General features: G+C 39.2%; 3 protein-coding genes across 3 annotated transcripts; all 3 read right to left on the bottom strand.

The window, feature by feature from the left end:
• Positions 1 to 35,217: 35,217 nt before the first annotated feature.
• On the bottom strand, positions 35,218 to 36,109 carry LOC145093580 (uncharacterized). The gene has a single exon (XM_079031748.1). The coding sequence runs from the start codon at positions 35,938 to 35,940 to the stop codon at positions 35,458 to 35,460; it is 483 nt and encodes a 160-aa protein (XP_078887874.1). The 5' UTR covers positions 35,941 to 36,109; the 3' UTR covers positions 35,218 to 35,457.
• Positions 36,110 to 45,683: 9,574 nt separating this feature from the next.
• On the bottom strand, positions 45,684 to 46,250 carry LOC145069703 (uncharacterized). The gene has a single exon (XM_079016655.1). It carries the CDS (start codon positions 46,207 to 46,209, stop codon positions 45,802 to 45,804), a length of 408 nt encoding a protein of 135 aa, XP_078872781.1. The 5' UTR covers positions 46,210 to 46,250; the 3' UTR covers positions 45,684 to 45,801.
• An 18,719-nt stretch (positions 46,251 to 64,969) lies between these two features.
• LOC145093579 (putative histone H2B.1) lies at positions 64,970 to 65,606 on the bottom strand. Its single transcript, XM_079031733.1, has one exon. The coding sequence runs from the start codon at positions 65,521 to 65,523 to the stop codon at positions 65,077 to 65,079; it is 447 nt and encodes a 148-aa protein (XP_078887859.1). The 5' UTR covers positions 65,524 to 65,606; the 3' UTR covers positions 64,970 to 65,076.
• Positions 65,607 to 72,089: the final 6,483 nt, after the last annotated feature.

Below are 72,089 nucleotides of genomic sequence, written 5' to 3'. Positions count from 1 at the left end.
TTACAGGTGGAGGTCAGGGTGGATCGGAGCCCCCAAGGGCTCAGGTTCGTGCTTATCAGCTTGCGGCAGAGGAGGTCAGAGCAGTGCCGGATGCAGCTGCGGTTATGTTTCTTTCTTGATATCTTGTTATCTTGTGATTATTGTGGTGTATTGTTTATGTGCTGGTATCTTTGTGTGGTTTTCGATGTGGTATTCTTCGTTTTGAGGGTTGTGGTTTGGTTATGGGTTTTTGTTTTGGGAATTTCGTTGGTTATCATCCATGAGAGTTATTAGTGGGAACCTAGCATTGGTTTGAAGGCCGGGTAGCATCTGCTTTCTGAGGAGTGGATTGAGTTTCTTTCGAGGGGGTTAATCGGTGTTGTTGTGAGATCTCGTTAAGGTTGTTTATGCTTGTGGGAAGCAGTCCGCGTGTAAGTGTTTTCTTTGTGCAGAGTTGTTCTGGGAGGTCGGTGATGGCGATTGGTGGTTGTTAATCAGTGCTACAAGTGGGGGAGAATTGGAGAATTCTCCGGGAGATCAATGAGTATTTGAGGGTGCTTGGCTGTTGGGATTCAGCAGTGTTCTGTCGGCCCAGAGTATAGGCTGATAGGAGCAAGTGTCGGGCATGCGGGGCGGGATACAAACCTAGGGCATTTGATTGTGGAGGGCCTGGGAGCAGGCCGGGATCGAGCATGTACGATTGAGACAGAGTTCAGAACTCTTAAAGGGCTAGAACAGTGCGCATAGGAGGATTTCCGGGAGTGATAGCTCGGAATGTTGAATGCTAGTTGAGCGGTCCGGATAGACTGAAGACCGGTAGGCGTACCAGTCAGGCCGAAGGCTCGGAGAACGGTCCAGCCAAACTGAAGGCACTGAGAGCGGTCCAGATTGGCTGAAGGTTCTGAGAGTGGTCCAGATTGGCTGAAGGCCTGGTGAGGCGGTCCAGTCATGCTGAAGACTCTGCAGGTATTGTTGGATCGGTTCGAGGATATAATTGTGTATGTTGTTGTGTGTTTGCATTAGAAGGTCTGGCCCCGGGTAGTGATCTTGATTAGTTGAGATAGTGCACGGGCTTGAGAGTCCCTGCGATGAGAGTCAGAGTATGTGTGTTGGATGGATAGCAGATACGCTATAAAAGGGTGGTGTAGCGTTGGGCGAGCACCGTGACACTTGTCAGAGTGACAATGTGGCCAAGTGGATTCCTTGGTAAAGGAAAAGAGAGAGGTGTGTAACTCCGAGAGGGAGTACAAGTTCACGGAAGTGAAAGCGGCAGAGCAGAGTTATGATTGGAGTGTTTCGGGTATGGTTATTGAGCAGCGTGTTTGCGGCAGTGGAATAGAAGTTCATCCGGTTTGGATGTCTGCTGAGGTCGTGGAGGGAATTCCGCAGGTGTAGAGCCAAGAGGCTCGGAATGGATGCAGGGAGAGAGTATTGGGCTCTCAGTGTGATTCTGATCAGGGTATTGAGTATGTATTAGTGGTTCATCCTGGGGGATGTTTGAGAATATCATTAGTGTATCGGGTTTTCCCAACCTGAGGGTGCTAGAGCTAGTTCAACATATGTATGTGATTGCAAGAGGAGAACCCGTGGAAGTTGCTCTGAGATTGAAGAATGGGTCTTTCCGTCAGCATGGAATGGATAGAGTGGGATTCGGACGGGGGATCCGATGGTTCATGGTTTTCTAGCCCATATTGGTCGAGTGATTGTTGAGATTTGGAGCAGTGATGCATCTTGGGTAATTCTCGGTTGTTGAGTGTGAATATCAGAGGGTACAACCGGTGCCCGGCTCGAGACGGTGGTCAGGACACCGTAAGGAAGGAGAAGTCAAGTTTCTGGTTCTATGGTTGTGTTTTGAGAAACCTGGTTGGATTAATGCCAAGTGGTGCATGACAGGAGTATTTCTAAGAGTTGTGTTGTCGTAGGCTTCGAGGACGAAGCCTTATTTAAGTGGGGGAGAATTGTAACATCCCGAAATAGCAAGAGTAAAGTTGAAGGGCTAAAAGAGCAATATGGGAAAGAGAGAGACTCGGCGAGTCCATGGGGGGACTCGGCGAGTAGAGTCGCGACTTGGTCGCGTGTTAAGTGGCCGACTCGGCGAGTCAGTAAGGTGGACTCGGTGAGTAGGCGCTGAGTGGAGAAAAACCTAATTCTCGGGGTTGAGCCCTATATAAAGAACATAACATTCATTCCCCCAGCCTCTTTACTCATCCTTAAGTCCAGAAACCCTTATCCTTCTTGTGTGAGTGATCATATTGCATTGGGAAGCTTGGAGAAGCAATTTTTTGAGGAAATTTTGAAGGGTAGGAGGCTTGGAGCAAGGGGCTTTGCTTGGATTCGAGTTCCATTGCAGTTGAGGCGTTCTTTTGAGGTAATATCTCGTCCTTAGGCTGTTACTCTTATGGATTCATCATTTTAGGGTTTGTGGGGAGCTTATCTTTTGGTGTTTTGGAGTTTAGAGGTTAGATCTGAGGTTGCTATCTCAGATCTGGAATGGAGAAGGGTTGGAATGCCTGAAAGTCCCTGTGTTTGAGTGTGTAGTGAAGCTATCATGTCCCAAACCCTAGCCCTAAAGTGTTTAAGGCCTAGTTCTCTTTGGATTCACGTAAAGTTTGCCACTTTACGTGATGGATGGGTTGTAGGAGGCTAGATCTATGTTTTGGATCAATTGCATGGCCTGGAGTGCTTCTGTATAGATTCAGACCGGTGGTACTCGGCGAGTCACATGGGTGGACTCGACGAGTTGCTTGAAGATGAGCTGGAACTCGACGAGTTGGAAGAACAACTCGGCGAGTTGGATGAAGATGGCCTGGAACTCGGTGAGTTGTATGAACAACTCGGCGAGTAGGTTGAAGATAGCCTTAGACTCGGCGAGTCTGTTCTTGGACTCGGCGAGTCTTGTCGAAGAGTCCCAATATTTCCTGGTTGAGTCGAGAATCGGCGAGTCAAGGGATGACTCGGTGAGTTGTGGGCGAGTGGACTCAAAGTTGTTGGACTCGGCGAGTCTCGGGGTGACTCGGCGAGTTAGGTCGCAGATTGAGGGAAGTCCTGAGCTTGGGGACTCGGCAAGTCATCGGGTTGACTCGGCGAGTAGAGTCAGTCAGGGGTTGACTTTGATCTTGTCCAAGGGTTGACCAGTTGTCTTTCAGGGGTATTTTGGTAATTAAGGGTATTTATTGAGTTGAGTGTGTTGGTGTTCAGTGGAGGAGTTCGTGTCGGAGCTTGGAGCAGCGGGATCTTATCCTTTCAGCCGGCAGTTTCGAGGTGAGTTATCCTCACTATATCAATAGGGTCTAAGGCACCAAGGCCGACCCTTATCGGATTGAGATACGGGTAGTTGTTATTATGTTGTTGCTGTGATATGTTTGCATCCTGAGAGCTAGGATGGTATATGTTAGAGACCTGATTGAGATCGGTATCCTGAGAGATAGGGAGATGCCATGCTAGTGACCTGTTAGGTCGGTATCCTGGTTAGGATGATGATATGTTATGTGGTCTGTTGATCTGCTTGTTGACTGTGAATTTCTATATGATTGTATGTATATGTGCACATGGTTGTTTGGACTGGAGTTGGGTTGAGGCAGGTCCTGCTTTGTGCTGTAGGCCAAGATACCCAGGGCGGACCGGTTGTTCCGAAGGCCCAGCGAGCGGTCCGGATAGGCTGTAGGCCCCAAGAGGGCGGACCAGATGTGCCGAGGCTCGGAGAGTGGACCAGGCAGACTGAAGGCCCGGTGTGGGCGGGCCAGTCATACTGTAGACTCAGAGAGTGGACCAGGTGGATTGAAGGCCCGGTGCGGGCGGACCAATCACACTGTAGACTCGAGGTTTATGGCTAGACTCAGAGGGTGGACCAGGTGGACTGTAGGCCGGTGCGGCGGACCAGTCACACAGTAGACCCGAAGTGCATGGCTATTCTGTGATCAGATATGTTGTGGCATGTTATGCGTGTATAGAGTATGTGGTTGGTATTTTGGGGATATCTCACTAAGCTTTCGGGCTTACAGTTGTGGTTTTATGTTTTTCAGGTTCTTCAGGAGACCGTGGCAAGGCGAAGGCGTGATTGTACCGCTCCTCATGATTTTATAGTAATGTGATTCTGGGAATACGTTATATGTTTTGTATTGAAAACCTTTTGTAAAGATTTAATGGAATTGAGCTGTTTTTGAAAAATTTAAAATTGGTTGTATTTTTCGGTCGTTACAATGTATTACCTAGATAGCCTCCATAGCAGTCGAAACTTTTTCATCTTGACATTACAAACTAGACTATGAAACTTATATAAGAAAACATTTATAGGGTCCCTCCAAAAATAATACATGTGGTTTGTTATTTTATGTGGTTTGTCATTGTTTCAAAATTACAAACCTTGTCCGTTTCAACTATTTTGTTATGGTTTTTGCCGGGAAAATGACTCTGGAGGGTAACTAACTATTGAGTTTATTCTCATTTGGTCCATTTCTTTTTATTGTATCTAATATATCGTCGAACTTATTGTTTGTGTTCACCATAATTCTTTTGACCGGCTATCACCTGTGATAGTTGGTCATAAGGTTATGGTGAACACAAACAACAAGTTTGATGGTATATTAGATACAAAAAAAAAAATCGACCAAATGAGTACAAACTCAACAATTGGATACACTCATGAGTCATTTTCTCTTTACTCATTTGTAGAAAATCTCACATCATCTCCTGCTCATATTAATGATTTATGAGAATCATTCTTACTTCTCTTCAAAACATAACCCACAAAAGAATATTGTTCATACATGTACAAATTTTTAATGCACTTGAATATTTATTAGGAGAATCTTGATTGAGCAGGTGCATTTCATGACTATATTTACATTTCCAATCAAATGATTTATCGTATTATGAATTCTGGACAACTCTACAAACGAGTAGAATCACAAGTGCTGTGATTTTTGAGTTTACTTGGCTTTAAGATCAAATTCATGGGATAAGATACAACATCAATATATACAATATCATGCAGCTTTTGTAGACACATCACCATAATATCCCTTGAGGTAAACGTTTATGCTGATAAATATACCTCTCATACACAATCATATCCTTTTGTAGAGAGTTGTTGACAGCTAACCACATTAAGTATAGTATAGACCATGTTTTGACGAACCTACCCCTCCGAAACGCTCTTCGTGTACGTTATGACATAAGAAGGTTGCAACCTTTGATAATTTTGCAACTTTAATTTCATTTAACTTTTTGGGAAAATGACTCAGGAGGGTAAGAAACTGTTGAGTTTGTTCTTATTTGGTCATTTTCCTTTTTTTTGTAGTCAATATACCATCGAACTTGTTGTTTGTGTTCACCATAACCCTTTGGCCGGCTATCACATGTGATAGCCGGTCCAAAGGGTTATGGTGAACACAAACAATAAGTTTGATGGTATATTGGTTACAAAAAAAAAGGAAAGGGACCAAATGAGAACAAATTCAACAGTTAGTTACCCTCCGAAATCATTTTCTCTTTACTCATTTATTTAAAATCTCACGTCATCTCCTGGTCATATTAATGATTTTATGAGAATCATTCTTACTTCTCTTCAAAACATAACCCGCGAAAGAACATTATTCATACATGTACAGCTTTGTAATGCACTTGAATATTTATTAAGAGAATCTTGATTGAGCAAGTGCATTTCGTGAAGACATTTACATTTCTAATCAAATGATTTATCGTATTATGAATTCTGGACAACTTTACAAACGAGTAGAATCACAAGTGCTATGATTTTTTAGTTTACTTGACTTTAAGATCGAATTCATGGGATAAGATACAACATCAATATATACAAGATCATGCAGCTTTTGTAGACACATCAACATAATATCCCTTGAGGTAAACGTTTATGCTGATAAATATACCTCTCATACACAATCATATCCTTTTGTAGAGAGTTGTTGACAGCTAACCACATTAAGCATAATATAGACCAAGTTTTGACGAAGCTACCCCTCCGAAACGCTCTTCATGTACGTTATGACATAAGAAGGTTGCAGCCTTTGATAATTTTGCAACTTTAATTTCATTTAACTTTTTTGGGGAAACGACTCAGGAGGGTAACAAACTATTGAGTTTGTTCTTATTTGGTTAAAGGGTTATGGTGAGCACAAACAATAAGTTTGATGGTATATTGGGTATAAAAAAGGAAATGGACCAAATGAGAACAAATTCAACAGTTAGTTACCTTCCAGAGTCATTTTTCCGGTTTTTGCCTATATTTTTAAACTGAAAAGACTAACCTGACATATTGGTATTTTTTACAAAAGTTCTTCTTTTTAATTTAAAGTTTAATTAAATAAAAAAACATGCGCCTACACCGAAACCTCCACATGTGAATACCTTAATCACATTCCAGTATGAATGACAATATGATGTTTGGGAATAAATGATGTAAATGGATTAGAGTGTGTCTTATTTTATGTATGAACTCCATTTTAATAAATAGAATCCCTACAGAGGATTTTCCCTTTAACATGGGTCATGTCAATGTGCTTCAAGTTGGATCGGAGGAGTTGGATATTTCTTTTTATATGTAAACGACGTTATGTTTTTTGGTAGGTATTTCTAGGCATATGAAGATTAAAACAAAGATAAATAAACTATGATTCAATGTACTTTCATATTTTTGTGAATTATAACATTCAACTTTGTTTTTTATTATAATATTGTACTTAAAATAATAAACTTATTAGATGATACATATTATTTATTTTATATGAAAGATTTAGCATGTAACACCCGGAAAATTAAAAGGTTAAATATGGAAATCAAACCTTATTTCTAAAGACTAACTGATCGAGTTTAAGGAATAAACTCGACGTGTTGAAAAGTTGGGACGTGCGTTTTAGAAGACCAACTCGACGGGTTGAACAGGGTTTGGGAAACCCTAAATCCAAGATTTTTCACCATATTTAAGCACGTTATGCTTTAGGGTTTGGCCTCATTTCCAGCCTCCACTGTTCTAACCCTAGTTCTCGAAACCCTAATGCTATTGTGAGTGATTGTGATCCTTTTTGAGTGTTCTTATGGGTGGTTGAAGCTCTTGGAAGGAAGGAAAGTTTGAAGGAACAAGGAAGAGTTGCTAGATCCAGAAACCTCACTCCATTTTCGTTACTTTCTAGTAATCAAGTCTCAAACTTGACTAACAGTTGATTAGATCTCTTTCTTAGCATCTTTTGCTTGTTTTTGGTCCAAATGACATGGTTCTTGAGAGTTGGACGTCCCACATGGAAAGCACTTCAGATCTATAGTCTTGACGGACTTTCATGGCATAAAGGTGCCAACTTTATAGCCATGGAAGTCCCATGCAACTTCTAAGTCACTATTTTGGTCTTTGGAGCTTCTTATGGCCATGCATGTGGAAAAAGCTAGGACTTTACGTGATCATTTAGCCCCTAGAGCCCATATATATGATCTCACAGTCTATCTTGTAGTTTTGGTGATGTTGGGATTAAGACTTTGGCCTTTGGGTTATGGATTGGACATAATTCATTTAGGAAAAAGGTATTGAGGGGTAAAGTTGGAAACTTTACCCTTCTAAAGGCATTTTCAGTTGAGATCTGAAGTTTAGGGTTCATATCCGAAGGATAATGACTTAATGAGTTAAGAAAGGGCTAACAGACAGAGGAACTCGACGAGTTCAAGGATGGACTCGCCAATTTGAAAGTGGAGTGTCCTGATTTCCATTGAAAGGAGGAAATCGACGAGTTCAAGGATGGACTCGACGTGTTGGATCGACAAATCACGATTATGGGATTCATATGAACTCGGCAAGTTGAAGAGTAAACTCGACGAGTTGAGTCAACTCAGAGCGTTGACTTTGACTTTGACTTGGATGTTTACTTTGACCTTGACTTGACCTTGGGAGGGTTATGAAGTATGGAATGGATTTGAAAGGGTAAGGCCCATTAGAGTGGTTGGGCCCAATTTAGAAATTGGGTCATTGGTGAGCCATGAATGGGTTTGGGAAGTCTACCTAGTATTGGGCGTTTCATGTTATGGTTTTGGGCCTTGTGCATGGACCAAATTAGATCAGGGGTAACATGGTTATTTTACCCTAAGAAGGATTTTTGGTTTTGACTAAGTGGTATTTTGGTAATGACAGCTCGGGGAGTCGTCGAAGCAGCTGTTAGAGGTTCCACATCGTGAGATTATGCATTCAGCTTTGCGAGGTGAGTTTCCTCCTGTTTGAACGGGTCGAAGGAACTAATGCCGACCCGTATTTATGTTATGTGTTTCCGAATTTTGATCTGATGTCGGGCTGGGCTCAAGGGAGGTTTATATGTATGATTTCAGACTATGGATCGATGTCGGATGGTACCCGATGACTATATGCATGATTAGTTATAGTTGTCATCTTTGTGATACTTGTATGTGCCGTGTAGGTAGGTGAGTGTGGGCGGGGGGCCGTATTTTATCACTAGCTGAGTGTGGACGGGGTTCCATATCTCATCATTAGCATAGTAGAGGCAGGGCCCATGATAGGCAAGACCTTAGGAATAGAACGTATAGTACTGTGTATGATTCTTTATGTGATAGCATGATTATATAATATTGGTCGTATGTGTATAGCGGGCGGGGCCCTGTGACAGGCAGGGCCTGGGAGAAACAAATATGTATACCGAGTGGGGCTTGATGCCAGACAGGGCCTGATGTCGGACTTTATCTAATGTCGGGCGGGGTCCGATGAAGGGGCGGGGGCCCAGTTTATGTGATTATGTGTATGGTATGTGGTAGTTTGGGGAGACCCACTAAGCTTCGTGCTTACGGTTTTCAGTTTTGGTTTCCGGTACTTCCGGTTGCAAAGAGAAGAGCTCGGGATGACTGCATTGCACAGACCACGATGTTTTAGCCTGGGATGTTACTCTGATATACATTTGACATATGTTTTGATATCGATATATTAATTTGATGTTTTGAGATATTATGGTTCCTGTTTTTGATTTGAGATCGAGGGGCCAGCAGGATCGGGGCCGCTGTGGCAAGTGTGGCAAGGCACACGATGGAGCTTGTAGGGGAGGTGGGTCAAGATGCTACAAGTGCAACAAGAGTGGGCACTTTAGTCGGGATTGCATAGCCGCCACCTAGGTATCGAGTCTAATTTTCTTTCATTCCAATCAAAGGGGCCATAAAAGGCTGACTTCCCGAGTTTGGTAGTGGGAGGACCAGTTGTAGCACCCGCTCTGGCGACCTTGAGGATCATGGATGGTTGCTAGGGCAAGCCGGAGGTGCCTGTTATGAGGAGCAATAATTTCAACTGATAGTCGAGGAGGCTCGTGCAACACCAAATGTGGTGACAGGTATGTATCTTCTCCTTATCTCTTTCTTTATGTTAATTTTCCTACTTATATTTTTGTTTTGCTTTTAGGTTCGTTCCTTGTGAAGGGTATTTTTGCACTAGTTTTGTTTGATATGGGGGTTATCCGATCCTTTGTATCTCTTGCACTTAGCAAGAGGTTTTCTGATTCTCTGTAAGAGTTGGGTTATCCATTAGAGGTTGAGATTGTTGATGATCGTCCTATGCGGGTATCGAGGGTTCATCTAGGATGTATCTTGGAGTTGTTTAGTAAGCGGTACCCAATTGATTTGGTTCCTATTCCTCTGCGTGAGAGCAAGGTTATTGTGGGGATGGATTGCTTGAGCCTTAATGGGGTAATGATTGATTGCGAGCATCAGTTGGTGCGTATATGAACCCTAATTGGGGGAGAGTTAGTGATTCAGGAAGAGGGTGTTCAATGTGGGTCGGCTCTATGTTCAGCATCTAGGGCTAAATGCTATCTTCAACATGGTTGTTCTGGATTTGTGGCTTATATGATGGATACCCGGGAAAAGGGTAAGGCGATGGTGGGTGATGTACCGATTGTTCAGGAATACCCAGATGTGTTCCAAGAGGCTTTTCTTGGGGTGCTTCTGGAGAGGCAGGTGGAGTTTAGGATTGACTTGGTTCCTGGTGCGGCTTCGATAGCCAAAGCACCTTATTGGCTAGCACCTCCAAAGAGACATGAGTTGTCTACATAGCTGCAGGATCTGTTAGACAAAGGATTTATTAGGCCAAGTATTTCACCATGGGGAGTGTTGATCTTCTTTGTAAAGAAGAAGGATGGGTCGCATCGGATGTGTATAGACTACCAGGAGCTAAATAAGCTAACGGTGAAGAACCGTTATCTACTCTCGAGGATTGACGATTTATTTGACCAACTCTAGGGTGCATCTTGCTTTTGAAAGATTGATTTGGGTTCGGGTTATCATCATATGAGGGTTAGAGAAGAGGATACACAAAAAACAGCTTTTGGACTCGTTATGGTCATTATGAGTTCGTGGTGATGCCCTTCGGGCTCACCAATGCTCCAGCCGCATTGATGGATCTCATAAATCGCATAAGCAGGCCTATGTTGGATCGGTATGTGTTTGTGTTTATTGATGATATCCTGGTCTATTCCAAGACTTAGGATCAACACGAGGATTATCTGTGGGAGCTATTGGAAACTCTAAGGACGCATAGATTGTATGATAAGTTCTCCAAGTGTGAGTTATGGTTGCGTGAGGTGTAGTTTTGGGGAACCTTGTCAACCAGAACGGTATTTTGGTCTATCCGACCAAGGTAAAGGCATTATCTGAGATTCGGAGTTTCCTGGGATTTGTAGGTTACTATAGGAGATTCATTCAGGATTTCTCCAAGAAATTGATTCCGTTGACCCGATTAATGAAGAAGACTGTCACATTCTGATGGGGGCCTGAGCAGCAGACACCTTTTGAGACTCTGATGCAGAGGTTGTGTGAGGTGCCGATTTTTATCTTGCCAGAGGGTGTTGAGGACTTGGTGGTATATTACGGTGCTTCGATCACGAGTTTGGGTGCAGTGTTGATGCAACATGGTCATGTGATTGCTTACGCTTCAAGGCAGCTAAAGCCTCACGACACGAATTATCCTACACGTGATTTAGAGTTGGGGGTTGTAGTGTTCACCCTCAAGATTTGGCGACATTACCACTATGGGGTCCTTTGTACTATCAACACAGATCACAAGAGTCTGAGGTATCTGATGGGTCAACCAAATTTGAATATGAGGCAGCATAGATGGTTGGACATGGTGAAGGATTATGATTGTGAGATCCTTTATCAATTGGGGAAGGCCAACATGGTGGCTGACGCTCTCAGCCGTAAGGTGGTTGCTACCCCAATCAGGGAGGTGTGTTTAAGAATGAAAATGATTGCCCCACTCTTAGAGTAGATTCGAGTGGCTCAGGTTGAGGCTATGAAGGACAAGCACCGGAAGAGTGAGTGCATAGTTGGTTAGGTGGTTTCCTTCGATTATTATAGCCGAGGGTTATTGACCCTTCATCGGAGGGTATGGTTTCCATATTGGAGTGGTGCGCGTCAGGTTTTGATGGAGGAGGTGCACAAGTCGAGATTCTATATTCATCTTGGAGCAACAAAGATGTATAAAGATCTTCGGCTCAACTATTGTGGCCATGCATGAAGCGAGATGTGGCCTAGTATGTGGAGAGGTGTCTGACTTGTAGAAAGTCAAGGTCGAGCATCATCAACCTCACGATAAAATAGATTCATTAGGAGTTCCCATTTGGAAATGGGAAGAGATTACGATGGATTTTATAACGAAGTTACCACAGACAACGCACAGAGTGGATTCAATATCATTCATCGTGGATCGGTTGCACAAGAGCACGCATTTCATTCCGATTCAGGAGAGTATTTCGGCGGAGATGCTAGCTGATATCAACATTTAGGAGGTAGTATCTCAACATGGGGTCCCGGTTTCTGTCGTCTCTGATAGGGATGTTTGGTTTACTTCCAGGTTCTTGAAGAGATTACATGAAGAGTTGGGTACTTGTCTGCATTTCAGCATGACTTTCCACCCGTAGACTGATGGTCAGAGTGAGCAAACTATCCAAACATTGGAGGACATGCTGCGGGAATGTGTACTGGATTTTTACAGTATTTGGGATACGTATCCTCCCTTGGTAGAATTTTCGTATAACATTAATAGTTATCACACCAGCATTGATCGACCTCCTTTTTAGATGCTCTACGAGAGGAAGTGTAGGACCCCAATATGTTGGGGTGAGGTCCGTCAGCGAGTTATAGGGAGTACAGAGGTGGTACTCAAGAAGACAGAGTTGATTTAGCAGGTCTGCGACGGACTTCTGACAACTTATAGTCAACAAAATAGTTACACAGACAGACGCGAGTCAGATTTAGACTTCCACTCATCATTTCCAGCTTCATTGAAGTATAAATTTTGGAACTTGCTCATTGTATTCCCATATTTAGTTTTGGTCCCATAAATGAGATCTAGTAGGAACCTTCCACTTCAGAAGTTAGGAGTTGCTTCTCTTGATGTTTCTGAGATCCTTAGTCCATAAAGTTAGCATCTTTATGGTTGAGGATCAACCATGCATGAGTTTATTGCCATTTGGTGAAAGTAGAATGATAAATCTGGGGTTTGAGCTCATATGATCCATGCAAATGCTCCATGTTAGTGACTTTATTGATTAAGATGTTCCCCAAGGTTTGGATCAGAAGTTTAGACGTCTGCTTGTAACCATTAAGTGCTTAATCAAAAAAGTGCTTAATGGGTGCGTACGTGTTCGAGTCCCAGATTAGACGTAGCCACCGTAAAAGTTGGGCGTACATTTGGAATGGTTAGCGTTCACGACCTGGTCATGAGCTTTTGTGGATTGGGCCATCTTTGGATTTTGGGGTTTTAGGTTATCCTTTCCGATTTTGGGCCATTTTTAGGGCTTGGGCCTTCTTAGATTTGGGACCATATTGGGCTTTGGGTTTTGTTTAGGAATTGGGCCACCATTTGGCTTTTAGTGCCATTGAGTTTGGGCCTCGGTTATTGGACCAAGTAAGGGAAGGGTAAGATGGTCTTTTACCCAGGGTGTTGGACAAATGAACTAGATTCCCGGTTATGGTTTATGGCCCAATTATTAATTGGGGTTTTATGTGATTGGTTAGCGTGGGGATTCTTCGATTCAGCATCCCGAGCATGTATTTGTCTGACAACAGACTGAGGTGAGTTTGCATACTATACTTTAGGACACTAGGATATGTTATGTGCTTGTAGTGTTTGTGACTCCTGTTGTATATATTGTATGCATGTGTGCCTGTTTGCTGTATGTATGTGGGGTGAAATAGACTCGGGAGTGAAATAGACCTAATAGGACCTTGGGCCGACACATGAGTTGAAATAGACTCAGCGATGAAATAGACCCAGAGGTGAAATAGACACAACACAACCTTGAGCTTGCGTATATTTATGGTATGCGGTATTTTGGGGAACTCGCTAAGCTTTGTGCTTACGGTTTTCAGTTTATGTTTCAAGTACTTCGGGATCAAAGGGGAAGAGCTCAGGATGATCGCATCTCACACACACCGTGATTTTTCTGCTTTATTGACTCTGATGTATTTTGGATAATTATTGATACACTATGACTTTCTATGGGTTTGATTAACACGTTTGGTTGATGTTTATTTAATATAAAAATAAAAATTTAGGTTTTGAGTTGTTGGGACGTTACATTAACTAAATACAAATTATTCCACCATCAATATCAATGAATTGGATCAAAGCACCACCAAGTTTGTTTGTTATCGACACTCCTGATTTGACGATGGTTGATGAATTTTTTTATTGGAATTGTGAGAATTAAAGTTGGTGGGTTTCATAATAAATCGAAACTGTGAAATATGATTCAATCTCAATGATGTGAAGTAATTGTAATGTTCATATGCTCTGAAAGATACCCAATACCACCTGATGCTTCGTAAATGATGTCAAGAAGATTGAATGTTTCTTTTAAATGGTCAAAAATGAACAAGTCAAAATTGACATTCCAGGCAGTGAAAGGGTCAAGAAAAATATGGATCATTCTCCTAAAATCAGTATAACATTATCTAACACTCTATACAATCATTCTTCTATCCAATATTAGTTGTTTAAATCTCAATAAAATCATCTAACATTATCTAAACCACAGACGACAAGAAAGGATAGTCGAAGGAACAAACAAAATCAAGTAATAATAAACAATCTCTTGATTGATAAAATTGAAATTTCTATCCTTACCATCGTTATTTGTTGTGGATTTAATTCGATGGTGTTTGCAGAAAGGGCAACATTGAAGATCACTAGGGAACACCATTTTGAAGCTGATTGCAGATGATTATTTTGTCTCTACATCATTAGGTACCCTAATCCGCCCTAAAGCTCTCTCCATACCATTTTTTGCTTTCTCGTCAGTTTCTGACTTCCATCACTCTACCTCTTCCATCTCCTTCATCGGAATATCCTCTCCGACCATTAAACCATTGATTGTGTTCACTAATTGAATCGAAAACATATTTGATAAAAATTTGAACAAATTATATGAATTGAACACCAATTCAAAGTGACTTTTGACTGATTAATGAACTTGTTCGGGTTTAAGAAAAACGATGGTTCCCAAAATAAGAACGGAACCAAAATCATCTAGAACTTTCGCGATATCTACACCTTGATCTTTGTTAGAACATTCATCAACACATATCTAAATAAACTCAATGTATGTTACATGATTTTACCCATATGATGTATTCAGTTAATGGAGAAGAGGAAGCGGGAAGAGGAAGATGAGAAGGCACTCAATGGAAAGAGCAGATGGTCAAAGGAAGTTTTGTCTATGTGACATATTAATTTAGTGATATGACAAGGGGTAACCAGTTTACCTCTTTATTTTGTCCAAAGTGATTTAGACCGGGAAAAATCTATCGAATGGCCTTATAAAGCAAGAAAAATAGTTTAGGGATTTGATTAGATGTGACATATTGTAAGACTATAGTAGTATAGTGTCATTTTCCCTATTTAAAAACCTATAAGTTACTTTGTGGAATTTAATTTCTCTAATTATAAATCATCTTCAGATAAATTCTCGTTAATAAGAGTACTTACCAAAATTTACATAATCTTTATCTCTACTCTATAAATAAATTATAAAGCATTTAGATTGCTAAGACATAGATTTTTAAAATTTTTGTTAAAGTGTAAGTACAATCAAACACTGCTAAGAGAAAGTATATTTGGGTTAAATGCTTAATTGGAATCAAACTCTGCTAGTAATTATGTACATCTTCCGATAAATTCTCGTTAAGAGTACTTACCACCAAAATTTAGTTATGTTTATACACTCTTATAAGGGTGGAGATAAATATAAAATATTATTTGGAAAACCCTATTTTGAATTTACATTATATTTTATTATTTTCTAGTTGACATAGGACTCTTTTACGTTTGGGTTACCCTTTATTTGCCTATAAATACCTCATAAGATATTGGTTTCCTTTTTATATATCTTAATCACATACGTAGCAAAAAAATCCCCCTATTTGTGAAGTTATCGGAGGAAGGTTATCTCCATTGCAATGGCTGAGAGTGTCAACGTAACATACAAAATTGTTCCTCAGATAATGAGAGCGTTGGAAGCCATGATCCACTTGCTCCAAAAACTAACCACTCCTATGCAAAATATGGTGTTTGAGTTGCAGAAGTTACAACAAAAGCATGATTATGAAGAAGAAGAAGATGCAGAGAAAATATGTTGCAGTCAACATCACCACCAACAACTGGAACTAGATCACCTAAGTGAAGGCGGTGACTCATTCGAAGGGTTCTTTGAACCACCACCACCACCGCCACAACCGTCTTGCAACCACCAAGAAACGCAAACGCAACTAGATGAGGTAAGACGACAAAATCAAGAAGAAGAGTTTGGTTCAAAGGTAAAGGTAGATATACCTATTTATAAGGGGAATCTTAATCTTGATGAGCTTAGTGAGTGGATAATGGATGTAAAAAGGTATTTTGAGTTTTATGAGATCCCGGAGAACGAACAAGTGGAGCTTGTAGCCAACAGATTGGAAGAAGGTGTTTTGTCATGGTGGGAAGAAGTTCAAAATCACCGCCGGCGAACAGGTAAACAACCGATTCATGAGTGGCCGGAGATGGAGAAGATGTTAAGAGATCGATTCTTTGCTCTAGATTATGATCGGTTCATATTCAAGGAGTTCTATGCTTTTTTCTATTAATTTTAAGATAGACTAACTATTATAGTTTCACTGGTTAGAAGTATTCCTTTTATATTGAACAATGCAAGTGAAAATTTGAATTGGAAGTTCTATTTTGTTTATAAAACGTTTGATTTTACTTATTACATCCTTGTATCTTGTTTTTTTTTTTATGGGTTGGGACTTGGGGTAATCAGGAATTTGATAGCTTCTTTGGGGGTTGGAAGAATTGCTGGTGTGGATTAAAGAATATTACAATTAGGTAAAATCGTATTTCTGTACCCTGAGAAAACAAAACAAAGTAAGAAGATGATAAGATAACTATATAGATATAAAATGCGTTATGTGTATTGTCAGTGAAAACCAATTTACTCTTTCTTTTTCAACTAGTTATAGAGTTTCAAAATGGATTTTGTAATGTAAGAGCTATCCAAGCTTAAGAAGGAAAACTCACTTATTATATCGTTTATTAATGTTTTTGATTTAGTTATGAGGAAGCCATTGTTGGTTTCGTACAAAATTTGTGTTTTTTATTTGCCCTTTTCTCTCTATGTATTAAAAGAAACCCTTTTGTTTTGGTTGCAAGTGCCAAAGCAAATTAGAATGTAATTTTTTCTGATTCAACACAAAATCATTCACAAAGTTAAAATGGTAATGTTTTTAATTTGGCACATGCATTCATTTTACCAAATATCATGTTTTCATTCATAATCATTTTCATTTAAAGCCTTTGAAGCATTCAGGTATTTGAAACATTCAACGCTAATGTAACGACCCGTGTCCGGTATGGTAATTCCTTGGTATTTATTTTGTAGTTTTGCAAGAGGGACTCGGCGAGTTCATAGCCTGACTCGCCGAGTAGGGTCGCGACTTCGAGCACGTGTGAGCCGGGGACTCGGCGAGTCCATATCCCTGACTCGGCGAGTCCATCCGACTGGGTGAAACCCTAAATCCTCGGGTTGCCCACTATTTAAGTCACCTTATAGCCCCATTCTCGCCTCCCTCACCCTGAGAACACTGTGAGAAAGAACCCTAATCCACCCTTGTGTGAGCTAAGTGTTTTGTGCCATTTTGTGAAGGTTTGAAGAAGGAGAAGAAGCAAGGAGCAAGGAGAAGAGGTGTAGTGCAAAGATCCAAGGGCAAATCTGAGTTATTTGAGGTATTTTCGGATTTCCCCTCTTGTTATATGCTTTAAACCTCCATTAGAGCCCTCCTAGGATCTAGTTGATGCTTGTTCCAAGCCTTATGTTTGCATGAATGCCTTAATAAGTCGAGATATCTTTAGATCTGAATGATTGGGGGTTGTAGAGCCCAGATCTACTGCCTTTTTGGAGTTACTTTGCATAATAACCATAGATCTACCCATTTTGTGCATCTTTTAGCCTTATTTCCCTTATTCATGAGGTTGTACACGTAAAGTTGGAAACTTTACGTGGTAAATCAGCTTATTGGACTCAGATCTATCAATTGTATGTGTTGGATTCAAACAAAATCGAGTAAAAATCAGTTGCATGGCGGCAACTCGGCGAGTTGGGAAGAACGACTCGGCGAGTTGGGGCGCGAGTCCCCGATTCCTTCGTTTTTATCAGTATCGAGTGGATCCAGTGAGTTAGAGAGTGGACTCAGCGAGTTGAGAGTAGACTCAGTGATGGAGTGACTCGGCGAGTTGTTCATACAACTCGGCGAGTCCAAGGCAATCTTCTTAAGCTCAAGAACAACTCGTCGAGTTATTCATAGGACTCGGCGAGTCGGATGAAGATTGTCTGAGTTCTTGGATCGGGAGAGTACTCGTCGAGTCGATGCCATACTCGACGAGTAGCAGCGAGTTGAGTCGAGGAGTGAGAATAGGGACTCGGCGAGTTGGCGGCCCAACTCGGCGAGTCAGGTCAACTATGGGTTGACTTTGACCGAGAGTTGACTTTGACCTGGGGTAAAAGAGTCATTTTACCCAGTGCAGTGTTTAGTATTTGATTGAGTATGTTTATGGACTTGTAGCCGGGGAGATACCGGAGCAGCAGCAGTTAGCCCTCAGAGCTATTCACTCAGCAGCCAATTCACGAGGTGAGTTCCTTTTCAGTAGGAGCGGGTCTAAGGCCACAATGCCGGCCCGTTTAGCTAGCAGTAGTATCCAGATCTTTATCCGACGCAGTAGTTAGCATGTTTGAAGCCTTCGTGGCTCAGACAGGATTATGTGTGTTCATGCTAAGTGATACGTTATGTTATGATCAGTTAGCTTCGGACTCCGGTTCGATGTCAGCTTCGGACTCCGGTTCGATGTCAGCTTCGGACTCAGGTTCGATGTAGAGGACAAGGTCCCGGTCAGCTTCGGACTCCGGTTCGATGTCAGCTTCGGACTCAGGTTCGATGTAGGGGACAAGGTCCCAGTCAGCTTCGGACTCGGTCTGATGTGAGCTTCGGATTGCGGTCCGATGTAGGGGACAAGGTCCCGGTCAGTCAGCTTCGGACTTCGGTCCGATGGAGGGGGGCAAGGCCCCAGTATGTGCTTGATATATATATTATTGTATGGTATGTGGTAATTTGAGGGAGCTCACTAAGCTTCGTGCTTACAGTTTCAGTTTTGGTTTCAGGTACTCCCGCTAGCAGAGGGAGGAGCTCGGGTTGATGGCATTGCACACACCACAGCTTCAGCTTTCATCCTGGGAGTTGATTTAGTTCCTGATTTTTATATGTCATGGATATGATACAGTTTTCCGTACCGTGGTTTATTATTATTTTGAGATGCATTATGTATGGTTTCATGATATGACACTCAAATTATGGTTTTTGGTTATGTTGAAAAACGAAATTTTTGGGTCGTTTCAAGTTGGTATCAGAGCCCTGGTTTGAGGGATTCGAATACACTTCCGGGTGTATCTGAACTCAAACTAAGGGGAAATAAAAAGATTTTTAAAAAAGAAAATGTTTTCTAAAAGAATTTTGAAAGCACTTAGAAAGAAAGAAATTTTTAAACAAAATAAGGGTGTGGTGCATGCGATCAGCCGAGCTCAAGTAAGTACTCTCAAATTACCCATACAAGTTATTTGTTCAGTTTCAGTTCAATAGAACAACATGCTAGTATAGGACTAAGGATCTAGGAGGATGCCTTATGTGCCTGCTTTATGTGTTACATCTTTATGAGTATTGCATGCTAGTAATGAGTAGACAGCAGTAGGATAGCCTGTTTAGGTTATGCCTGATAGTATGAGCTTAGCACTGTATGCTAGATCAGTTTCTCGTTTTGAGAATAGTTTTGCCTGAGTATGTTTCCTTATTCTGAATGCTGCTTGCTTCGTGCTTTGTGGGAGTTCTGAGTGATGGAAGTTAGCCATTAGGTGAACACGTTACATCACATGTGATCAGGGTTGAATAATCCCAGAGTGCTGGAATTGGCCCTATTGCGCAGCTCTTGTTTGAGTCCAACCGTTATAGGGACGGGTCTTTTACTTGAAGGATTATCTGATCTTCGTCACATGTGATGGTGTTCAGGTGATGGTTAATTAGCATTATAAGGAGACCTGCAGCAGCTGAGGACTAGTTGAGTGAGTTTGAGGTTTCCCTGGGGCAAGCCTAGGATGAGAGTAGCAGAGATCAGTAGTAGTAGAAGTGACTTGGTGGAGTCAGGGCAGTTCTTGAAGAAAGTACGGATAGATGTGGAAGGTAGTATGGGCCCGTACTACTGGAAGCAGAGGATCCGTACTCGAATCAAGAAAGGCTGAGACAAGACCAGGAAGCTAGTTGTAGTATCAATGATCCCTCAAGATATTTCTGTTTTCTGATGTAGTTGTGATGTGTTTCAGAATGGTGGTTCTGCGTTCGAGACCAGCAGCCGGCAGCGGAGGTGCCGGGGAGGGATCAGGTTCAGGTTCGGGGGATGAGCGCATGGATGAGCAGACCCGAGAGTTTCTTTCTTCGAAGATTACGCGCATCATTATAGAGCAGACTCCTGTGATCTTCGGTTCGATCAAGGAGGGGATTCTAGAGCTGATGGATGAGAGATTGGGCACCTTCCGTGCCGAGGTGGCGGCCATGATGGGGTCGCGCACCCTTACTTTCAGGGAGTTCAGGGCATGTGGAGCTCCGGACTATCATGGGGTGCGAGACCCCATAGCGAGCAGCAGATGGTTGGCGGATGTGGCCAACGCTTTCCGCACTAGCAGATGTCCCGAGGGGGACAAGGTCAGATTGACGTCCTGTCTTTTGAAGGACAGGGCACGAGATTGGTGGGAGGAGGTCGGGCATGCCATTGGGGATGATGCAGCATTGGACGCCATGACCTGGGCTGATTTCTCTACCAGGTTCAGGGCGGAGTTTGCACCGGTCATTGAGGTGCAACAGCTAGCTAGGGAGTTTCAGGACCTCACCCAGACTACAGAGACAGTGGCGGAGATCACCGCCAAGTTCAGGGAGAGGGCTCTTCTCGTTCCTCAGTATGTAGCTGATGAGGAAATGAAGAAGGCCCGTTATCATGAGATGTTGCGGAGCGATATCCGCCAGTTTGTGAGCCGGTCCAGCTGTAAAACGCTGGAAGATATGATTGCTAGAGCTCGGGAGAGGGAGATTGATCTTGAGATGGAGAAGAAGAGGAAACCGGAGGCGGTTTCGGGTTCAGGCGGTTCGGGCAAAAAGCCCAGGGTTTCAGATCACAGGTCCAGGGGACAGCCGAGCCACGGTCGATGTGGTAGGTGTGGGAAGATGCACGAAGGAGCGTGCAAGGCAGGGAGTTCCGGCTGCTTCAAGTGCGGTCGGATTGGACATTTGAGTAGGGATTGTACGGCTCCTGCTACTGCCGTTGCAGCATCAGATCTGATTTGCTTCCAGTGTAATCAGAGGGGACATAAAAGGTCCCAGTGTCCAGGTTTAGCTGCAGTAGGGAAGGTGGCTGCACCTGCCCCTGCTACTTTGAGGATTACCGATGGCCGGCAGGGCCGAGCTGATGCGCCAGTGGCGAAGAGTAGGGCGTTTCAGATGACAGCAGAGGAGGCGCGAGCGACTCCTGATGTGGTGACGGGTATGTATCTTCCCTTTATCTCTTTATTATTATTGATTGAATATTGCTTATGATTGTATGTTTTATTTAGGGTTGTTCTCGGTGAACGGCATCTCTGCTATGGTATTATTCGATTCGGGGGCTACCCGATCATTCGTATCACTTGCGCTCAGCAAGAGATTCAGTAGAGCTCCAGGGGAGTTGGATTGTCCATTAGAGGTTGAGATAGCGGATGATAGGACCGTGAGGGTCGGCAGAGTGCATAGAGGGTGTTCTCTTCAGTTATTTGATGAGCAGTTTTCAGTGGATCTGGTACCTATTCCCCTGCGAGGGAATAAGGTTATTGTGGGTATGGATTGGCTAAGCCCCAATGGGGCGGTGATTGATTGTGAGCTTCAGCTAGTGAGGGTTCGCACTCCCAGTGGGGGAGAGTTGGTGATTCAGGGCGAGAGGCCACAGCGAGGACCGACCTTTTGTTCCGCCGCAAGGGCGAGGCGCTATGTTCAGCAGGGTTGCGCCGGTTTTGTAGCTTACGTTTTGGATGCCTGAGAGAAGGGCAAGTCGACAGTTGATGATGTTCCTATTGTTCGAGACTACCCGGACGTGTTTCCTGAGGATTTGCCGGGGATACCTCCTGAGAGACAGGTTGAGTTCAGGATCGACCTCATCCCTGGTGCGGCTCCGATAGCCAAGGCACCGTATCGATTAGCTCCCCCTGAGATGCAGGAGTTGTCTACACAGCTGCAGGAGCTGGTAGACAAGGGTTTCATTCAGCCGAGCAGTTCGCCTTGGGGAGCGCCGATCCTGTTTGTGAGGAAGAAGGATGGGTCGCATCGTATGTGTATAGATTACCGGGAGTTGAATAAGGTAACGGTGAAGAACCGTTACCCACTCCCGAGGATAGATGATTTGTTTGATCAGCTTCAGGGAGCGTCTTGGTTCTCCAAGATCGATCTACGCTCCGGATATCATCAGATGCGGGTTAGAGATGAGGATGTACCGAAGACTGCTTTCAGGACCAGGTATGGTCATTACGAGTTTGTGGTGATGCCGTTTGGGCTCACCAATGCTCCAGCCGCGTTCATGGATCTCATGAACCGCGTGTGTAGGCCGATGCTGGATCGGTCAATGATAGTGTTCATAGATGACATCTTGGTATATTCCAAGACGCAGGAGCAGCACGAGGAGCACCTGCGGGAGGTGCTGGAGGTTTTGAGGAGGGAGAGACTTTTCGCAAAGTTCTCCAAATGTGAGTTCTGGTTGCGCGAGGTGCAGTTCCTTGGTCACCTCGTCAACCAGAAGGGTATTTTGGTAGATCCGGCCAAGATAGAGGCCGTGATGCAGTGGGAGGTCCCGAAGTCTCCATCTGAGATTCGGAGCTTCCTAGGGTTGGCAGGGTATTATCGGAGATTTATTCAGGATTTCTCCAAGATAGCAGTGCCGCTCACCCGACTGACCAAGAAGTCAGTGGTATTTCGTTGGGGTCCGGAGCAGCAGACAGCATTCGAGACTTTCAGGCAGAGATTGTGCGAGGCTCCAATCCTTACCTTGCCAGAGGGAGTAGAGGACTTTGTAGTCTATTGTGATGCCTCGATCACAGGTTTGGGAGCAGTTTTGATGCAGCGAGGCCATGTGATAGCTTATGCCTCGAGACAGTTGAAGCCTCACGAGGCTAATTATCCTACCCATGATTTGGAGCTGGGGGCAGTTGTGTTTGCCCTCAAGATTTGGAGGCATTACCTTTATGGGGTCCGTTGTACTATTTACACGGATCACAAGAGTTTGAGGTATCTTATGGATCAGCCGAGTCTGAATATGAGGCAGAGGAGGTGGTTGGATGTGCTAAAGGATTACGACTGTGAGATCCTATACCATCCAGGGAAGGCCAATGTGGTGGCCGATGCCCTGAGCCGCAAGGTGTCGGCGGCCCCTATCAGGGATCTATGTTTGAGGATGACAGTGATCACTCCGTTGTTGGAGCGGATCAAGGAGGCTCAGGTAGAGGGTCTCAAGGAGGAGAGACAGAAGTGTGAGAGGATCGTGGGCCGAGTAGCTTCATTTGATTACGACAGTCGGGGTTTGTTGACGCTTCATGGTAGAGTATGGGTACCGTACTGGGGTGGGGTACGGCAGGTATTGATGGACGAGGCTCATAAGTCTCGATTTTCTATCCACCCAGGAGCGACGAAGATGTATCGAGATCTTCGACCTGATTATTGGTGGCCCTGCATGAAGTGGGAAGTCGCCTGGTACGTCGAGAGATGCCTGACCTGCCGGAAGGTCAAGGCGGAGCACCAGAGGCCTCACGGCAGGATGCAGCCGTTAGACATTCCCGTGTGGAAATGGGAGGACATTACCATGGATTTTGTCACCAAGCTTCCCCGGACCGCACGTGGAGTGGATTCGATATGGGTAGTAGTGGATCGGTTGACGAAGAGTGCCCATTTTATCCCGATCCAGGAGAGTATATCGGCGGAGAAGTTAGCCGATATCTATGTGCGTGAGATTGTGGCACGTCATGGAGTGCCGGTATCGGTGGTGTCAGACCGTGATGTCCGTTTCACATCCAGGTTCTGGAAGCGGTTCCACGACGAGATGGGTACCCGTCTCCATTTCAGCACCGCTTTCCACCCTCAGACAGACGGGCAGAGCGAGAGGACGATTCAGACTCTCGAGGATATGCTTAGGGCATGTGTCCTAGATTTCGGTGGCAGTTGGGATACGTACCTTCCGTTAGCGGAATTCTCGTATAACAACAGTTATCATGCGAGCATTGACCGACCTCCCTTTGAGATGCTGTATGGGAGGAAGTGTAGGACCCCGATTTGTTGGGGCGAGGTCGGTCAGCGGGTCATCGGGAGCACGGAGGTGGTGCTCAAGACGACTGAGTTGATCCAGCAGGTCCGTAGTAGACTGCAGACTGCTCAGAGTCGGCAGAAGAGCTACGCCGATAGGAGGCGTTCGGACTTGGAGTTCCAGGTGGGGGATATGGTCCTTCTGAAAGTCTCACCTTGGAAGGGTGTCATCAGGTTCCGGAAGAGGGGCAAGTTGGGCCCCAGATTTATTGGTCCTTTCAGGGTTTTGGCCCGGGTGGGTCGGGTTGCTTATCGGTTAGATCTTCCTGAGGAGCTTAGCCAGATCCACAACACTTTCCATGTGTCTCAGTTGAGAAAGTGTCTGGTGGATGAGTCAGCAGTCGTTCCCCTAGAGGATATTCAGGTTGATAGCAGCCTGAATTATATTGAGAGACCGGTCGCAATTCTGGACCGGAAGACCAAGACCTTGAGGAATAAGGAAATTCAGTTGGTAAAGGTGCAGTGGCAGCACCGGAAGGGGTCTGAGTGGACGTGGGAGGCTGAGGAGGAGATGAGGGAGCACTACCCAGAGTTATTTGCAGATTCAGCCGTAGCAGACTTCGAGGACGAAGTCTGAGATAAGTGGGGGAGAATTGTAACGACCCGTGTCCGGTATGGTAATTCCTTGGTATTTATTTTGTAGTTTTGCAAGAGGGACTCGGCGAGTTCATAGCCTGACTCGCCGAGTAGGGTCGCGACTTCGAGCACGTGTGAGCCAGGGACTCGGCGAGTCCATATCCCTGACTCGGCGAGTCCATCCGACTGGGTGAAACCCTAAATCCCCGGGTTGCCCACTATTTAAGTCACCTTATAGCCCCATTCTCGCCTCCCTCACCCTGAGAACACTGTGAGAAAGAACCCTAATCCACCCTTGTGTGAGCTAAGTGTTTTGTGCCATTTTGTGAAGGTTTGAAGAAGGAGAAGAAGCAAGGAGCAAGGAGAAGAGGTGTAGTGCAAAGATCCAAGGGCAAATCTGAGTTATTTGAGGTATTTTCGGATTTCCCCTCTTGTTATATGCTTTAAACCTCCATTAGAGCCCTCCTAGGATCTAGTTGATGCTTGTTCCAAGCCTTATGTTTGCATGAATGCCTTAATAAGTCGAGATATCTTTAGATCTGAATGATTGGGGGTTGTAGAGCCCAGATCTACTGCCTTTTTGGAGTTACTTTGCATAATAACCATAGATCTACCCATTTTGTGCATCTTTTAGCCTTATTTCCCTTATTCATGAGGTTGTACACGTAAAGTTGGAAACTTTACGTGGTAAATCAGCTTATTGGACTCAGATCTATCAATTGTATGTGTTGGATTCAAACAAAATCGAGTAAAAATCAGTTGCATGGCGGCAACTCGGCGAGTCGGGAAGAACGACTCGGCGAGTTGGGGCGCGAGTCCCCGATTCCTTCGTTTTTATCAGTATCGAGTGGATCCAGTGAGTTAGAGAGTGGACTCAGCGAGTTGAGAGTAGACTCAGTGATGGAGTGACTCGGCGAGTTGTTCATACAACTCGGCGAGTCCAAGGCAATCTTCTTAAGCTCAAGAACAACTCGTCGAGTTGTTCATAGGACTCGGCGAGTCGGATGAAGACTGTCTGAGTTCTTGGATCGGGAGAGTACTCGTCGAGTCGATGCCATACTCGACGAGTAGCAGCGAGTTGAGTCGAGGAGTGAGAATAGGGACTCGGCGAGTTGGCGGCCCAACTCGGCGAGTCAGGTCAACTATGGGTTGACTTTGACCGAGAGTTGACTTTGACCTGGGGTAAAAGAGTCATTTTACCCAGTGCAGTGTTTAGTATTTGATTGAGTATGTTTATGGACTTGTAGCCGGGGAGATACCGGAGCAGCAGCAGTTAGCCCTCAGAGCTATTCACTCAGCAGCCAATTCACGAGGTGAGTTCCTTTTCAGTAGGAGCGGGTCTAAGGCCACAATGCCGGCCCGTTTAGCTAGCAGTAGTATCCAGATCTTTATCCGACGCAGTAGTTAGCATGTTTGAAGCCTTCGTGGCTCAGACAGGATTATGTGTGTTCATGCTAAGTGATACGTTATGTTATGATCAGTTAGCTTCGGACTCCGGTTCGATGTCAGCTTCGGACTCCGGTTCGATGTCAGCTTCGGACTCAGGTTCGATGTAGAGGACAAGGTCCCGGTCAGCTTCGGACTCCGGTTCGATGTCAGCTTCGGACTCAGGTTCGATGTAGGGGACAAGGTCCCAGTCAGCTTCGGACTCGGTCTGATGTGAGCTTCGGATTGCGGTCCGATGTAGGGGACAAGGTCCCGGTCAGTCAGCTTCGGACTTCGGTCCGATGGAGGGGGGCAAGGCCCCAGTATGTGCTTGATATATATATTATTGTATGGTATGTGGTAATTTGGGGGAGCTCACTAAGCTTCGTGCTTACAGTTTCAGTTTTGGTTTCAGGTACTCCCGCTAGCAGAGGGAGGAGCTCGGGTTGATGGCATTGCACACACCACAGCTTCAGCTTTCATCCTGGGAGTTGATTTAGTTCCTGATTTTTATATGTCATGGATATGATACAGTTTTCCGTACCGTGGTTTATTATTATTTTGAGATGCATTATGTATGGTTTTATGATATGACACTCAAATTATGGTTTTTGGTTATGTTGAAAAACGAAATTTTTGGGTCGTATTTTTGGGTCGTTTCAGCTAAATCATTCAAAGATTACCAAACAATCCCTAACTATGTTTTCTGATATTTGAAATGTATTTTCACGAGATTGTCATGGATTTTGGAATAAATTCTTACAAAATAATAAACGAAAAAAAAAACTTAATTAATTATTTGTCGTTAAGATAAATGTATTACTTTAAATATGTATCAGCTCTATAACCGTCGAACCTGTTTTGTCTTGGCATTACAAACTAGATTATGAAACTTATATAAGAACACATGATGTTTTATAAATACATATTTAACTTATTTACATATGAGTTTTTTACTAAATGAACCATTTTTGGATACCTTATGTACCCAACAATCCACTTTTAAGAAGATATCACAAAACGACTACGTTTTCCGCTAAAAAAATCATGCGAATTTCCGAAATTAATTTTCCACTTTTAAGCCCAATATTATTATTTTTTGCCTTTATTTTAATTTAGTTAGCGAAAAGTTCATCAAAATTCTAACACAATCCTATGACTCTCACTAAACAAGAGCTCTTTAATACTAACTTGATCACAACTTCATATTCAAAAATAACAAGACAACACTAGGGTCTACATCTATCCCTTGGAGCATAAGAATACTCGACGATATTCCTGAATATCGGAGAGTATTGTTAACTTTCCTACCATTCTTGTAACAATAACTATTAAGGGAGGACGGAGTCGTTTCTCTCCTCCCACCGAAGCCGCCGAACCCACCGTGGAGGGAGTCGAACCCGTCCAAACAGGAAGCCTCCCAACCCGTCTTCCCTAAATTTTTGCTTTGGTTTCAACCTCAAGCCGGTTCCTCAAACCACAACACCCCTCTCTTTCTCTCTTGCTCTCCTCCCGCTCCTCCTTCTACTCCTTGAACCCGTTACGACTCCGTCCTCCCTAATTAATTATCCGTATAATTTGTGCAAGTGTGTACCCATGAAAGGACGAGAATTTGTTGATTATTGTACAGACCATGGAATCAGAATGCAGAATATTGTTCCAAAAACACATGAGTAAAATAAAGTAGCAGAGAGGATGAACCGAACGTTGGATGAAAGGGCAAAGAGCATGAGACTGCATACAGGTTTACTGAAGATCATCTGAGCAGGTTCGGTCAACACAACATATTTAATCAATAGAGGAGCCTTGAGATTTCACTCAAACATTTGAAGGTTTTTAGTTGTGTCTCGTATGTAAAAGTAAAAGAATATAAAAGATACAAGCTAGAGGCGAATGCAAGAAAGTGCACCTTTATAGGTTATGGGTTGGACGACCTGGGTACCACTTTTGGGATAATGAGAATAAAGGCATTATTAGAAGTTAGGATGCGGTATTCAATGAGAATGCTTTATAAAAGGACGAACTTGAAAAGATCCCCATCGATAACAGACAACCAAAAAAGAAGGAACAAGATGATGTAGAAGAAATTCCAGATGACAATATTATAAAACATGTTAGTACTCCAAAGATAAGTGAAATTTCATGAAGTAGTGGGAGCACTGATGAACCGGAAGATAGTGGGAGCATGGGTGACAATAGTTCAAAGGATGAAATTAAAGATAATACACAGACAAAAACTCATACCATCCGTTGATCCACTAGATTACGAAGGCCTCCAGTCAGGTATTCTCCTTCAATAAATTTATTGTTGTTGACAAAGAATGGTGAACATGAGTCTTATCTAGAAGCCTTAAGGATGAAAGAATCCATACAATGGAAGAACGCTATAGAAGATGATTTGAGCTCGCTTGACAAGAGTCATACTTGGTCCTTAGTCAAGCTCTCATTAAGGAAGAAAGCACCACAAAATAAGTGGGTGTTTCGGGGTTAAGGATGAGATTGACGACACTAAAAGATACAAGGCAAGGTTGGTGGTCATGGGGTTCCAACAAAAAAGAGGGTTGATTATAATGAGATCTTCTCCACAATTGTGAAGATGACTACAATCATAATGGTTTTAGGTATTGTGGCTTTTGAAGATCTCCATCTAAAGCAGCTAGATGTGAAAACATCTTTTTTCTTTGGTGACCTAGAAAAAGACATCTACATAGCACAACATGAAGGTTTTCAGACTGTTGGAAAAGAAAATAGTGTGTTCAAATTAAAGAAGAGTTTTTATGGTTTGAAGCAGGCTCCAAGGCAGTGGTACTTCAAGTTTGATAGCTTCATGTAGAGGAATGGATATAAAAAATGTGAGATGGATCATTGCTGTTATTTGAATAAATTCAAATCCTCTTACATTATCTTGTTGTTACATGTTGATCGATGGATCCTGCATGCAGGAAATCAATAAAACTAAGAAGCAGTTGACCAGTAAGTTGGAGATGAAAGACGTACGAGCTGCTAATCAGATATTGGGCTATAGCCAGGAACAAAGTTATCGGTACATTAAAACTTTCACAAGCCAAGTACATTAAGAAAGTTTTAGAAAATTTCAGCATGACAGATGTTAAATCCAGAAATACACCTTAGGGGGTCATTTGAGACTCTCAACGAAGCACTCCCTAAAGATGTAAGATGACAAAGAATATATAGTTAAAGTTACCTAAGCTAAAGACCATACATTGCTCATGTAGTGAGAATTATGAGCAGGTTCATGTCAAATCCAGGAAGACAGCATTGGGAAGGAGTAAAGTTGTTACACTACTTGAAAGGAACATGTGAGATTGCTTTATCTTTCAAAAGAAAAGGGTGGTCTTAGAAGGGTTCACCGATGTAGATTTGGGTGTATGTGTGGATTCGAGCAAGAGGACATTTTATATGTTCAAAATTAAAGGTATAACAATCTGCTGATGTCTAGGTTATAGAGGAGTGTTTCTCTCTCAACCATAGAAGCAGAATATGTGGCTCTTATAGAAGCAACCAAAGAGCTTATATGGTTGAAGAACTTCTTGTCAGAACTTGGAATACAACAGAAGGATTGTGTACTACATCGTGAAAAAAAAAAGTACAGTTCACCTGGCGAAAAATCTAGTGTTTCATTGTAGAATGAAACACATTCAGATGAGATACAATTTCATTCGAGAGTTAATAGATGATGGAACACGAAATCTGAAGAAAATCCTTAGAATGAAGAATCCAATAGATATGTTCACCAAGGTGGTTACTGTGACATCCCTAATTTCACAGCCAGAAAAAATCGATTTGTTATGCTTTATTTAAAAATCATAGTAACCTTTTAAAGAAAACTGTTGCGGAATTTGTTCCCAAAAATATGATAAAGATTTTATCAAAGCGTTTCCGAAGAAATGTATTTCATTATATTGAAAACCCGGGATGTCATTATCAATACAGATCAAAAGCATAAACCGAAACAACATAGGTCTTACAGCATTTATTTATATCTACTGGCATATAATCCATGAACTCTCATCCAATCATCACATCTATGCTCTTGTGTCACTACCTGTAATACAAGAAACTAAGTGGGTCAGGCTAGGGAGTCTGGTGAGCACATAGGGTTTTCAACCCTCAATAATTATGTTTATTAAGTTCATCACATCAATCAACCCTATTACATAATCTTGTTATCCTCACTTTATGTCCCTAAAGCATCTAACTCAAGGGACCTAGCCTAAGGATTTTCATCGGGATGGACACTACTGCTAAGGGGGTTCCTCAGTAATAATTGTACGTAATGCAACCATGAGGGGATGGAGTACACCGGTGAACACATCGTTCATAAACACCTACAGGTTGCGAGTTTGCTAGCGTTCCACTAGACTGTCTAGAATAGTCTGTGGTCGTCATCTATACTCTGCTAGATGACTGGATCATCGTAAACATCGAGGCATCTCATCATTTTATTTCATCACACACCAACTATTTCATCTATCCATGTTCTACCCAACATATCCGTACATATAGAAAACATATACAGTTTAAATCATTTAAAACATGTATAAATCTTTCATCCAACATAGATTTCAGGAATACAAATAATATGTACACATATCACGTAATTTATATTAAATACTTCATATCTATGTGTAAGATGAAAGTAACTGTGCACTCACTTGTTATAGTGATGATTCCTTCGCTTCTAATAATTTATTTTCCTTCGACGAACCTAGTATCACTACCACTAGATTTTAGTTTAATATTTATTGCGACTAATTACAAGCGATATTGTTTCATAAATGCTAAATAATATTTTTCAACCACTATGCACAGACACGGGCCAGACATGAAACACCAGAGGGCAGGACCATTTTGGCATTATAGCACTTCTGAAATCCAACAACCCTATGTAGCCTTTCAAACGAGATTCCCCGTACCACGAGTAGTTTAAAAAATATTATAGTAACACTTTCTATATTATATTTTATAATATATATTGTTAATAAGTTCATAATAACGATAATAAATTTAAACCTAAGCTATATTTAAAGTAGGGTAAGTGTATCTCACTTACAGCGAGGTTTGCTAGAAACCGGGCTCTGCAGGTGCAGAACTTTCCGAGCCGAAAAGCTCTTTTTCTCAGAGCCTTCTAGCACTCTGGGCTTTCCTCCAGCACTTAGAAGTTACTAGGGCTTTGGGAGGGCTTAGAGAGAAGTTAGAGAGAGAGAGAAAAAAAAGGCTTTGGTGTGAAGAAAATGAGGTGTTCTCGCATCCTATTTATAGGCTGAAAAATGGATCAACTCGGTGAGTTTGAGCCTCCAACTCATCGAGTTGGTGTGCCACATGTCGCCATCTGGTGGTAAGGCGTGGGGAGGAAGCAATGACCCAGAATCAGCCACGTCACCCTTTTCGCAACAGCACACTCCCGACTTTTGAATTCCATAATTTTCGTATACAAGCTCTGTTTTCGACGTTATTTATATCCACGCATAGGTATTGACAAGATATACAACTCTCCTTTTGACTCCATCAGCTAATTCTTGAACGATTTTAAATTTAACAGTATGAAAAAATTACACTATTTAACGACCGTGTAAAATTCATAACTTCTACATACGGACTCCATTTTTTACTGTCTTGTTATCGTTGAGCTCCTATTAATGAGATCTTCAATTCTCATTTAGGTTGTGTCGGCAAAAATCGATCGATCTATAATTCAAATTCTGGATTGTGCAGTGTTATGCTAAATCTTAGAAAAATCATAACTTCCTCATACGAAGTCAGATTTGAACGTTCTTTTTGTAGTTCTTGGTTTAATGTATACTACGACTTTCGTTTATATTGCTAAGGCTAAAAAGTAATTTATCAAAAATTCACTTTTACGTTACACGGTGCCGTGCCGGTTTAGTCTTAAAACTTCGACAGGTCATAACTTCTTCGTTATAACTCGGATTTCGGTGTTCTTTGTATCTTCAGAATCCTTGTCACGATCACTAAAACTTTCTTCAAAGATATTGAGTCTATCTATTATTTTATTTCTAACGCTTATTTTCATTCTTAATTTATTATACCTTATAAATGAGTATAATGCACATAAAATCACATAATTCACATAATATTCAAGTAATTCCTCTTTATTACTTCAAATTAGGTTACAATTGTTGACCCTAACTATTACATCATCATACTAATGCTTAGTCTAGGAACACGAGTGTTACAGTTACCACTTATAAGTTGAAGATTTGCATGGCTTCAATTGGCCTTCCAGAACTTTAATGAGAAAGTTGGCAGGAGAGAGACATTGGTTGAAGAATGACGAAGAATTGAATGGTGGATAAAGAGTAAGTTATTTAAGCCTTCAAGTGGGATATTGTTGGGGTGTGAAGCCTTGACAAAAAGTTTTGCTGGTAAGAGAAAGATATGTTTGTGGCAGAAAGCTCTAGTGACGAGAAAAATCTTGTTGGTGGTAAAAATCTATGATGGTAAGAGAAAGCTTTGTTGGTGGCAGAAAACTCTACTAGTGAGAGAAAGCTTTGTTTGGTGGCAGCAAGCTCTACTGGTAAGAGAAAGATATGTTGGTGCCAGAAATCTCTTTTGGTAAGAGAAATCTTTGTATAGTGGCAACAAAAAGCTCTGTTAGTGAAAAAAAAAAAGCTTTGTTGGTGAGAGAAATCTCTGTTTGGTGGCAGAAAGTTCTACTAGTGAGAGAAAGTTCTATCGATGAGAGAAAGCTTTCTCTGGAAGGAAGTAGTTGATGCATGGTGTTCTTTCATTGGATGAGATTTAAGGCACCCCCTTTCATGGGCTAATAATGGATGGGCTTGACCTATTAGATTTAGGGGTTTCTCATGTTTTCCTATAAATATACACACATCTCTATCATTATTCGAGTCTAGTTTTCATGAGTACTTTCAAGACAGTAGTCATTGTGAGAGCACACACTTTGAAGCAGTTCATAAGAAAGAGTGATTATTTTGTTTTAAGAGCTCAAGTAAGGTGCAACAGTAAGTGACTGGTATAGTTCCTGAAAGTTTAATAAAACTCCCTACCTCATTCGCATGTAGACGTAGGTCACTTTAACCGAACCACATTAAATATTGTGATCAGTTTTGATTTCATTTTTTAGAAGCTTTATTTCGCAAGTTTCACTGAAGTTCGTTTATCATTTGTATGAAGTGCTTAACTTGCTTTGTTGAATTTTCCAACAGAGTTTGTATTTAGTGGTGGAACCAACATAGATGGGTGAGAGAGAAATTGTCCATGGTGAGCTTAGGTTGATGTTGATTGACGACAAGGGAAGAAACATGAAACTGAATGGTGAATAACATAATTTTTTTATGAGTAAATTACACGAATGGTCCCTATGGTGGATGATGTTGATCGACGACAAGGGAAGAAACATGCATTAAAGTATAGTATTGTATAACTATATAAAGCATGATTTGTTATGAGTAAATTACACGAATGGTCCCTATGGTTTAGGGTAATTTGCGTATTTGGTCCCTAATTTATTTTTTAACTCGGAATGTCCCTATTATTTGTTTTTGTTACGTGCTTGGTCTATGTCTTTCCTGAAAAGACTATTTTCCCTTGATTTTTTAAATTATTTAAATAAACACACCCCAACCCTACCTCGCCCCCATCATTTTTTCCTATTTAAATAATAGTCTTTTTAGGTAAGACGGAGACCAAGCGCATAACAAAAACAAACAGTAAGGATCAAGCGTGTAACAAAAACAAACAGTAGGGACCTTCCGAGTTAAAAAAATAAGTTTGGGACCAAACGTATAAATTACCCCAAACCATCGGGACCATTCATGAATTTACTATTTTTTTTTTTTTATGTATGGAGGAAAAATTACTTCCCTTCATGAAAGTGTAGAACTCAATTAGCAATAAAAAAAGATATGCTTGGGTTTCTTTTATTTTTTTTTGGAACGGGCGATGAGTAATGATGTATACCCTCCTATACTTTCTCATCAAGAAAACTTAATAAAAAAATACACATAACGTTATATTCTCTTAAAAGTTATGAGAAATAGTTATGGATGATGATAATCTAAACACCAAGCTTGAGCAATCAAAACATAAATGAGTACAAATCATGACGTGGGGATTAAGTTTATGTTGGATATATTCTATTTTGGATTTAATTGGTTTCCTATTTGTTTTCAACTATACTCTTTTTATCTTTCCTAAATGTTCTAAGACTCTTTTACTTTGGGTTTTATTTTCCTGTAAATACCTTACATTATATCGCTTAATTTTTCAATCTCTCAATCATACGCATAGCAACAACGAAGTAAAAAATCATCTCCTCTAAAGTTCCATTTACAAATTTTCTTGTTTGTGAAGTCCTTTTATCATGAAACATCTTTGATTATTTCAGGTTATCACCATTGTAGATGGCTGGCAAAGACGACAGAAGAGATAAAACTCATAATGCTAACGTGAGCAGCTGGATTGACACCATAACAAATATCCTCGAAGGTTTGACCAGTCGTGTACAACGTATCCATAACTCACAAGAGTTGCAACCAAATCAAGAAAGTCAAAGGAGAGATAAAGACGCCGGAATACTTGTTTTCAGACAACCACCGGACTACCACCATGAACCTCCACCACAACTAGATCCCCTAAATGGGTCTTTTTCACATGAGGAGTTGAAAGGAAATCATAACATGGAAGAACTTTTTGAGTGGATAAGGGATGTAGAAAAGTTTTCGGAGTTTATTGAAACTCCGAAGAGTAAAGAAGAACTTGTAGCATATAATAATAGATTGAAAGAAGAGGGTTCCTCGTGGTGTGAAAAAAATCCGAAGTCAACGTAGAGGAAGTGGTAAACTACCGAAGATGAAGAACATGATGAGGTATCTTCCTCCATATTATTATGATCAGTTTCTATTTGAAGAGTACTATTCGTTAACGCTAGGATCAAGTTTAGATGATGAATTTGATTCAAAGTAATATTAACCATGATATGTTTTAATTCAATCAAGAGGTGTTGCGATTGCTTAATTAATTATCGGATAATTTCATCCATTTAATAGTAACTATGATTATCACCTCATTTAACTTTTTCGTTAAACCCTTTGTTTTGGATATCCAAAGTTCAAAAAATAGTAAACAAAAATATATCTTTTGCTATTTCATTTAATTTGTATTATTATCGCAACTACTAAAAAAATATAACGAAAGCCAAAATTACAGAACTTGGATGAACAAACTTAAGACCATCAATTGATGATGATGAAATCAAAAAAACTATAACAGATTATATAATCAAGAAACAGATTAAAGCAATTAATGTCAAAGTAGTATTTCCACGTATAATCTGTTATTAATGATGATCAATTTAAACAAAATTTTATCATTAATGAACAATGATCCGAGTAGTAGAAAACTGTTATAGGCATGAATGATGCAATCATGAATGTTTAATCGTATTAGTATGAACTATGAAATGATACTTTGAATGTATAGATCTAGATCTAAATGTAGTAATAATGCGTTCCAACTCAAATTCAAATTTCAACAACTTATCTAGATGAAATCCATTCTTGCCGCGTAACTGTACTGTGCTCGCCGGATATTCTGTTGCCGCTTCCTGTACACAATCCCTCCGAATCCGACGAAACAAGCGGCGGCGATCACTCCGAACGCAACTCCTGCCTTCTTCCCTCCGCTCATCCCTTCCGACGACGGTTCTTTAGGTTCTTGACTCTTCAAATCGGCGGCCATGTCACTAGCTTCAGACGGTGACGGAGACGGAGACGGAGAAGGCGAAAAGGACGATGGCGACGATTCATCAACTGATGGAGAAGGTGAGAGATCTGAAGGTGGAGTTGCAAGTGGTGAATCATAAGGCGAAGGGGAGGAATAGGAGGGGACTGGATATGAGTCGTCTGAACCTAATTCTGGAGCGGGAGACGGCGAGGGGGGAAATTCCGGCGGATCGGAAGAATAAACGGCGAGAATGAAGAATGTTGTGATGACGAATGCGTGAAGGAGACAGGTGATCTTCATTGTTGTGACAGCGTAAGGATTGATGAAAGATTAATCGGAGTTTATACAAGTTTTTGCAGATCTAAGATTGAAGTAAAGCGATTGAAGAAACGTAGAAAAGAAGAGATTGAACGTGAAAGGGTTTTATCAACTGCCGTCGGTTTAGAAGCGGCGTAAAGGTGACAGAAACAGAATCTGTGGCGTTGACAATTGAAATGCATTTTCGTTATTATATTGCAAAAAAACGTGAAAGGAAACATATGATAAACACTCGTATTTTTACACTTTTACAATACGACAGTAAATATGATTTTTTTTTTGTTAAATATCAGAACAGAAATCATATATTTATCATTGAAATTTTTATTAAAAATAATCTCAAAAATCTTGCAACAGGTATAAGACAAACAAATTCAATTGATTACTGATGTGATTGCGATACTTAAACATAAAAGAATTGATAAAGACTAAGGGGGTATCGTGCAGATATCACTGCCGGTAGTGCGACGTGGATCTCTTTACCGGCAGTGAATACCGCCTGTGAAGTATTAGTAGTGAAATATCACCGATGGTGAAAAATTAAAAAAAAAAAAAAAATGAACGTTGTATTTTTTTTGCCCGTTTTTTTACTGTTGCTGCATTTATTCTTTTTTTTTTTCAAATTTCCTTCTTTACCGTTATATATATATATATATATATATATATATATATATATATATATATATATATATATATATATATATATATATATAACCATAAACCAAAACATATTCACTCAAACCCACTTTATTATTTCTAAAAAATCATCTTATAAAAATGACAAATTCATTAGAAAATTGTAAGTTGTTGCTGACCGTTGGTCAGACTGTTATAAAATCATGGGAATTGATTATGAATATAGAAGAAGAAGAAGAAAAGGAAATTCAACCTAGGACGCGGAAGATGCTTCTCAGAGATCGTTGGGATGCACACGCCCGTCTAATGGCAAACTATTTAGATGAAAATTTTGTTTACGAGGAACACCGGTTTCGACGTCTATCTCGAATGGCAAAACATTTATTTCTTTGTATAGTTGGTGATGTTACTAACATTTCTGAATATATTAGACAACGTTGAGATGCAAGAGGTGCGGATGGGTTTCCAAAAATACAAAAATGTATAGTTGTGGTTCGTCAATTAGCTTATAGTTCTGTTTCTGATTCATGGGAAGAATATTTTCAAATGTTCGAGCGTGTAGCTAGGGACAGTTTAGATGAGTTTTACAAATACGTTGTCACTATTTACAGTCCAAGGTATTTGCATAAACCCATTTTTACTAACGTTCAATCATTATATGCTCATCATGTTAGTGTTTATGGTTTTCCTGGTATGCTTGGAAGTTTGGATTGTCTTCATTGGGCTTGGGGTAGTTATGCTAATGCATGGCAAGGGTAATTTACACGGGGTGATAAGAGTCGTCCGACAGTGATATTTGAAGTTGTTGCGTCACAAGATTTTTGGATTTGACATGCTTTTCTTGGTGCTTCCGACTCAAACAAAGACATTAATGTTTTAGACATGTCGCCATATTCAATGGTTTTTGTGATGGGTCCGCGCCTAACTATTCATTTCAAGTGAATGAAACGAGGTACGATTATGGATATTATTTTGTTGATGGTATTTACCTTGAATTTGTTGTGTTTGTGAAAACGCTAACATGTCCAGGTGATCTCAAACGCATAAAGTATAAACGTACCAGGAAAATACTATGAAGGATGTGGAACGAGTATTTGGAGTCCTCAAGAAGCGTTGGCGCATACTACAACATCTGGCTCGTCCTCGAAGTGTGGACAAGCTCGCTTGTATTATGTATGTCTGTATCATTTTACATAATATGATTTTACATAATCTGAAAGTACATTTACCCCAAAAACAAATGGAAGATTTGGACTGTCAAATACTAGCTTCGAGATTGTTTAGTCAAAAATACCCTTGAAAGATTTTGTAATGTCCTTATTATTTAAATAATTATGTTAATCCAAAATCACATATTTGCCTAAATACTAACTGAACCCATTTACATCGTATTATCTTTAATACACCGTATATATTTTAAATTTATTTTTGGAAAAGTTAACAAAATTGTATTATAAAATAATACATAAAGTTTGCTAAACTTAAGAATATCTATTTTGTTTAATTAACTTTGAACAGTTGAAATAAATTAATCGGTCCAAAATATTAATTGTTCAAACTTTCAAAAAATATATTATGGAACACCTGACATTTAATTTCACAATCTACTATCTTTAGAACTATGGCCCAAGGTTTAAAAAAAGAGAAATTAAATATTGTGTGTTGACACATAACTAATGAAATCCTTAAACTATCATCATTACCTAATAAAAAGATTTTGTCAGTATCGGTATAAATATTTTCCCTCCTGTTCGGCTATATAAAGAGTCCCTGAATCTAGAGTCGTTTGACCTTCCAATACAGTTCCAACAATGCATTTCCCGGACTGAAAGAGGGATTGTGTGGCGTTGCATGTTAGAACTCATTAAAACCCGATTCGTATCATTATGCTCGATAAAAGTAATGAGAGAAGCTCCAATAGAAAAATAATGGAAGGAAAAATACTTCAAAGAAAAAAAAAATATCGAGTTGGAACAACTTGTTCTTCCTAATTACCCTGATTCAAAGCCAAAGAATTTCATGTCACTATCATATAGTATTCATCTATGTCCGGTGATAAATAACGCATCTGTGCCCCTTTTGGTATCTCAGAAATTTTATAAAACGGACTTCTTGAAACCCCCAACGACCAATCCTGGCATGAACTGCTAAGGATCCATTAAGCCCAATTTTATTTATCTTTCTACCTAAGTAAAATGATGATAACAAATATCTTAAATTAATTTTCATTATTTTCATATATGTATAGGAAGATTAGTACGAAAAAAATGTAGGATGATTTCTCTTAAAAAAAATTACATCAACAATCCTATCATTTGATAATTGTGTTTAATAGAAGTCGACAAAATAATGGTTCAAACTGATCCATAAAATGTTACAACCGGACATGGGCCTACGACATATCAAAACCGGTTCAAGAGGAACTAGTCTAAGCCCTTAGCCGGGTATGTGAGTCCAAGAATAAAAACCATGTATAAATGGCTCCATGCCATTTTGGGCCATAAATAATCGGAGTTTTTTTTTTTTAAAGAATTTTTATAATGTCTTCAAGTAGTTATCATTAATGAGCTCACATAGTCACATGTTTAAGTCAATGGCGGTCCATCATTTTTAATGTTTTTAGCCCATAGTCTCGTAGGGTTTCATTATGTTTAGGGTTTGAGACTCTATATATCAACTTGTATCTCTTCATTAAAGTATTAAATCAAGAGAAATTTAGCAATTTAGTAATTTAAAAAAAAAAATCAAAAATCAGTAATTTTCGAAAAATAGTCATTCAATTCACAGGTGATCAGTTACATTTGGTAGTTCCAACTAGGCTTGCACAAAAAAAATCGGTTCAAGATCCGAACCAGTCACTGAACCGGTAAACCGCTTCACCATGAACCGAACCGATTCAAGAACCGAACCGTCAGTTTGCACCCGTTCGAGATTTTAGACATTGAAACCGGTTTAGAACCGGTTTAATAACCGTGAACCGGTTTAGAACCGGTAGTCAAACCGATTAAACCGGTTTAGAACCGATTGAACCTGTTTAGAACCGGTGTAACCGGTTTAGATAGGTTCGAGTTTTTCCATGACGGAACCGGTTTTACAATTCACGAACCAGAACCGAACCGGTTTTCTGAACCGGATCGGTTTGAAAAAAAAACTGGTTTGCTCACCCCTAGTTCCAACTTTCTATCTATTATTTGAGTACGTTAGGCTGCAAATTGGGCCCAGTATCGGCCCATGAGCCGAAGGTACAAATAACCTAATTTTTGAAGAATACTTTCATTTCTAGTTTCAGATTAGCAGAATATGTACTTTGCCACAATATTCATTGAATTTATTTTAGTACAAATATAAAAAATGAAAATTCAAAAAAAAATGATAATCTAATATTTTTTTAGATAACTTTTATATATAAGCTAGCGTAATTGTATGATTTCGTAGTCAAAAATACCATATTTCATACTCAAAAGGAAGCAAACTTACATACTTCATTAGGAAAATAAATAAATAAATAAGATTTTCGAGGGGAATCCTTAGGTGGGAGCAGAGGAATTCCCAGGTGGAGCACACCCATCTGTGATTTCTGTATAAAATATAAACGAAAAACCTTGTACAAACCATTCTTATCGGGCCATGGGCCGAAAATTGGGCCAAAATCACAGTCCAACAATACACTTCACATTTGGAGGATAGCAAATAGCAGATGAGGTATAGCCACCTTGTAACGTTCCAAAAATATCAAGGAAAACTTTCATTTTTAATCAATTAAACCCTTCGTTCATTTGTTCCAAAAGATAATAAAAGTAATAATATTCTCAAAATGTCAGAGTAAAAATTAGAAATAGCCAATGTGGAATAAACTTTGGGGGATGCTGTGCGATCACGTCGGGTCTTTCCCCTTGGAACTAGAAGTACCTAAAAAATATTCAAATCACAAATCATAAGCACAAAGCTTAGCGAGTTCCCAAAAATACCACATACCATACATATCAATAGGCCCAACCCGCACAATTGGCCCAACCCATAATAACATGCCCAACCCCACATATCAATGGGCACAGTCTAACAAATAAATAGGCCCAACCCAACATGTCAATGGGTCCTGCCCAACATGCAAATGGCCTCAGCCCAACACATAATGCGAGAGTCAGAAAGACAACTAGCATCCTAAGCAGTATAGTGAGAAGTCTCACCTGACTAACGAGATCAGCTAAACCACCATTCAATGACCCATAATAGATGCTACAACAATCCTATCAAAACATACTATGTCCACCCTTAGTCTACACCCTAGATCTAGCAATTTTGACCAAAAGTCAATCCATATCAACAAATCAACGGTCCAAGGTCAACCCTTAAATTCAACATCCCAAATACACCAAGGAACACTAGATCTGGAGGATATAACTTCAAATAGACATCAAGGATCCATAAAGTTGCCAATTAGAAAGCTTGGAACTTGAATACTCACAAGGGTTCAAAATATGCTCAAGATGGTGATGATGAAGTATTTCCTTGATTAATGCACCAAAACACATTCTTCTTCTTCTTCTAGGTACTAAGAATACCAAAATGAACCAAAACTCTCTAATGGAGGCTAGTGTTTTGAGGTAGAGGGTTGGAGGCTGAAGATGATATCCTAATCCTCTAGAAATGTTGCTTAAATATGGTAGGAACCCCTAAATTTATGGGCTTGAGTCAGAACAGCTGCCACGTCGTGGCTAACCTATTGCCACTTCGTAACGCTCATTAAAAACATGTGTTCCATTTATTATATGTCATGTCGTAGGCATCATTGCACCACGTCGTGGCACAAAGTTTTTCTCAAAACTCCATCTTTGTTCCCTGATAAATATTAAGCTAAACCATCTGGAACACGGGTGTTACACATCTACTATTACATTGGCTACTTTCGGGAATAAAAATCAATTTTTTTGCCATTTTTTAAAAGGTCATTAGTGTTTTTGGATGATATTTTATATTTTAATCTTATATTTGATTAAATAATATCAAAGGAAGGTTTAGGGACTGATAACGTTTGCTTTTTCCAAAAGCTACGACTAGGGCACCCACTAAGTATGTCATTGTTTGATTAGGCACAATACGAGTGTGTTGTTGTCTTCTGTTAACATCAGATCTCTTTTACCATCTTGACAGTCCCTATTTTTTTGGAAAGATCATTGATGATGATAATTCTATATAGGGATGAGTAGTTTGTCCCAAATCCCGATCACGTACCGATAACGAACCGTACCGAATTTAAAAATATTGGACAGTAGTCAGTACTCCAAATGCATGAAATTTGGGATTCGGTACCACCGGTACCGGTACTAGTACCGAAAACCAGTACTAGTATCGAAAACCGATACCATTCCCGATATCGGTACCGATGATGTTAATTCAGTTCAGTACTCGAGATTGACTTTCGTTAAAATTCGGTGTTCAGGAAATCGGGAATGGTATGGGTCAGTACAGGTTCTGTCTCATGCTCATCCCTAATTCTATATAAGTGGTAGTGGTCCATGTTAGAAACGTTAGGGTTTGTGGTGGAGATCTGGATACCAACTTGGATCGTGATATCACTTTCCGAACTGATATTTCTACCCTATGTCTGGGTTACAAGAAATTAAGCCTAGGATAATCCAAGCGGACACTTACGTTTCTAGGCACAGAAAACGTAAGCCAATATGCTAAAGGGTTCTGTGAATGTGTGATGAAAAACCAGAGCTAAAGAACGTAACCATCTTCTAGAAAGGAAGAGTTGTTTATATATTAAATACGATTAGGGTTTCATTAGGGTTGGGCCGTCATTAGTTTCTTTGGAAGCAAGTAATTTTAATCGGGATTAGGGACCTCAGCCAGGGGCTCTGCCCCTTGGACCCCGCTAGGGGCGCTGCCCCTAAACCCCGCCAAAGGGGCACTGCCCCTTTGGAAACCCCGGACCCGAGGGCGCTGCCCCCAGACCCCCGACTAGTCGTCGAACTAGCTTCTGACTCGATCTTATACATGTGTGCACTCTGCACAATCCCGTACATGTATTAGAGTACAAATCATGAAGCCCCTTAGCTCACATGTTAATTCCAGTTACTTAAAATGATATGGTGACACTAAAAATCACCAACAGTCTACGTCTACCTGTGTTGCTTCTTGTAGCTTCCTAACTTATTTACAACAAACTTAGTGACTCAAACTATTTGAATATTGCTTAAAGAAAAAATAAATTTGGCGTTGATTCTATGTAAACCTATGAGATCACACACTAAAAAAATTATAATGAAACTAATAAATAACAATAATAGGTCGTTTCTCCCTTGACCAATTGGGCCCATACAAACCCCAAGAAGTATTTAACGACTTCTTGGGCCAACATCGCGACCAAATTCAATCCAATTGATGAGATTTTCATCTAAATGACATCACACAAAGTATGACACTCTTCGATGACATATGTATCGTTGAAATTGATAGAATTTTGATAAGTTTAGAACAAGAGGCCAGGGGAGTGGGTTATCTTTTGGCAGAGAAAGGGTTTTGTAGGTTAAAAGGATGAAAATATGGTAGGAATAGGTAGTGCTAATGGCAAGTAGTTAGCTCTTTTTGGTTCGTTATCGCTCATGAATTGTAGTCGGCCCGTAATTGTTGATGTCCCTCTTCAAATGGAGAAGATGAGGGCTTTAAAACATTAGTTTGCTCACTTTGTCAATTTAAGGACCTCACTCTATCTTTTTCACCTTTGACCACAACTAGCCACCGGTCTCTCTTCATACTATTAGATTGTTATTGACAAAATGGCAAAAATGGTCCCTATGGTCAGCAAAACTATGTGGTTTTGGTCCAAAACGTTTTTGTGGTCCAAAAATGGTCTAATAGCCACCGATCTCTCTTCACACTATTAGATTGTTTTTTGGTCCCTATACACTTAAAAAGATAATTATGCACTTATAATTTAAATTTTTCATTTTCTTGAATTAAATACATAAATTGATTTAATTTATATTTTTTAATTTTAAACAAAAGTATAAAAAAATGTTCACCCAACCCATTTCTCTTTCCATATCTCTCAACAAACACACACATGCACATACACACACTCAAGAAACACATCATCGCTAATGTTTGCCACCATCACCACCGACTGCCACTATTGACTGCTACCATCATCACCATCGACTGCCACCACACCCCACCACAAACATCATATCCCACCCTCACCCCTATCTTTCCTTCTGCAGACCCGATAAAACTACCACCACCGGCTTTTGTCTCCTCTTCTCCGCTTGGGATGCATCCAACTCCCGCCTCGTCTCATCCTCATCTTCTCTAGCTAGATTGTTGTTGTCAATTTTCATCAGAATCTATAAAAAATTGCATTTGATTTTTGCCTCAAGACAAATCTAATGCAACACGAGAAGGTTCTTTAAGTCAATAGTTAGTCTGAAACTCAAAATCAAGAAAATGTGAGGGGATAAAGAAGGCAGTCGGACCTGAATTACAATAATAACTTAGGAAACATCCCTATGGAACGCAGGAAGGTAGTAATCGAGGCTCATAGAAGCCACCATTCAAGAGTAAATAAGGTATGCAAAGATAAAACATAGTTATTGGATGTTATAGAGACGATAGAGATGAGAGGCAAGACAAGTTAGACTTCCCTCAGACCATCATCGTCGTTGCCAAACTCCGATTTTGGGGAAATTGGTATAAACTTCATTACCATTGTCGAGTATGCCTTCAACCCATGCCTTAGGTTCCGATTTTAGGGAAATCGATTTAACCTTCATTACTAATTGCATTGGTATCTCTGATGGAGATGATGATGAAGCGTGACGATGATAAACAATCACACTGGTGTAGACCTTGATTGTTGAGATGGTGCAGCAAGGTTGATGATGGTGGGTTTTTGGGTAAGGTTGAGGTGAAGAAGATGTTGACTCAAAAAGGGAGTGGAATTGAATTTCTTTTTGGTTTTTTAATTAAAAAAAATATGAAAATAAATAAAAGGAAATTAAAAAAAAAAAAAAAAAAAAACCTTTTTAGGGGCATGTTCGTCATTTCAAGTTGGGTATGAAGTATGAACCAAAATCACACAAAAATATCAACCATAGGGACCAAAACCACACAAGATATTCGAAATTGGACCACTAATGTATCGCCAAACTTTTTTGAATAAAAACCATAGAATTTTACCGGCCATAGGGACCATTTTTGCAATTCTATCATTGCTATTTAACCCCACCTATGACCAACTCCAATCTGCCTTCAAAATGGTGGAAAACCTCTATATTTTACTCCGATGGACCTCTAAAAATATCACCATTTTTGTGGGAAGATTTGTTGGCCGCTATATTTAGCGGAGCATTCTTCCAACACTAAATCACTTTTTCAATATAAATGCATTATTTTATCATATATGCATTGCTTTTAATATTATTCAAATATGTTATTTATTGTAATAATATGAAAACATATTTTTGGTGTAAAATTTTAGTGTGTGGTTGGAATATAAATTGTATTTTAGTGTTAAAAGAACACAATTTTTGTGTTTTTTTAGTGTTTAACTCACTTTGGTCCCTAAACCAAGTCAAGGCAAGGTCAATCCTATTTTCACAAAATTTGACACGTTAGCCCTTCTTCTAAATTTTTAATCTAGCTTCAGATTTGCTTCCTATTAGCCTAGAAACTTCTATTTCTAGCGTCAAAAGTTTATTTTGCATTTACTCTGTTATATATATTATCTACAACATTATCCATTTTTTTAAAGCATATATATATGAGATTGTCCTAAGACGAGGGAGGGGGAGGGGGTTAACAGATCAAAATTTCCCTAGCTTCTAAATGTAAAACTGGTTATTTAATTATAAAGATCTCTACTAATTGATGCCAGAACTATTTACCTATACAACATATGAAGTTTGAGACTCCTGTATTAAGCTAAAATGTTGACATTTATGCAAATATTGATCAAGTCAAATAAATTCCTAAACAGCCAAACTAACATGCTGACCCAAGTTAACTCTGCACTACATTTCTATATTACTTTTTGCTGTTTTACTTCCTATAATTACAAACTTTTAGGATGAATCAAATCATAGATATATTGTAATACAAAATCACATGCATTAATTACCAATAAAAATGTTACATCTCATATTCTCGTACTCCAAATTTCAAAAGTAGACTAAAAGAGAAGAATCTAATAAATTAAACGCCACATCAAACCGATGGTAAAACCATATTGTTTCGACCCATTTTGGTTCTACGGTTTGTAACCACAAAATAAGCACCCATAGCTACAAGAACCATAAATATAAACCCAAATATCAAAGCAGCAACACCTCCAGCACCAATTTTGCTTCCACTTTTCACATTTCTTGATACACTTTCTTGTGCTAAGCTCGATTGAACAGTTGCAGCCATGGGCAATGGTGCGCAACTGGATTCATCACATGGGTTTTGAATTGTTGGTGGGTTTGCTTTTGGGTGGAAGAAATTGTAGGCAGATGGTGAGAATGCCATTGGGTTCTCGTAAACAAGGCCATGAGGTGATCTTTCTTGAGATTGTGTTGTAGTGAAGGAGTTGATAGCAACAAAGAGAAGAAGTAGGAAGTGCGTTTGTGCCATTTTGATTTTCTTTTTTATGTTTAAAGAATGATGTGGGTAGTGGTTATATATATAGAGGTGGTCTTAGTTTATTGGTTGTTGCTTTGGCCTCAATTTTTGTGATTGCATTAAACTCCTCAAAAGGGAGCATAATGATGGTTTCTATTTCGTCCATCATAACAAGTGGCACTATGTATATGTTACTTATTTACTTATATACCTCATGGTTATTTAGGGAATTTTTTCTATATTAAGTGATATATATGGATAAACTGCTAAGTGGACAAACGAATATTGTTTGTTTTTGTACATAATGAGCTGTCAAAATATGAGTAGTAATGACTATTTTATATAACTATATTCACTAATGTGGGGAGTGTAGAAAGATAAACCAAGGGAGGGTTTTATAAAAGAGTATGGAGGTAAAAAAACACATAAGAATAGATAAATGCACGATTCTCTCACTTAAAGTAAAATAGGAAATGTCTTTGTCATGTATATGTATCGGGATTAAGTCGTATCAAATTAAGTTTAGAGTAAATTACATGAATGGTCCCTATGGTTTGGGGTAATTTACGCGTTTGGTCCCTAACTAACTTTTTTAACTCGGAAAGTCCCTACTGTTTGTTTTTGTTACGCGTTTGGTCCCTACTATTTGTTTTTGTTACTCGCTTGGTCCCTATCTTACCTAAAAAGACTATTATTTAAATAGGGAAAAATAATAAGGTACGTAAGGTAAAGTGAGAAGAATGGAGTTGGGGATGTGTTTATTTAAATAAATTAAAAAATCAAAGGCAAAATAGTCCTTTTAAGTAAGACAGGGACCAAACGTGTAACAAAAAAAAAAACTATAAGGACCTTCCGAGTTAAAAAAATAAATTAGGGACCAAACGTGCAAATTACCCTAAACCATAGGGACCATTCGTGTAATTTACTCTTAAGTTTATTAAGTCAAAAGGAAACAAGTACTTGGTGAATGTGTTTAATTGAAAAAAAAAAAAAAAAAAAAAAAAAAAAAAAAAAAAAAAAAAAAAAACTTGAGGGATTTTGAATGTAATCAATGTTGAGACAAGTTAATTATTAGTATTGAAGTAATGGGTATTGATAATTGACATGATTTTATAATTTGAGTTGAAGGAGGGTAAAAGTGAAAACCAATATGGGGGTTTGCTACTTTGCTTAGCTTAAAGGGCCAGCAAAGGTCATGAGCGAAATAGTATTCAAAAGGGCAAGTAGTGATGGCATATGTGTGTGTGTAATTATATTATGACAGCCTCTTTTGGCTTTGTATTGGCATTCACCATTATTACAGGGTGGGAACCTACCTCAAATCAAATGAATACATTTGTTGCATGTAGGCGTAAAAGTATTGATTATAAAAAAAAACAAATTTTGTAAACTTTTTTTTTTAACATTAGAAAAGGCTTTACTTGAAGAATACATCATCTCATTTCTTATTTTCAGACTTTTTGTTATCATGTTACGTCTCCTATATATAAAATTCATGATAAAAGTGTGTGAAATAAATAGTAGACATTTATGGTGGTGGTGGTGGTGGTGTGGTGTGGTGATGGTGATGGTGGTACCATTTAACATTTCCACAAGAAGCATGAGTGAGTCACAAGATTTGTGCGATTGAACATCCATAGAATAAAAATGTTGTTTCACTTTTACATACTCTCATGATCAACACAAATACTGGAGGTGGAAATTTAGGTAGATCAACATTAACTGATTTACGAAATTTACTATCTAAATTTTAATTCGTCTAAGATTGTCAAATTCAAATAAAATGAGAATTTACTTGAACAAAACCATGTTTATGGACACATTAAACTATCAAAATGTAGATTTCATTGTGAGAAAATAGTGTAACTAGATATATTAAATAGAAAAATGGCAATGTTGAATATTTATTAGGTTTTTTTTCAATGAATTAAATATATAGAATGAGGTAAGGGAAATTAAGTATATATAGAATGAGTTAAGGGAAATTTACTAAACTAACTTGTATAAATAAGTTTTTGATAACCATATTTTTTCATTTTTTGAAAAATAACAATTTTTTTTGGAATGTCTCACTCCGGACTATTGTTCATATTCCAGAGCTCTTACTCCCGAATGCTCTATTTCGGATTTAATCTTCAAATTTCGGAGTTATTTTTTGGTTTTTTCCATTTTTTTAAAGAATATCCCTACTTATGTCCGCAATGTCAATTTCAAAGTGTTTAAAGTTGCAATTTTTCAAGAAATTTTTTTGATTTTATACACTAATTAGGTATAATACAATTAAGTGGTTAGAATAATCGTGGATAAAAACTAAAAGATTATGAAAATTTACGTTTTTTGTCATGTTTTGAGCATTAACCGAGTAACAATAAAAAAAATTCATCAAATTGTATTTTGATATTATCAATATAGTCCAAAACTTTTAAAACCTTGTTTTAATTTAATACTATCCAATAAATATTAGGGAAATTGAATAATCTAACCCATATAAATGAAGTCTTTGAAGAAAATAACCCAATTTTTTTGTTTTTGTAAAATAACCATTTTGTTTGGAATAGGAATAGGTCATTCCGGAGCGATCTCCGGTATATCAAAGTAGATTTATGGACAATCATTCTGAAATAGTCATTTTTATCTATAATACGTGTTTGGTGATTTCGTATAATATTTCTTTTTATAAAATCTAGTGCATAGCCCATGGACCGCTTTTATCCTTTATAAAATACGAATTCCTGGCGATCAACATCTCCAGGAACCAACACAAAAACACCCACAACCCCTTTACTGTTAATTTATTATGGTACGTCTTGGGTCTTTTCAATGGTCATGTTGGAACTCTTAACTGGGATTGCATCAGTTGGTTCGGTACCCCTACTAATTGATACCCACTAGCAGTTTGCGGATACGGGCTCGCATACCTATAAACCAATTCTCATCTTCTAAACAATAGTCGTTCTTCCAGTGACAATCATTTATAGTCATTTTGAATGTATTCAAATCCAAAACACCCAAAAACCAATGAGCAACTAGTATATTGATTAGGATGTAAAGCTACACAAAAGGTTTGAATTAATTAATTATCAAACAACATTTTATTGTAAATTACTATTACTTAGGTAATGCAATCCAAACACAATTATATTGTACCACACTCTAGTTCATCGTGATCATTTTACATATCTTAAGTCAGAGTTTGAAATGCTTGTCAAAAATCAGAATTGGAAATTCTAAGTGTGTCAGAATGCAGGAGAGCGTTTCGAAGATTAGAATCGGAAAGTCGGAATGCGTTTGTAAATCGAGATGCGGATTTTTTTGAAATATCTTTCGGAAAATGAATTTCAAAATGGAAGTCTGGATTGCGTACTGTTACTCCAAAATGGGCATTCTGGAGGATACTTGATGGCCGGCCCAACTGATATGGAGTAGAAATTGTTTTCAGAACACCTCATTTAGATAAGAATGTTATTTTGCAAAAAATAATTTAAATAGTTTATTTTTTTCAAAAATATACCAAAAAATGGTTAGATTACTCAATTTCCCTAAATATTATCTATTGTTTTATAACATTAATATAGTTGAAATATTCTTTAATTTTGTTTACTTGTGTTTGATAATATTTTTAGGATAAAAAAGAAATAATATGTTTTGAATGAGATATTGATATATAATAGACATAGTAGACTTTGTATTACACTATTTATATTACACCAAATCATCCAAGGTTTTAGATATGAACTTTCAAATACTAAAGATTGATTAAATATATAGCTATACATAAATCTCATCTAGAGTATTAAAGTAAGTCGATTAGTAAATATGATATATAATTTTCAAATACATATTTTGAAAAACTTACATTTTACCAACACGGAGAACAATTTTCCTTAATTTGTACCTAAAAGACTATGGTGAATAGATATATAAAAATATATTTTACAAAACGTGAAGCAAAATAATTAAAAATATATTAGGATCTCCTTACCATAGGTTAAAGATTGTCTACATCTCTAGTTGTATGGTCCCAATATGCAAAATTGGAGCGACCATTGTATATGTTCCTTCTTTTTCAATTTCATGCATTCTAAATAAAAAAAAAAATCAAAAACAAGAAGAAAATCAAATATGATTAACCGAAAAAAAAATGTTATCCTTATATAGGTAAAACATTTTAGTTAACTAATAAATTAAATAACATAATCAGAAGAGTTAGATGTTTCAAAATATTAATATTTTTATTAGTTAATCAATTAAATATCATAAGTTGAAATTATTACAATCACTAGACGTATACCTCATACGTTGTGCAAGATTAAAAAAATATGATTAAAAAGTTATAGATTATATATGAATCAATGAGTTTTGGATATGACTTTAATATGAAACTAATTACAGCATGATCATCGCAATGCATATTATCCAACAATAATAATATTTTTATCATAAAACTCGAACATAAAACATAATTACATGTTCAACATGATAATATAACCAACATTAACAATAAATTTAATAATATCTATGAAGTATTATAATGAAAATAAAATAATAATACAAATATCATATATGAATATAGTATTGTTATGGATCCTTTTTGTGAATTTCATATAGTATAAAAAATACAATATAAGGGATTCCACATATTTGTTTATTTAATATATCATAAGATAAGATAAGTAATTCTTAAACCATATATAATACAACAAAATAATCATAAATTATGTTTCATATTATCTTCAAACAACATAAATAAAATTCAAAAGGCTTATTGATCATATTATGTGTCTACTAAGTGAATAACAAAAAATTAAGACGTGTTAAAAAATGGATTTTTTTAATCAACAAATTTTTTACATGAATTTATTATCAACAAAAGTTTCAAATGAGAGTGTTTATCCAGATTCTTTAGTATATGACATTTGTTTTAAATATGTATAAATTTCGATACATATTGAGATCTTGTCGATGTGAAAATTCGATTGGTTTCTTAATATTTTTTATGTATATGAGAATATTCATGATAATGAAACGCTTGTTTTTCATGAAAATTCTTAAGATAAATAATTTTTTATATGATGGGTTTTAAAAACGACAACTCTTTTTATATGCGGCTTATATAAAATAAAAAATTCTTTTCAATAAGACTTATTATAAAAGTATTTTAAATGTTACTATGCTGTAAGGTTACTTTTTTTGAAAGATTTTTTCTCTACTTAATAGATAATTTTATGAGAATATTTAAAAAGAAAAATAATTAGAAGTTTATCTTAAATAAAACGATACAAAAAATATAAAGAATCAAAAGAATTTACATAAGATTTGAGACATGTTTCTTAAGTTTGAAATATACAAGTGGTATCTATTTATTTAAAGATCTAATCATAATATTTATTTTAAAAGGCGTATCATCGTATTAAAAGTTACACACTGCAACAAAATCAAATTTTCGTAAAACCACAAAAATTAAAGATACATGCATTATAAAAAACAATTAAGTTTTGATATGAAAATACAAATAACTAAGATTATTGTTTGACTTATTGTTCTATGAATCTTAACTTTCAATAAAAAGAATATGGAGGATGTTGAGTTGATCCGCTTATATAAATTTGCATCTTGCAAATTTGTATCTTCATTTTCCTCGTTCAATATGAATACATGCACCGCAATGAAGAGTTTTTTATGTTCTTTATTCTTTTTCTATATCTTATTCGCTATACTCTAGCAATGTCATCTATATATATGAACTATTTATATCTTTATATTAACAAATTAAATATAATAATTAGCATTTACAACCCATAAGTTAAAAAAAATCTTCATTTGTAGTGATTTAATTATTTTGAACTTGAAATTATAACACACATAACTAATCAAAAATACACATAAGTTACAAAACTCTTGAATTATGATTAATTAGTTCTTAGTTAAAAAGACTTATGAGTTGTAGCGGGAATTTCAAATGAATACGATGGAAGTTTGGGATACTTATTTATCTTTGGCAGAATTCTCCTACAACAACAACTATCATTCTAGTATTGGTAGGCCTCCATTTGAGATGTTTTATGGGAAGAAATGTCAGACTTTGATATGTTGGGGAGAAGTCGGTCAGAGAGTTACAGGAAGTAGTGTCGTTGTGATCAATACCACCAAGCTCATTCAGCAAGTACTTGGGAGACTACAGACTGCTTAGAGTCGGCAAAAGAATTACGTCGATCAATGACGATCTGATCTCGAGCTTCTGGTTGGAGATATAGTGTTGCCAAAGTTTTCACCATGGAAATGCGTCATCATATTCCAGAAGCGGGGAAATTTAGGCCTTAGATATATCGAACTATTCTAAGTTATTGCTCGGGTGGGCAAAGTGGTCTACCGTTTGGATCTGCCGGAAGAACTTAGTCATATCCACAACACTTTTGTTGTTTCTAAATTAAGGAAGTGTATTGCAGATGAATCCGCAGTTGTACCTCTAAACGATATTCATGTGGACGAGCGTCTAAACTACGTAAAAAAGTCAGTTGCAATCTTGGATAGGAAGACAAAGACCTTCACAACAAAGCAATTGATTTGGTAAAAGTCCAGTGGCAACACCGGAAAGGATCAGAATGGATGTGGGAACTAGAAGAAGAGATGAGAAGAACTACCCAAAGTTATTTTTTTTAATTTCATGGACAAAATCCTCGTAAGTGGGAGAGATCTGTAACACCTTGTTTTCACTTTACTGTAATTTGTAATATAAAATGTTTGTTACAAAATTTGAAGTAGAAATATATGATTTTTTAAGCCAAAATAATCATCATGAAATGTGTAGTAGACATTAATACAAAACTGTGCGTATAAAGAACGCCTAAATCTGAATTTGTATGAAGAAGTTATGATTTTTAGAAGTTTCGTGTCAACCCGATATAGCAGTATGTGAGACAAAATTTGAAATGAAAATCGGTTGATAGTTAGCCAAAACAATCTAAACGAAAGTTGATGTCCTCGTAAATACAAATCCATCGATATAAAGAACGTCGGATGTAACGTCCGCGTTTCCAGGCTAAGCATTATTGTTGATGTAATAGTTTAGGTTAACCTTTGTAACTCATTTTCAAGTAATAAAGAGGAATTATGTGAATTATGTGCTTATTTGTTTAATTATTATGATTTAATTAATTAATAATAAAAATAAGCATTGAAAATAAATATTAGAAAAAGCTGATATTTTTAAGAAAATTGTAGTGGTCGTAACAAAGATTCCGGAGATATAAAGAACACCGAAATCTGAGTTATAACGGAGAAGTTATGACCTGTCGAAGTTTCGCGACGGAAACGGCATGGCACCGGGAAGCGTAAAAAGTGAATTTACGATAAAGTACTTTTTAGTCTTAGCAATCTAAACGAAATTCGTAGTGTTCGTTAAACCGAGAGCGTACATAAAAAGAACGCCCAAATCTGACTTCGTATGAGGAAGTTATGATTTTTCTAAGTTTTAGCTTAGCAGTAGACAGCTAAAAACTCGAATTTTAGATCAAGTGATTTTTAGCCAACACAACCTAAATGAGAATCAAAGGTCTCGTCAATAGTAGTACAACGGTAAAAAGACTGACGAAAACAGACATCGGATAAAGAAGTTATGAATTTTTAACGGATTTTTCTGTCCCGGTCTGTTAAAAATAATAATATAAAAATTAAAGTCAAAATTAGCCGACGAAGTCTAAATGAAAGTTGTAGAACGTAATTTTACCTACGCGTGCATATAAAGAACGTCAAAAACGGAGCTCGTATGCGAAAATTATGGATTTTAGAAGGTTTGGGTGCAATTTCCGAGAAATTCGCATGGATTGGAGTCGGCCACGTCACCCTCGCGAGATCACGCCTCGTGTCTGACACGCGTCGCAGTCCAATTCGCCCAGAGCTTCTTTCCAATGCGCGTCCGACGCGCCTCGCCCCGTGTCACACTTCCGAGCCTCGCACCTGGCCCCTCGCATGCGCGCCACCTGCCCTTCACGTGTCCGAAGCTCGCACGAGCCACGGCTCCCCTCCGTGTCTGAGCCTCGCAGCTGCTACGTGGAGTCTTCTCAGCCATTCAAACTTTGGTCTCGCACCCTATAAATAAGGGGGCTGCGAGATCTCCCTGCTAGAATTAGAAAAATGTCATTTTCACCCCTAAACTTATATTTTGACTATTTTGACTTCCCCCGAAGCCCCGGTATCATTTCCAACACCCGAAACACGTCCCGAAGTTCCCGAAGACCCGGAAAATTTTATCTTTTCGGTTTTGAAGCTCCGACCCTCGCAAAGCCCGGTTTCTCAATAAAACTCCCGGTTTTATCAGAAACGATCATTTTAAGAAACGAAGTGTTGCCCGATTATCATCAAATCAAATGAGTGTATAGTCACTTTCATCTTACACATAGATATGAAGTATTTTATATAATACGTGCTATGTGTATATATATTGATTGTTTATTTGAGATGGTTGTTGCATGAATGTTTATACAAGTTTTAAAATGATTTAAACTATATATATATATATATATATATATATATATATATATATATATATATATATATATATATATAATCTACAAATATGTTGGGTATAACATGGGTAGATGAAATAGTTGGTGTGTGATTAATTGATGAGAGGCCTCGATGTTGTTGTTGTTCAAGTCATCTAGTGGAGTATGGATGATGACCACGGACTCTTCTAGACAGTCCAGTGGAACGCTAGCAGGCTTGCAACCTGTAGGTGTTTGTGGGCTTGATGTTCACCGGTGTACTCCATCCCCCTCATGGTTGCCTTACGGACATATATGGCTGAGGAATCCCCTTAGCAGTAAAGTCCATCCCGATGATAAAATCCTTAGACTAGGTCCCTTGTATAGGTGTTTAGGGACGTAAAGTGGGGATAACGGGAATGGGTAATCAGGGTTATTATTGGTATGATGAAATTAATAAATTTATTGTTGGTCGATGTAATTAATAAATTTATTATTATTTGTGGGTTGAAAACCCTATGTGCTCACCAGGCTCCCAAGTCTGACCTACTCAGTTTTATGTATTACAGGTAGTGGCACTCGAGCATAGTTGTGATGTGTTGGGATAAGGGATTACGGATATAGGCCTATAGATATGAAATAATGTACTAAGGTTTATATTGTATTGTTTATACTTATGTAATGTATCGAACATGACATCCCAAGTCTTTTAATGAAATACATTTCTAAGGAAATGCTTATGATAAATCTTTATCATATTATTGTTTTGGGACAAATTCCGCAACTCTTTTATTAAAAGGTTACTCTGATTTTAAAATAAAATATAAACAAAACCGATCTTTTCTAGCCGTGAAAATGGGGATGTCACATCGGAAATGGAGTTTGTATGAAGAAGTTATGAGTTTCGCAGCATCATTTATAGTATATATTCCTTATAGACTATAAAATTAAAATTGGGATGAAAATTAGCCAATGAAGTATAATGAAAGGTGTAGTACTCGTTGATATGAAATCAGGGATATAAAGTACATAGAAATCGGAGCTATTATGCAAAAGATATGATTTTTTTGAAAAACATGAGAAATACCTACGAATGCCATATGTCGCCACCATAAGAAAGCCTTGCTCCCTAAGCTTTAGGTGTGGCGCGCCCATGAATAGGTGCAACGTGCCCTCCCTCCAGCCTTCTATAAATAGGAATCCAAGCTCCCTCATTTCTTGCTCATTCCATTCTCGAGTTTCTCTCTAGAAATTCATTTCTATTTCTCGAATTCTTGCTTTTGAGCCCCGAAGTATTTGCAACGAAGTGTTGTAGCGTTGGAAAGCCCGAAGAAAAAGAAGTATTTGAAGTCGAAGTTCTACCCACGATTTCCCGTACTTTCGCTAGAAAATCTTTAAGTTGAGTTATCCTTACTATGTTTTAAGTGTAACTTATATTTATGTCCATAATCGTTATTATGAACTTATAAATAAGATTTATCAGAAATTTCAGTTATAATATTATAATATTGGTTGGTATGGATGTAACGACCCGTCTCCGGTATGATGATTCCTTGGTATTTACTTTGAAGTTTTGCAAGAGGGACTCGGCGAGTTCATAGCCTGACTCGCCGAGTAGGGTCGGGATTTCGAGCACGTGTTAGCTGGCGACTCGGCGAGTCCATATTCTGGACTCGGCGAGTCTGTCCGTCTGGGAGAAACCCTAAATCCCCGGGTTGCCCACTATTTAAGCCACCTTATGGCCTCCATTCTTGCCTCCTTCACCCTCAGTAAGCTGTGAGAAACCCTATTTCGACCTTGAGTGTTTTAAGTGATCTTGTGTACAATTTGTGAAGGCTTGAAGAAGGAGAAGAAGAAAGGAGCAAGGAGAAGGATTGTAGAGCAGAGATTCAAGGGAAAGCAAGAGCTCTTTGAGCCGGGGAGATACCGGAGCAGCAGCAGTTAGCTTCCAGAGCCACACACACAGCAGCCAGTTCACGAGGTGGGTTTCCTTTCAGTAGGAACGGGTCTAAGGCCACAATGCCGGCCCGTTTAGCTAGCAGTAGTATTCGGATTTTTATCCGATGCAGTAGTTAGCATGTTTGATGCCTTCGTGGCTCAGACAGGATTATGTTTGTTCATGTTAGTGATATGTATATGATATGTTCAGTCAGCTTCGGACTTCGGTCCGATGTCAGCTTCGGACTTCGGTTCGATGTAGGGGACAAGGTCCCAGTCAGCTTCGGACTTCGGCCCGATGTCAGCTTCGGACTTCGGTTCGATGTAGGGGACAAGGTCCCAGTCAGCTTCGGACTTCGGTCCGATGTCAGCTTCGTACTTCGGTCCGATGGAGGGGGGGCAAGGCCCCAGTCAGTTAGCTTCGGACTTCGGTCCGATGTAAGGGACAAGGTCCCAGTCAGTCAGCTTCGGACTTCGGTTCGATGGAGGGGGCCAGGCCACAGTATGTGCTTGATATGTTATTGTATGGTATGTGGTAGTTTGGGGGAGCTCACTAAGCTTCGTGCTTACAGTTTCAGTTTTGGTTCCAGGTACTTCCGCAAGCAGAGGGAAGAGCTCGGGATGATGGCATCGCACACACCACAGCTCCAGCTTTTATCCTGGGAGTTGATTTAGTTTTTGATTTGATGTGACATAGTTATGATACAGTTTTCCGCACAGTGTTTTTATTATGTCTGGGATACATCACATATGGTTTCATGATATGACACTCAGATTATGGTTTTTGGTTATATTGGAAAAATGAAATTTTTTTGGGTCGTATTTTTGGGTTGTTACAAGTTGGTATCAGAGCCCTGGTTTGAGGGATTCGGATACACTTCCGGGTGTATCTGAACTCAAACTAAGGGAAAATAGAAAGATTTTTAAAAAAAAAAAAAGAAAGAAAATGTTTTCTAAAGAATTTTGAAAGCACTTAGAAAGAAAGAAATTTTTAAACGAGATAAGGGTGTGGTGCATGCGATCAGCCGAGCTCAAGTAAGTACTCCCAAATTACCCATACAAGTTATTTGTTCAGTTTCAGTTTCAGTAGAACAGCATGCTAGTATAGGACTAAGGATCTAGGAGGATGCCTTATGTGTCTGCTTTATGTGTTACAGCTTTATGAGTATTGCATGCTAGTATTGAGTAGACAGCAGTAGGATAGCCTGTTTAGGTTATGCCTGATAGTATGAGCTTAGCATTGTATGCTAGTATAGTTTCTCGTTATGAGAATAGTTGTGCCTGAGTATGTTTCCTTTATCCGAATGCTGCTTGCTTCGTGCTTTGTGGGGTTCTGAGTGATGGGAGTTAGCCATTAGGTGAACACGTCACACCACATGTGATCAGGGTTGAATAATCCCAGAGTGCTGGAACTGGCCCTATTGCGCAGCTCTTGTTTGAGTCCAACCGTTATAGGGACGGGTCTTTTACTTGAAGGATTATCTGATCCTCGTCACATGTGATGGTGTTCAGGTGGTGGCTAATTAGCATTATAAGGAGACCTTCAGCAGCTGAGGACTAGTTGAGTTGAGTCTGAGGTTTCCCTAGGGCAAGCCTAGGATGAGAGTAGCAGAGATCAGTAGTAGTAGAAGTGACTTGGTGGAGTCAAGGCAGTTCTTGAAGAAAGTACGGATAGATGTGGAAGGTAGTATGGGCCCGTACTACTGAAAGCAGAGGATCCGTACTCGAATCAAGAAAGGCTGAGACAAGACCAGGGAGCTAGTTGTAGTATCAATGATCCCTTGAGATATTTCGGTTTTCTGATGTAGTTGTGATGTGTTTCAGAATGGTGGTTTTGCGTTCCAGACCAGCAGCCGGCAGCGGAGGTGCCAGGGAGGGATCAGGTTCAGGCTCGGGGGACGAGCGCATGGATGAGCAGACCCGAGAGTTTCTTTCTTCGGAGATTACGCGCATCATTTTAGAGCAGACTCCGGTGATCTTCGGTTCGATCAAGGAGGGGATTCTGGAGCTGATGGATGAGAGATTGGGCACCTTCCGTGCCGAGGTGGCGGCCATGATGGGGTCGCGCACCCTTACTTTCAGGGAGTTCAGGGCATGTAGAGCTCCGGACTATCATGGGGCGCGGGACCCCATAGCGAGTACCAGATGGTTGGCGGATGTGGCCAACGCTTTCCGCACTAGCAGGTGTCCCGAGGGGGACAAGGTTAGATTGGCATCCTGTCTTCTGAAGGACAGGGCACGGGATTGGTGGGAGGAGGTCGGACACTCCATTGGAGATGAAGCAGCATTGGACGCCATGACTTGGACTGATTTCTCTACCAGGTTCAGGGCGTAGTTTGCACCGGTTATTGAGGTGCAGCGGTTAGCTAGGGAGTTTCAGGACCTCACCCAGACTACAGAGACAGTGGCGGAGATCACCGCCAAGTTCAGGGAGAGGGCTCTTCTCGTTCCTCAGTACGTAGCTGATGAGGAAATGAAGAAGGCCCGTTATCATGAGATGTTGCGGAGCGATATCCGCCAGTTTGTGAGCCGGTCCAGCTGTAAAACGCTGGAAGATGTGATTGCTAGGGCTCGGGAGAGGGAGATTGATCTCGAGATGGAGAAGAAGAGGAAACCGGAGGCGGTTTCGGGTTCAGGCGGTTCGGGAAAAAAGCCCAGGGTTTCAGATCACAGGTCCAGGGGACAGCCGAGCCATGGTCGATGTGGTAGGTGTGGGAAGATGCACGAGGGAGCATGCAAGGCAGGGAGTTCCGGCTGCTACAAGTGTGGTCGGATTGGACATTTGAGTAAGGATTGTACGGCTCCTGTTACTGCCGTTGCAGCATCAGATCTGATTTGCTTTCAGTGCAATCAGAGGGGACATAAAAAGTCCCAGTGTCCGAGCTTAGCCGCAGCAGGGAAGGTGGCTGCACCTGCCCCTGCTACTTTGAGGATTACAGATGGCCGGCAGGGCCGAGCTGATGCGCCAGTGGCGAAGAGTAAGGCGTTTTAGATGACAGCAGAGGAGGCGCGAGCGACTCCTGATGTGGTGACGGGTATGTATCTTCCCTTCATCTCTTTATTATTATTAGTGTTTGAATATTGCTTATGATTGTATGTTTTATTTAGGGTCGTTCTCTGTGAACGGCATTTCTGCCATGGTATTGTTCGATTCGGGGGCTACCCGATCATTCGTATCGCTTGCGCTTAGCAAGAGATTTAGTAGAGCTCCTGGGGAGCTGGATTGTCCATTAGAGGTTGAGATAGCAGATGATAGGACCGTGAGGGTCGGCAGAGTGCATCGAGGGTGTTCCCTTCAGTTGTTTGATGAGCAGTTTTCAGTGGATCTGGTACCTATTCCCCTGCAAGGGAATAAGGTTATTGTGGGCATGGATTGGCTAAGCCCCAATGGGGCGGTGATTGATTGTGAGCTTCAGCTAGTGAGGGTTCGCACTCCCAGTGGGGGAGAGTTAGTGATTCAGGGCGAGAGGCCACAGCGAGGACCGACCTTTTGTTCCGCCGCAAGGGCGAGGCGCTATGTTCAGCAGGGTTGCACCGGCTTCGTAGCTTACGTCTTGGATGCCCGGGAGAAGGGCAAGACGGCAGTTGATGATGTTCCTATTGTACGAGACTACCCGGATGTGTTTCCCGAGGATTTGCCGGGGATACCTCCTGAGAGACAGGTTGAGTTCAGGATCGACCTAATTCCTGGTGCGGCTCCGATAGCCAAAGCACCGTATCGACTAGCTCCCCCTGAGATGCAGGAGTTGTCTACACAGCTGCAGGAGCTGTTAGACAAGGGTTTCATTCGGCCGAGCAGTTCGCCTTGGGGAGCGCCGATCCTGTTTGTGAGGAAGAAGGATGGGTCGCATCGTATGTGTATAGATTATCGGGAGTTGAATAAGGTAACGGTGAAGAACCGTTACCCACTTCCGAGGATAGATGATTTGTTTGATCAGCTTCATTGTAGGTGATATAATTTTTTGTTTGTCCATTCTTGAAAAAATTAAAAGAGTATGGTGTGGTTCATTTGTTTTTGGCTGAAACCAATGTAGTAAGTTCTTGAAGTTTAAGAACCGAATGCTTAAGTTTTTATTTTTATTTTTTTTTATTTTTTTTATTTATTTTTTTTTTTTTTTGCGGTTGTAATGATTTATATGTTTTAAAAGGTCAGTTTGTAACATTAACAATGACCTTATGTGTAGATTTTTGCATCTCGCTTCTTTTCGGTTCTTTGTTAGTTTATGTGAATTAATTTGTCTGTTTTTTAACATAATTTTGTATCTTAAAAACAATTTGGAAAAAAATTTATTTTTTTTACATAATTTTGTATCTTAAAAACAATTTGGAAAAAATTTTATTTTTATTTTTATTTCTATATTATTTTGTGTTTTAGGTAGAGAAAACTATGAAGGTATAAGAAATGAACTTGAGAGTCACAGGACATCCCTCGATTAATGTATATCGTGTTACAAACTGTTCAGCCTTACCAAAGGGCTTCTAGTCCAGCGGTATCAGGTGGTGCCCTCCCTCTTTGAGGTTGATTGTTCAAGTCTCGTCGTGAACATAAGTGGATTAGGTGTTATTAGTATAAGAGTAAATTAGATTTGTCGATTCAAAAAAAATAATTGTTCAACCTATTTGTTGCATTGCGGTCATATCTTATACATACAAAACTCATGTTGCTGACGATGATATTGTGAAAACTGAATTGCATGACGATATTGTGTTGCATTTCGGTGTCTCGGGGGATATGTATTTGTTAGTGTAAATGGAGAATGGAAAATTAGTAACCTCTTGATAGAAAACGTAATCCACAATTAGGAATATGTCATATATGAGAGACGCATTCATAATTTATTAGAGGTGGCAAAAATTAACACGACACGAAACCCGACACGAACCCGACACGAAATAAACGGGTTTGGGTAAGATATTTCAACCCGTTTAAATAAACGGGTTGACACGACACGACACGAAAATTAAACGGGTAAGGTTAGGGTTGAGAATTTCAACTCGAATATGACTCGAAAATGACCCGTTTATTTATATGCAAATTTTTTGAATTATTTAAATAAACTAGAAAGATACAAAACCAAAACCATAAGTAAAAGAAAACCTTCGAGTCGTTTTGTAATGTTGAAATGACTTAGCCGTCTAGATCAAGACTTAATTTCAGTTTTTCCATTCTCTCACAAACTACACACTCTCTTTCACCACTCTCACATCCTCGCGACATTTTCATCCGCCTCCCCAACTCCCACTCTTTTAATTTTGTCACCTGAAATTGCTATGACTTCATCTATTGTGCCTCCAAACTATTAGTTTTTCCTCCCCGCCTACCCAACTCCTACTCTTTTAGCATGCTCAATCTTTTAACCTCACATGACACGACATATTTCAAGGTATAGCCCTAACCCGAAACCCGACACGAACTCGACACGAAAATAAACGGGTTGACACGACACGACACGTTAATTAAATGGGTTGGGTTAGGGTCAAGCACTTTCAACCCGTTTAGTGTTTCGACACGACACGAACCCGACACGACACGACACGATTGCCACCTCTATAATTTATGGTGCATAGGTTGCTTTCAATTTTATGAAACTTACTTTTCTTTAAAAGTGAATTAATACACATTTTAAAAAAGGCTGTTTTAGTCGATTCGTATGGATTTTCAGTTCTTTAGTATGGATGTTGTTTCTTCCTTCTAGACCCCAGTCTATTTTTTTCTAATACATGTAACATTTGATTAGATATACAATTTAGTAAGAATTTTTTACTAATAATTAAATATAACTAAAAAAAAAAATTATGATGACATATTTAATAAAATTTAGAGTAAATTATATGTTTGACCCCCAATGTTTTTGTTTTATTGTACCTTTCGTCCAACTATGAAATATATTGCACGCTTGGTCCCAAATGCAAACTAAACTAGCAAGGTTGGTTTCTCGCATTGGACATCATCCCCTTCTTCTCATTGACCTTCCTCATGTGCAAGGAACATCAAGGCATTTTAGTCCTTTTACTCTTACCATTATTTACCTTATCAACCCAAAGATAATGGTTTCAACATTGATCCTAATTGTTGGGCAAGGAGACATTATGACAATCTTGAAAAACAGAACGTTTATTTATGATCATAAGCTTGTTATTAACTACAGAAGCTATTTTTTTTTTTTTTTTGCAAATTTGTTATCAATGTGAAACATTGGAGCGCCTTGTAGTTATTTAAACAAGCAAATCGATTATGGTAAGTTGATCATGGGGGACCGGTAATTGTTATCTAATATCTTATAATATTTCTTGATATTTTTCGTTTTGTCTGATTTTGATTTTACTATTTTGTTTGTTTGATGTACAAAAGGTAATTCAAGCATATTTACAGTGAGTATGCACTGTCGAGGATGCTTCTCCAAAGCTCTAGGAATAATGTCAAATAAGGAGTTGTTGAATTGTAGATTTTGTTGACACTGATTATTATGGAATGGAAATCATATTCTCATTACTGTAAACATATATCAAGATACATATAAATACATGAGGATAATGGGCCTAGATTATGGACTACATACATGAGATACAACCATAGACATAGGCTATAGAATATACACTAACATCCCCCTCAATTTTTATCAGGAGTGGAGGAACGAACATTTAAACTGGAACGAAAATCATAAAACAGTGAGGTTGGAAGGCTCTTTGTGAAGAGAAAATGGAGAGACTCACAAACACCAAGAGAAAATGGAGAGGCAAGAGAGAGAGGGAGGAGGCTACAAAATTCGGCCTTAGGGTTCTTAGAGAAGCAAGTGACCGATTCCTATATCCTAGGGGCCTCATTTATACTGTGAGCAGCTAGGGTTTCCTCCAAAACCCTAATAGACAGTTTAGACATTAAGCAGCCCATGAAACCTTTTGGAATAAGGCCATGGACGAAAATATGATGGGCTCTCATCATAATTTCGTTCATCCCTTTGTCCCATTGGGTTTCCCAACCCAAAATCCAACTATCACATATTTGACAGTTTAAGTCCCTTTATTCAATTAATTTCTTTTAGTAACCAAATTAATTCTTAATTAATTTATGACTAATAATAAATAACACCTTCTTTATAGGCTCTCAACTACTTTCCCCATTTGTGAGTTTTCCATCAACTTGTTCAGCCCTCCTCTCTTTGCAATTGCATCTCCATGTCATCAGCATTATTCTCTTGTGGTGAAGTAGCTTGAGATTTGTTTTCCAAGCTTGAATGACCCTTCTTATGTTCTTCATTCATGTATCACCATTATTATAAGCAATTGATTTTTAAAAAATCTAGTATCTTTCTTAGAGCTCTCTAAATATCGATTACCTAATTGGAAATGTAGCAAAATCATGTTCTTATTTATTCTAGTTTATAGTTACTAAAAATCACTTCGAAAAGTAATGAATTTTTTTGATAAAATTATCTAACTTAATTAGTTGTGTTACTTATCATTAAATAAAAAGTGTTTAAAATAGCAAAAATAAATAAATAAATAAATAAATGTATAGGGTGAAGAGGAAGCCTAGAATAAACTGGAAATAAAAAATAAAATTGTACGAATTGGAAGTGTAAATAAAAAAAACAATAGGGCAATTGATTAACAAATTACAAATTACCATCTGCATTATATTAACAAATTACAAACAGATATAATCATCATTATTATAAACAATTGATTTTAAAAAATATATTTCTTAGAACTCTTTAAATATCGATTATCTAATTGGAAATGTCGCAAAATCACGTTCCTATTTGTTCTAGTTTATAGTTATAAAAATCACTTTGAAAAGTAATGAATTTTGATAAAATCATGGAACTTAATTAATTGTGTTGCTTATTATGAAATAAAAAGTGTTTAAAATAGCAAAAAAAAATCCATATATAGGGTGAAGAGCAAAGCTAGAATAAACCTGAGTTAAAAATTAAAATAATCGAAGTGCAAGTGTAAATAAAAAAGCTAGAATAAAGAAATAAAAATTAAAAACTGTATTGCAATTTGGAAGCCATCTCTAATATCAGAGCCAGGTTTCGATCCTGGGACCTGTGGGTTATGGGCCCACCAGGGCTTCCGCTGCGCCACTCTGATTTCTTGTTAGAGTATTGAACAAATGTAACAAGACAAATAGTTTTTTGTAATCACTCTATTTTAATAAACAAAGGCCACGAACATTATCGCATACCTTTTTTAAGGTCGATGTTTATAATAACTTTTAGCAATGGGATATTTCATCTTTATTTACAAAAGAATACAATAGATTTATTAGTAGCTTTGTTATTAGAAACCAAGAGAAGATTTCAACAAGTAAAACCAGTTTCTTAAACATAAATCTTGAATGAAAATTAGAAAATATCACCAACTCAATTTCATTTGATACCCATATAATTCATCGAGAAAGATAATAAATTTACAATAAACCAACATCAACATAAACCCTAAACCCCCAAATCTAAGAACTGGTAAATTTTGTCACAGCCTTCGTCCCTTCCGATACAGCATGCTTTGCCAACTCCCCTGGCAAAACCAATCTGACCGCCGTCTGAATCTCCCTTGATGTAATCGTCGGCTTCTTGTTGTACCTCGCAAGCTTCGATGATTCTGAAGCAAGCTTCTCGAAGATGTCGTTAATGAAGGAATTCATAATCCCCATGGCCTTGCTTGAGATCCCGATATCAGGATGAACTTGCTTTAAAACCTTAAAGATGTAGATCTTGTACGTCTCCACGTTCTTCTTGCTTCTCTTCTTCTTCTTATCAGCGGCACCGGCGCCGGCTTCCTTGGGAAGCTTCTTCCCAGCCTTTGGCTTTTTCTCGGCAGGGGCTTTTTCAGCGACGGCGGCTTTCTTTTCCTCCGCGGGCTTCTTTTCAGCTGGCTTCTTCTCTGCTTTTGGCGCCATTGAATGGATTTGAGTTTTTTAGAAAGAGATTGATTTTGTAGGGAGAGAGAGATTATTGTGTGTGTGAGAATGAAGGGACGAAGTGTTGCATTTATATATGGATTGAGAGACGTGATCTGATTGGTCGATATTAGTTGACGCGGATCGTGCTTTGAAGTGTTGTAATTTACAAATTTGACCCCTTTGTTTTTGTGGATCTAATACAAAAACCATTTTTTTGTTGGAACTTTGGTTTCAATTTGTTTTTCTTATCTCAAAAAACATTAGAGTTTAAGCGGTTTGTGTAAAATATCATATTTTCCATGTTTTATAACTATTTTGATTATTAAGTGGGTCCCTCCTTACTCTTACAAAAAAAAAATTATGAATATCATGCTTAACCTATAATATTATTATTGTTTGTTATTAATAAGGATAATATAAAACCAGTATCAAATCAAATCATTCCCGACCTATTACAATCGATTTTAACTCTACAAAAAATATTATAATTAGATTCTTATTTTTCTAACTTTAACGGATCATCAACTTACCACAGTATAATGTCACGTCCAGTGAACACTCTCCAAACTCAATAATAGAAGAATGATTAGACCCTAAAAACGTTAGTTGAAGTATAAGATGGGTGTTGGACATTTTCTTAAACAACATAGTAGCCTGGGTTTTCAACCTATCAGTTAATATCACCAACTCAAACTCTAAGACCGATAGTAGAATAACAAATTACAGAATGTGGAAACATGTAGTGTGTGCTCTGCAATCATTCCAGGCTCTTCCATTTGAAAATCGAAGTACTTGAAACATAAACTGAAAACCGTAAGCACAAAGCTTAGTGAGTTCCCCAAGATACCTCATACCATACATAACTAAGCACATAATAGGCCCGCCCCAGTGAGTGTAACGGGCCCCATCCAGACTCGCGTAACGGGCCTCACCCATACTTGCATAACGGGCCCCGCCCAGCATACAAACACATAATCCTACCAACACATGTGATAATCACAAAGATAACAGCATACAATACAGTCATCGGGTTCTTCCTGGCATCGAGCCTAGCTCGGCATACATACCAATACATACACATGCAAGAGTCACGCATACATCTAACATCCTAACATAATAATGTAACATCCCGTTTAAAATAAGATAATTATATAATAAACCCGAAACCCCAAGAAGTAATTTTTATTATTGTTTTATATTATTATAATCCAAAACCAAATACTAAATTTGCTGGGAGTTGGTTTCAGGAAGCCAAATGACAAGATTTGAATCTCCATGGGTTAAAGTGTAATTTTGGGACTTATATGTAAGGATTTATGGAAGCGGGGACTAAAGAGTAAATTTTGGACCTATGTTGAAGAGGATTTGTAGAGGGAGGGTTGTTGGGTAAATTATGGATTGGATTTGAAAGGGATTTTTGGTAGAAATGGTAACATTTGGATCGAAATTGAAAGAAATGGGAGAAGGGGGGACCAAAAGTGTTATTATGGAATGAAGTTTATGGGATAGGGGTATAAAAACCTGTCACCCACTAAACCCTAACCCTAAGTTAGCTGTAGTCGTCACCTTCAACACGTGGCCTCCCTCCGGCCGCCAACCCCCCCCCCCCTTTTCACTCTTGTTTCCGATCAGCTGGCGACGACGATGTCCATCGGACATTTGTCGTTCTTCTCCTCTTCCTTCTTCAACTGAAAGCAATGAAAAGCCTCTCGTGGAGGTTGAATCGGTGGGTCTCTGCCTTGCTACCGAACGTCTCCGCCACGGTGCTGCTACCGAAGATGATGTGAGCAGCGAATCACTGCTGAGACCGATGAGCAAAGCCACGGTAGTAAGAAGTCGGGGGACAGAGCTCATAGTCGTCGTCCGTCGTTGCCGCTTGTGTAATTTTCTACTCCGATCAACATCCGCCACCCCAAGGGGTGGTTGTTGTGTGAGTGTTTCAACCTGTGTATCGCGAGCATGGGGGTGTTTTGGGTTGCAGATTGTGATATGGACACTTGATGGACAAAAGAAACCCCGAAGACAAACCACCATAGCCGCCGGCCATGGTGGCTGTCGCCGCTAACAAAGTTGTTACCGTTGTTGCCGCCTTCTTGTGTCACCTTCGCCGCCGTACGCCACCAGGTGGGTGGATGGACTCATTTGCAAGCAGGCAAGCGTGTGTGTGTGGTTATCTTGGCCGAATTTCATGAGAAAAGCCACCACCACCACTGTGAGGTGGTGGTTGCCACCTCCGACTACCGCATGCCACTACAGGGCAGCTGTGTGTGTGAGTGTGTGTTAGTTTATGTGGGTGTGTTTTTGGATATTGTTGTAAATTTGATTGTAATCGGCCGGAATAATAATAGAAAACTTGTAACCACCACCGTGAGGTGGTGGCTGCCGTCTCCTGCCGCCACCAACCGTTGCGTTGGGTGGCGGTAGGCATCGTTTGCGGATTGACTTGTTTGGTGATGCTTGGACAAAGTAGGCCCAATGAAACCCTAATGGGCCTAATGAAACCCTAGCGGGCCCAATGAAACCTTAAGGGGCCCAATGAAGCCCTAATTGACCTAAAAGTCCAACCATATGACTAATGGGCTAGTATTGGGTTGGAAACCCTAATTAGGGTTTGGAAAAAACCCTAATGCCATGAAACCCTAATTTTAGGATTGATCGGGACTGCATGGGAATTATTTACTAAATTTAAAATACTAATTAATAATCATTGCATATTAACCTAAGGCAATATTAGACTTAATGGATTAATTCCTTAATGGATTAGGTAGGAATACTTAACCCTAATCGTCATTTCATGTGAAAACTCTAATGTCACTTGGGCCTTGAGTTGGGCCTCTCTATTGGGCTTTGGTGATTGGGCTAGTGATGAGCTATCCAAGAACAAGTAAATGCACTAAAATAATTGGATGGGCTTCAGGGTAAGGCCCATGTGAGAGACTTGGGCCCAATTTGGAAAATTGGGCCATATGTGGGCCATAACTGGGCCTTGATGATTATGTGATATTGGGCCATGGGAATACCAATAGTTTGGATTAAAATAATTGAATGGGCCTTAAGGAAAGACCATGTAGAGGCCTGGGCCCAATTTGGAAAATTGGGCCATATGTTGGGTTTTGGCCCATTACTTGACTTTTGGGCCTTTGGAGTGTGAGTTGGACCTTGGGCTTGGAACCAATTATTAATTGGGTATTGTTTGATGTTGACAGTTCGGGAATTTGTCAACCAGCAGCTGGAGCTTTATCTGCGAGACTTCAGCAATGCCAAGTGAGTTCTCATCACTATATTAACATGGTCTAAGGCACCAAGGTCGGCCCTTATCATATTTGTATTCAGGTTTATTGCATGATATGCTTATTGATTTACATCCTGGTAGTTAGGATGGTGTTATTCATAGTGACCTGGTAGGTTGGTAGCCTAGTTTATAGGATTATGCTATGTTAGTGATCTGTTAGATCAGTATTCTGGTTATAGGATGGTTGTTATGTTAGTGATCTTTCGATCTACAAGTTATATGTGCTTGTTGGTTATCATATATGGAGTGCCCTTAGTGACTGTTGGTGGTCACGTAGGATAACCTAAGAACTCTTGGTATAGGCTCTCCTCCCTGTTCCTTGTTTGGTTGTGGCTCTAGAGTAGGACTATCTGTTCGGGTGGCTATCTCACCTCTGGTTACTTATGGTTACAAACTCCATGAGGGTTAGCTGGTAGCGGGACTGTATGTGGTATGATTAGTGATTTTTTAGATTGGTTTGATTGTGATATATGTTAGCATATGATATGTATGTGCACATGTTTGTTGGTTTGGGGGAATGGGTTGAGGCGGGTCCTGCTTCGTGTTGTAGGCCAAGATACTCAGGGCGGTCCGGATAGACCACAGGACCATGAGGGCATGTTGGTCAGACTGAAGGCCCGACGAGCGGTCCAGATAGGTTGAAGGCCCTGAGAGGGCGGTCCAGACATGTCGAAGGCTCGAAGAGCGATCCAGATAGGCTGAAGGCCTGCGAGGTGGTCCAGTCAGGCTGATGGCTCATTATGCATGTTGTTTGTCTATATGTTATATGATATGGTTATATCGGTATGGTGTTGGTATTTTGGGGGTAACTCACTAAGCCTTCGAGCTTACATTTATCAATTATTGTTTCAGGTACTTCTGATGATCGCGGGAAGGCGAAGGCGTGATCGTGCACCTCCTTATGTTTTATGATTTGGTTCCGGGAAACTCTAATATTAAACCATTTTGAAAACATGTTTGTAATAATTATCGGTTTTTGAATAACTTAAAAAGTTTTAAACTGGCTTGAATTTTATGGATGTTACAAGTTGGTACCAGAGCCCTGGTTTAAGTGAATTGGATAAACATTTGTGTGAATCCAGTCTCAAGCTAGGATCTGGGAATTTTAGCAAATTTTTTTTTGAAAAAGAAATTATAATAAAAGAGTTAGGTTAAGGGCATGGGCTCGATCTCTTGTCATGTTCTTGTTTGATTGTTGGTTTGTGATCGGGAACGTGAACCTTGACTTAACTTTGACTTTTAAGGAGGATGTAAGTGTACGATCAGCCGGAGCTCGCGGATAGACCCCAAAATACCTTACGGATTATTTGATTTGTGATATGTTAGAACTGTTGGAATAGTGTCTAAGGCTGCAACTATATTAGGCAAGTATTTGACCCGGTTGTGCATGGTCCTTTTGGGTTGCCTTCACCATAGCAACTTGATAGGATGATTTATTAAGAGAGAGTGAATATTATTAATATATTATGGGAATAATATAAAGAATAATATATTGTTATTTGATTAATATAAGTCATAGAATTAATTGGAATTAATTTGGTGAGTTAAAGAGGTTAATTAAATAAAGGGGTATAAACTGTCAATTGTTTGATAGTTAAGCTTTAGACTATAAATCCTTATAGATATATAGTGGACGGATTCTAGAAGCTAGGATAGCTTCAAAATCTTCCAATGAGTTATCTAGGGAAAGGATTTGGATAGCCTTAAGAGAAGATTATCCAATTAGGGTTTAGATTGTAACCCTTAAGGAATCTACAAGTATAAATAGACCCCATGGGCAAGGGAAATCGGCACCTCACCTAAAGTAAGAGAACCCTGGCCGATTTCCTCCCCTCTCCTCTCTCCTAAATCATCTTCCTTGCTATTGGTGTTTATAAGCCATTAGAGGAGTGACAATTGTGACTCTAGAAGCTCCAATACAACAAGATCAACAAGGAATTCAAAGGCATGGTTCTAGATCTATTTCAATGTTGTTATTTAACCTAATTAGCCATTAGAAGTCTTGGATTCAAAGCATGTTTAATTAGAAAGCCTAGATCCAAGCATTAGGGTTTTGCATGCGCACATAGGAAAGTTCTTATGGCTAAAACTCATCAGTGGTATCAGAGCCTAGCTTGGTTTTCTTTAAATTGTTGCTTGATTAACTAAAACAAACCTGCAAAATTCGATTTTTTGGTTTCTGAGTCATGGACTCGGCGAGTTCCAAAGTGGAATCGGCGAGTAGGCCTGACTCGGCGAGTCCCTTTGTGAACTCGGCGAGTCCAAGCGTCAGGAATGGCCAGATTCGGGATTTTTCATAATTATCTTATGGAAACTTACCTTAATCATAATAGATCAACCTAAATCCGATTTTTTGATATATATGGTTGTTATCTTGATCTAGTTAAAGGTATTTATCAACTAATAAAATATTTAATTTCCTTATATGATAATTAATTAATTATTTTAATTATTTTGGTAATTATCTTTCAAAGAAATCTTGAATAAAATCAAATATAGATAATTAGGATATTAATTGTTAATTGGAATTATTTGTTATTTGATCATCTATGTTTTAAATGTTTTAAAACTTGCCCTCAAGTTTTGAAATTTATATTTGTGATTAAAAAGTTTAATTTAGACAACTTAAATTTCAAACCCTAGATTTTAAAAGGTTTAAAATACAACCCTATACTAATATGATATTACTAGAATAATATATATATGTATAACTAAATGCTAGTCTTACCGTTAGTAGGCCTCATTCACGAAGCCGATCTATAAGGTGGGTATAAGGTTGCGGCCTATAAAATGGCGCTTAATGGGTGTACACTCACACCCACCGCTTGCTTGATTGGTGGAGGGTCGTTAGCCGAACGGGTAGGATAGGGCAACCTCATCCTCTCATTAAAAGTATAATAAGTAATACAAAGTAACTACACTTTTTTAAAAATTTCCCAATCTTAGTTACTTTAGGAAAAGTGAATTGATGCAATCCCATGAAATTACACTTTGCACCCTTGCTAAGAAGTTAGTGGAGCGTGTGTGGTTTACCGGCACACTAATTGATTCTAAGAAAAGGTGGCAAAGGGTGATTTATTGTTTATCATAGTTCGATGGAGCGTGCGTGGTTTACCGGCACATCAAATAGGTGATCGTTACAATGAAGGTACCATGTGAATTTGCATGGTAATTCACACCCGCTTTGTGATCCTCGGCATCCCAGTCACAAACAAGAGGGGCATATCGAAATTTAAACATGCCATTGAATAGTTTCAATGAATCTCATTCG

This window comes from Lactuca serriola, chromosome 1 (genome assembly GCF_051521515.1).
Source record: "Lactuca serriola cultivar US96UC23 chromosome 1, Lser_US96UC23_V15, whole genome shotgun sequence".
NCBI classification, from domain to species: domain Eukaryota; kingdom Viridiplantae; phylum Streptophyta; class Magnoliopsida; order Asterales; family Asteraceae; genus Lactuca; species Lactuca serriola.
Note: the sequence above shows the minus strand (reverse complement) of the source record. Positions and strands in the feature narration are given on the sequence as shown.

Bases quoted from the DNA above. Each gene is read 5' to 3' on its own strand.
- LOC145093580 (XM_079031748.1), bottom strand. From the start codon at position 35,940: ATGAAGATCACCTGTCTCCTTCACGCATTCGTCATCACAACATTCTTC.
- LOC145069703 (XM_079016655.1), bottom strand. From the start codon at position 46,209: ATGGCACAAACGCACTTCCTACTTCTTCTCTTTGTTGCTATCAACTCC.
- LOC145093579 (XM_079031733.1), bottom strand. From the start codon at position 65,523: ATGGCGCCAAAAGCAGAGAAGAAGCCAGCTGAAAAGAAGCCCGCGGAG.